Below are 61870 nucleotides of genomic sequence, written 5' to 3'. Positions count from 1 at the left end.
GCAGTGGCACAGCATTTCATTATGGCTGGCCAAAATTTCGATGAACATGAAACTTATATACTTCCATCAAACTTCGGCTCTTCGAAAGACAGAAAATATAGAGTCGTGTTTCATTCGCATGTTTAAAAAAATAGCGCAGCTTACACTAAGTCGCGCAAGGCTGGTCTGATATAATATTTTGATATAATTTTCATATATAATGGACGGAATTTCATATAATATTTTCTATCATGCGTCACCTAGGCCGGAGTGCTTGTGGCCCCAACCCGCCCAAAATAGCTGGACATTTCCAATACAGTTTTCCCTCACTCGAAAGTGCTACCCATGCAATCGCTGTGTCTTACTGTTTTCAGTGATGAACCAAGAGGTAAAAATATGAAACTTTATAATCATTGCGTCATAACACGTTGCGCGGGGATTTACTTTTCGGGCATTACAGAACGGGCTTGCCTGCAACAAGAAGTGTGAGTAGATTACAATAATACCGTTCCAAGATGACTAAATCATTTATTACAGTTGAGTCTGCTGCAGAATTTCTCGTGCAGCGATGCTTTCCACCTCGAGGTTTTGTTTAAACGTCACTAAATAAACACTTCACCTAACGTCATCACAGGCCCGACCTATAACACAGGTTATTGTATCCACCACATCTGTATTTTGGCCTCACCTTAGCGACATTCGCTCGGCTAACGACGCAACATCAAGGATGCGGAAGCTGAGTACGAAATGCCATGCGGCCACTGCCTCTATATGGCCATATGAGCCGCTATAAAACCTATATTTTGACTCGCGTAGGCTGTCTGGGCACTGCATTCATTCAGTGCTCTAGACTGACGACCAAGTACACAGCGAGCAGCAACAGAATTCTGAAATTATATCGTCGATTATTTTACTTCCATTATACTTATCATAGAGATATGCATAACTGATTGCAGCACTATGCTGGTGTCGGCAACGAGTATGATATCACCTCGATTTTTCGTTTCACTCCTAAGAACTCCTCTTAATGCATTTACAGAAGAACATATTCGGCATTCATAATCGACTCATTTTTAGTTCATTTTATCAGCATCAATTACCCGCTATTAGCAGATTCGATGACGTAGTTCCAACCTTACTGTTCTTCAGCATCGCTTTTTACAGACATTCGAATTGAAGTTGCTAATGTCTTTAGAAGCATGAGAAATTGAGCTTGTTGGCACATATTCATAGTAGAAAACAGCGCGATACAACGAAGACAAGAAAGACCAAACAGGACCAGCGCTGACTATCAAAAACTGCGTTTATTTTGCTGTACAAATATATACGCATTCTGGAAAAGGGAAAGACGGAGGAGAGCGGAAGAACATTTTTCTAACACATGCGCACATGCCCTGATTTGTCAAGAAGCGTGAAACGCTCAAATGCGGAGATACCTATTCTCTTTGTTAGTTTGATAAATCGGGAGCTGTTACATGACTAGCGTACTTATAATGACTAGCGTCAATTGGCTTTACTTATTTTAGCGTTGTTAATTCAAGATACCTATGAACTCTTCAAAATTCTCATGAACCTCACAACGTTGCACTGCCATAACTACCACCTCACTTTGGAAACGTGTATTCACCGAATCAGGCTCGGCGTGACTTACACAAACTACCTTAAGTATAAAATTCAGCAATGAGATTCTTCAAGGTGCTATATATGTAATACTCAGGAAGGTCGCTGCTACTACTCGGAGCACCAGATTCTGTAGGCAGCACTGCATTAGCAACAAGAATCGAGCCTGAAGCTGCAGTACATCCTACGGTCTATGGCAAAGTAACGCCTGCGCGCTACGCAACACGAAAGCGCTGCTGGTACTGCTAAGGTCCGCAGCCCTTAATAGAACCCTGCGAATAACTGTGATATTTGCGCGTGTGTGAGCGATAGTGAGAGTAATTCCTTGGTATGTCATCGTTGCATGTGCCATAGTCATCACCCGACCCCTGCTGTATAGCAAGGCAACCGATAAACCCGGCTGACATCCCCGTGATTATCATTAAAATTTCTATCTATCTATCTATCTATCTATCTATCTATCTATCTATCTATCTATCTATCTATCTATCTATCTATCTATCTATCTATCTATCTATCTATCTATCTATCTATCTATCTATCTATCTATCTATCTATCTATCTATCTATCTATCTATCTATCTATCTATCTATCTATCTATCTATCTATCTATCTATCTATCTATCTATCTATCTATCTGAAGATCAATCCTGTTCTATATCTTCACAATTGTTAATCGACGCCGGTGCAAATCGCTTTGTATTCACTTGGTTTTACCTCGTATTTAGCATAACTGCGACGACTGCTGCTCTGCATTAGGGATGTAAAATTCAACTATGTTCTTCGCTATGCCCTTATGAACTTAAATTGCTGCCCCATGTTGTGTCTTGTCTGAATGATCTCTGTAGGTGTGGACGGGGTCATTAGTCAGCAATATAAAAGGCCCAATACAGGTTTTTCCGCTCAATGTAATCCCAGCGCCAGCCAATTAGACCAGTACCAGTTATAATTCGAGTGTGTACTCATTGGTATCAAAGAAATTGTCATTAAAGGAGCATTGCAAAAGTCACAATTGCGAGGCTAATCAGCTTGACGTATTAACGATCAGTACTGATATGTTCAGCTTGATGCTCCCGTGCTTTCCATACCGTTGCATCATTGGTATCAAACAAAATTTCTTTTAAAGAGTGATTCAGTTTTTGTGTGTAAAATATGGTACGACCGAGTCACTAGTGATAAGAAATTACTTTGTTTTTTTATGGCAATCGCAGTTATAATTCAAGGGCGCAGTCATTGGCATTGAACAAATTGTCATTAAATGAACATTGCGGTAGTGATCGCTAATCACCTTGAAGTATCAGCGATCACTAGTGATATATTCATATCGATGGTCTCGTACGTATCTGTAACGTTGCATCAGTTGTGTGAAACGGAAAGTCATTGAAGGGGTGATTCAATTTTACGCTTGGGCATGTCAGGATGGAATCACTAGTGATGACGAGTCGCTTTATCTGTTATCACAGACGTGCCGATAATAATGACATGTAGAGGTTGGTATCAGTAAAGCTGTCAATAATCGAGCGTCAATGAAATTGTCATTAAGCGAGAATTTTTATAGTTACTAAATATACAATACAAATAGCATAGAATATGTGCGTTAAGTATGTTAAAATCCAGAAAGTGCAAGGCACTTCAAAAACAATCCTATTTTTGTGAAAGGGTTGACTGCTTGCGCGTATTCCCTGAAGCCTAAAGGCAAGAATACATTCAGAAGGCATTGATATTGATTCTTTTTTATCTTCTTCATTAGGACACTATCAAAAACGTAATTATATAAAGAGAACTGAACGTAATAATAGAGTAATCCTGTAAAAAAGCAAGCTTAGTTATAAGATGTCTTAGTTTTTGTTGCTTGTCGCGATTCCAAGTATGTATCTTGGAATCGCGTATGTCCGCATAGTCCCGTATGTTACAACGTATTTAGTGAATGAGATAAACAGATTAAATATCAATGAAGCTGAAGGTGCAATTTATCAATCTTTTCGTAGCATGTTTACGAGAAGGAAGGCAATACGTCTTTTGCTTTATTATTTATTTCGAGTGAAGCTGAGAGTATGACGGAAACCCGCCTGGCCGGGATGAAACATACTAGTTAAAGGGATCCGGACACCGACGAAATGATTTAAAAACGAATGTATTGACGTTTCGGCTCCCCCACGGGAACCATGGTCACAATCTGTGAACCATGTTGTGAACCATGTTCACAACATGGTTCACAGATTCTCAGATCATTATGGAACAATAATTGTTCCTATAATGTCGAAGTCCCTGTAACGCGATATTACATCGACGAGACAAACTTCCACGTCTGGTGCTTAGGCAGTTTTAGAAGAGCAAAACGAGGTGCCCTAGCATACCATCTCTCCACAAGCACAAAGGATGCAAATATGAATGTTACGGCCTGCATGTAGGCAAATGGCCTACATTGAATTAGTGCGGACGATCTCCACCGGGCTGTGTTTAACGACTTTCTGACGGAATTGTCGGCAAAAGTTCGTCAACATAAACCGGGAACAGAGGCAGCATTCCTCTTTGATAATGCACCAGCGCGTTTCATAACGACCTGAGAATGTTTCACCCGAGTAGCGTTTTCAGTTCGAAATTTCGACCACCGATCTGAATATTTTGCCACACACGCTCCTTTCTTTCTATGTTTTATGGTAACACCTCGTAACACTTGTTGCTACTGCCTTGCGCAAGCCGCGCCAGAATGTCTGGGAGCGTTCCAGATTATTTTAGGGTCATCTGTTAAGACTGACATTGGCAACGCGAAGAGCTGAGTCGATTCTGGAACTAACGCGGCCACCAGCGATAAGGCTGGAATCTTCGATGTCGCAAGTAGAAATGCCGAGGCGCCTTACCGCAGAGGAATTCATCGATGGCCTGCACTCTGCTCGCCGCTATCAGTGCACAGTGTGTATTGCTTGTAGTTTGACTTTCCGTTTCCCGGCCACAAGTTCGGCCAAATAATGTTTCATCTTGGATAAGCCTACTGCTGCCTGCGTCCACGTCCAGACCCCGTGACATCCGGTGGAGGTGCTGTTCGTTGATGTTCCGGACGCCCTCGTCAAGCCGAGAACCCAGCCCACGTCGCGATAAAGACGCCGACTCCATCAGTGACAGTCGAGCCAGCCGCAGACTGAAAGGACTACCCCCACAACACGGACCCCTACCGGACAAGCCAAGGCCCCGCGACGAAGACAACAAGCACGTTGACGGCCGCAGTGTAGCCTGCAGCGATAGTAATGCAGCAGCCCAGGTAGCCACCGACATTTCGTGGTTCGCCATGTGAAGGTCCCTAAACTTGGCTGAAGACGTTTGAAAGGGTCTCGACATTTAACAACTGAAATCTGACGACGAGCTGCGCCACGTCTACTTTTACCTGGAAGACGCAGCAAGGACCTGGTATGAGAATTGGGTGTCCACACTTCGAAACTGGGACCTCTTTCGAAGCACTTTTTCTTGGCGACGTTCACGAGCATCGTCCAAAAGGAAAGGGCCGCGGCCTTGTTGGAGACACGGGCGCAACACCCGAACGAAAACGTGGCCATTTCCACGGAAGAAATGAACCGACTGTCCCGACACGTTGAACCCGACATGCTCGAGGAGAGGAACGTCTGCTTCCTCGTGCGAGGAGTCAAGCAAGAAATATTCGCTGGGCTGATGCGTAACCTACTGAAGACCGTCCAGGAATTCCTGACGGAAGGAACAGCGATCGAGAAGACGCTGGAGATGCGTACGAGGCAGTACAACCGCCGCATTCTCACGACGACCTACGGGGAGGTTCAGGCGCTGTTATCCGATGACCTGCGCGACAACCGTCACAGCCATCGTATGGGAGGATCTACGTGAATTGTTGCCCTCCTCCCAGCCTCAAGTGGACGCGATCGCCAAGGTCGTACGCCAGAAAATCCAGCAATTTCTGGGAGCACCTGAACCAGCGCAGCCTCAACCATAGGCTATGAGCTGCGCAGCCGCGACCTGCAATACCGCTCCCCCTCCCCGCTCACATCAAGACGCCAGACGCCCCCACCTCCACCACCGACGTCATACCGCCCGCCGGCCGGCCAGCAATACACGCCGAGGAAAACCGACATTTGTCGCGCCCCAGACAACCGCCCGCTCTGCTACCACTGCGGTGAAGTCGGCCACACCTGCCTCCGCTGCTTGTACACACAGATGGGGCTACGCGGTTTTGCCGTCCGCGCCGTGCCCACAGCGGGGTGAACGACCTCGCGACATCGCTGATTATCTCAAGGAGCGCAGTGGACACCCCGAAAACCTTCCCGACCGCCGTCGCCAGTCCGCTACATGTCACCGCAGCGCCTCCAGTACACACGCCCTACTCGGGGCCGTTCCGCAAGCCCATATCCGGAAAACTAAGGTCAGCAACCGATGGAGGTACGGTTGCTGTACGACGAAATACCGAAGATCCTCCGCCACCGCTGACGACGCCGCGACAGAATAAGCCGCGAGCCGAACGAGGCCCTGATGTCGAAATTTTGTGGCCCGAAGATGACCTGACGACGCAACTCGGAAGCAGCGGAACAAACCGACGTAGCCGTGATCCGACGCCACGGCCTAACCGCAACTCAAGGCGACGAACTAGCCACCTGGACGTTCTTATCGACCGCCACATCGTCATATCTCTTTTCGACACCAGAGCCGACTATTCTCTCATCAGTGGACCGTTCGCCACGAAGCTGAAGAAAGCGCGTGGGAAGGCCCCGAAATTCGGATCGCTGGAGGACACCTAGTAACGCCGGCGGGAATCTGCACAGCGAGAGTCAGCATTAACGACTTGATTTATCTCGCCAATTTCGTAGTGCTACAGCTGTGCTCCAGAGATGTCGTCCTTGGTATGGACTTGCTGCCGACGTCTCTCGCTACGTAAAGACCTGCCGAGACTGTCAGTGACGTAAAACATCGCCGACTAGGCCAGCCGGGCTGCTGCAGCCTATCATGCCACCTCGACGGCCAATCCAGCAAATCGGGAGGGACTTACTGGGGCCGTTCCCGACGTCCAATTCTCAGTGCTGAGTTTGCGGTGAAGTGATAGAGAACACGAAGGTCGCTTCCCTCGCTGCAGCGGCCGCGTTTCCCTACGCCAGCGTCTGTTGAGTTACTCCGGGTAGGATGCTGGAAAACCAAATGGTCGCCTTATATTTTATGACAATGCGACTTGGTGCTATAGCATTCACTGATTCACCAATGCGGGGAACTGGGACTTTTTAACACGACAGTGTTTTATGCCGTGGTCCACCACGGTTGCACTGAGGTATTTCCGTCACGGATATGACGCTGTCAAATGTAAAGACGAACATCATCTCCCCCTACGGGCAACCATGGTGGGATGCGAAAGCATCGCTGGGGGCGCATCGAGTTTCCGTTTCTCTTATGTTACTTATGAGATCGTGGTAGTCGAGGCGTTTGAATTACCGCTTACCGACGCTGGCGTTTACGTTCGGCTTCCCGAGCCTTCCTCTGCTCCGCGGCGGTGGCGCTGCCGCTGCAACTAGCGCCGACGTTGACGTTGTTCATAGCGTTTCGCACACCGTTGCCCAGACAGAGAATGACGGAAGCACAGTGAACGCGCGATTGCGCAGCCTCGCACCTTCGAGATTCGCTTGCCGGCGTTTCCGTTTATGTTCAGATTCGCAAGCGTCCATAGCGCCGTTGCGAAGGAGAGCGCAACGGGAGCGAGCGCCCGCAGTACTATATACGAGCGCACAGCTGTGGCCGACCGACCGACCAACCAACCGACCAAGCCGCCCTGCGAACTTGAATGTCTGACAAAAATTTGGAGGCACAAAGGAACAAGGACAAGAAATGACAGGACAGGACTTGTCCTTGTTCCTTTGTGCCTCCAAATTTTTGTCAGACCATGCACCAACTAGCCCAAGAACGCGTTTTAGTCGAACTTGAATGTCCAGCGAAGCTATATAGAGAATGTACCCACCCCCAGTCTAATCAGCAAACATGCTGATGGAGTGTGTGTGTGGGGGCGGGGGGGGGGGGCAATACGTTTTATTAATACTGTAGAGTAATGGTAGTGACGACCTTTGTGGTCGCTGTGGTAGACCGTGATTGGTTCCGCGGTCAATTTCTGCAAGGTGAATTCGTTCGTTTCGCCGAACATTGTATTGATTCTGTTCTTCTGGTGTCTATAATTTCCGTGGTCTACCCATGACAGTCTTAGAATGAACTGAATGAGCCGCTAGACGGGTCTCTCTTTTATATATGAAAGCGAGAAACACACGTGTGGAGAAGGAAGGGCCCTTTGACGTCATTCGAAGCCCTCGTGTAAAGTGCATAGCATCTGCAACCTAATCTTTAGAGGGGACGCGTGGGATGGTGTTTTCATTGTTCACGGGTGCCTTATCATCCATCATGCGGTTTTGATGCTTGTTTTGTGGTTTTCTTTATTGAAACGAATACTGAGCTCTATGCTGTATGCCTGATTGCAAAGAAAGATATGCCGTTTGCCTTCAGTTGGTAAAGGGCCTCTAAGCTGCCCAGAGGTCGAAATTTAGTTGTGTCGTTGCAGTTGTGCGCGAGCCTACAGCGAACGCGTTCGTCGGCTCGTCTGTCCACCTCTCCGAATGCCCTTCCTCATCGTCAGAGCTGAAAACGCAAGGAGCGCACGCATCTGCTAGCAGAGGAGCACGGGAGTGTGAGCGTCCCTTGTTTGTTCAGGGGCCTAGTGTATTGCGTTTATGCCACGAAATTTTCCGACAAACGAGAAGTTCACAACTTCGCCGTGAATTGAAGGTTACGAAATCCGATTATTGCGCACTTTCTTTTATATGTTTGCTTTTCTTTTATCTTTAATCAATAGTTATTACTAATCATATTTCGAAATTCATATAAAAAATTACACCCTTTCCCGCTAAAGGGGCCCATGAGGCGATGCGAAGCCGGAGCGCTTGCACGATCGCGTTCCGTTGGCGTTCGTTGGGCATGCTACCGACCTCGCGTCATGGAACGCGAAGAGGAACGCTACGCGCGTTTTATCTTCCCTCTAGCGTGGCCGTTAGTTCTCACAGGGCGAGCGGCGAACGCGGTCGACAGGCGTGCGAGAGGAGGGCAGCGTAGGCGAGGAGAGAGAGGGGGAGGGGACGCGCATGCGCTGGTGCTGATCGCGGCGTTGCGCAGGAGAGTCTTTCGGCATGTCTAGCCCGCGTTTCAGAGGAAGAGTGGAAAGGGGGAGGGGAGGGCGGAAGTGGATAGGGGAATGGGAGAGGGGAAGTGGAGAGGGGAATGGGAGAGGGGAAGTGGAGAGGGGGAGAGGGAGAGTTGAGAGGGGAAAGGGGAAGAGGATAGGAGGAATGGTGAGGGGGAGTGGAGAGGGTATGCGCTTGCGCAGTAAGGGTGGTCACGCCGCACACCACCACCACCACCGGATTGAACTCCGCCATAAGATACTTCGCATCTAATACTTCGCATCTAAAATACTTGGCCAAATGCCCCAGTGTGGTTATGAACCATATCTTGGGGCCAATAGCAACAACAACAGATTGGCATCCTCATCAACATATATCTTTGTTGCATCCGTTCCTGCGACATTGCTCTGTGGTTGTGTTTTATAACTGCCATCTATCTGGTTAAATGTGCCTAATATTAACGCGATAGCGTTAAAGAGCTCGTTCCGCAGAAATTCTGGTGTCGGGGTCGTTGGTTGTGAGCGAAAAATCATAATCTTGACCGTGACCGAAAAATCAAGAAAGATGCAAATAAAATAAATAATGAAGAATTTTAAGGCCGAGTAAGGATCGAACCCAGGCTGTCTTCGCAGCAAGCAGGTGTTCTGTCACAGAACCACTGCATTGCTTGGAATTGCACTGAAATTAACTTTGATGCTTCACAAACATAACGCGTCCTGTGTACAGGTGTCACAGTTCGAGATGTAATATCGCAGTAAAACGGGGTACAAGCGTATATTGCCATCGGGCGTCACACCATGTGAATTTCATAACGAGTTGGTGGTTTAAAGCCGGCCACCTATTACAAAAGGCACGCACATTACTGCGCGTATTCCCTTAGGAACAAGCAGTTGGTGCATCGCAACTTCGAAAAATATCACGCGCGTAATAGCTGCTGGTTTAAAGCATGCCACCCATTACAAAGGGCATACACATTGGTACGCGCAATCTCTTACACACACGTAGTTGGCACAATGTCGTCATAAAAGTGGTTTTGAAGAGGGCGGAACCCTTTACCTTTACTATAAGTATGTCGTGTGTATGTGTGTGGTGTGTGACTGGGTGGCTGAACATAATGACAAGCGAAACAGAGCGCGATGAGGATGGGGCCGGATATCGCTAACACGTTCCAACTCTTAAAGGCGAAGCTTAAGCATCCCCCAATTTTAGATGCGAAGCATCTTATGGCAGAGTTCAAACCGGTGGTGGTGGTGGTGGTGTGCGAGCGCGACCAGCCTTACTGCGCATGCGCAAACCCTCTCCACACAATTCCTCTCCCACTTTCCCCCTCTCCCCTTCTCCCCTCTCTCACTTCCCCTCTCCCCTTTCCACTTCCCCTCTCCCACTTCTCACTCTCCCCTTCCCCTCCATACCCTCTCCACTTCCCCTCTGAAACGCGAGCTCGACATGCCGAAACGCTGCTGCGCATCGCCTCATGGTCCCCCTTAGCGGAGATGGTGTGGTTTTCTTTTAATTCTAAATTAGCGCCTTCATGCGGCACATTTTCTCTCTTTGTGGAGTCTATCATATGGTTAATCGGAAATTCTCTCTTAATTTTTGTACACTGAATAATTTTCCAATTTACCCGAAGATGAATGAGTGCGAGAGCGTTTAGCAGGTTCTTCGGTTTCTTTTGTTATTACATCTTCACACTTGATTTCTACTTGTTTCTTTTGCGCAGGCCAGTTTTCCGCACCAAGCGCTCTTATCGTCGCTGAGAGGCTTATAAGATGAGAGGCTACTACTTGCTTTAGTAGTAGACTTCTCTTTAATGCATTTGTTTACTTTCATTCTGCTGAGTACTTCATCAAGGACACAGTCTTTCAGCTCTTGTTCGAACTAGAACACCACGCTATCGTTCAGTACCGATAAGTTCTAGCTTCTGCTTCACAGCGTCCTTATATCTTAGATCGCTTCACCCTATACTTTATCGACATCTGAAGGCTCGAACGAAGCGCAAGGCAGTGTATACCATTAGCGAAATGTTCATGGAAGCCCGTACGTCAAGCGAATGGTGGCTCGCTGCAACCGTAGCCTTCGGTACATCGAGGGATCAACTTCTGGTGAGCAAAAAAAAAAAGAAAAAGAACATGACGTAACATTCGGAATTGCAGGTTACGTCGCGATGTTATACCCCCTGATGCGAATGCTTAAATGTGTTTAAAGTCCTGTATATCTAGAACTGCATGGAGTTTCTTTTTTTTTCTACTCTGGCAACGTGTATAAACCAAGCCAGTTGTGTGTATATTTTTTTTTTTTTGCGTACTCTACTTCGCATTTTCCTTTATACCACGAGCACAAAAAAAAAACATTGAGTCAATGACAGTCCACAGAATCCTCAAGAAGTTTATTTTTGATTTGCGCGTGTCATACACCAAGCCAATTAACTATATTTCAATGTATCAAAGGGATTATGCCATTCCCTACTATAAATCCGTGCCAATGTAGCTCAACTTGTTCTGAGCCACGCACGCTGTACAGCGCTGTTCAGAAAGGAGGCAATCACCATTAAAGCTCCTCAGTGCAGCAGCTTTGATCTGGCTACTCATTTCCTCCCCTCTCAAGAAAGTAAAAAGAAACATTTCTCTTGATTTGCAAATGATTATTCGTGACATAACAAAATGATAGATTAGCGAACAGTATAATATATTACAAAAAAAGCTGCTGATGAAACAATCAAGTCAGCAGCGTACGCTAAAAGGCTACACACACGAAGATACGAGGCAACTAGATGATGACGTTCTCCTCGAGAGAGAACGAATTCGATTATGTCTTCCGTTGGAAGCCGGGATGGGGGACAGTCAGGGAATATTGTCGTCCAAGTTGCTGACGCAGTTGATTCGAGATACTACTGGAACACTGCGGAGAGAGGTGAACGTTCTTTAACGTTAGTGGACAAGGCGCAAGATGGTTACAACGATATTCAAGAGGCCGTCAGACGTCAGCAGATGTACTATAGTCGGTTACCATCTATGAATAAATACAAGCTTCGGCCGCAAAACGTCGGCGCGCTTGTCAATCACCTATCTAAGATAGTAGTGTAAGCTGGTTTCTAGCGGTGTGCGAATAGTGAATATCAGAGCCGAATGGAATACGAATTTGCTTTTTGATTTGCTTGCTTTTCTACCGCAAATGTTCGTTCCTTTCGATTTTGTCACTTTGCAGTACACGTATACGTTCACCTGTTAATGTCCAAATGTTTCTTCTGCTCTATTTTTTTTTCTTTTTGTCCCATTGGGCCTCGTGCACTTCTCAAGCTACCATTGTAGCTTTTCGCTCGAGGCCAATATCCTGTATTTTTGCTGGAATAAACATTCATTCATTCATTTGGAATCAAACAGTGATGAAACCAACTCAAATACGAATAGGAATCGAATGCCGTTAAAATAGTTTTCGAATAGCAAGGCAACCATTTTTAAAGCAACCATAGAATTGTAATGTAACCATTTTCAAATCATCCAAAGAATTTCGCAACATTTTATTTCAAACAAATATTCACAAGCTTTAAAAAAATATTACGATTACTTTTAACCGTCAAAAAATAATACCCCTATTATGTAAGCTAAGGAAGCTCGTATACAGCGGCAACTTGAGCCCTAGCAATATCTTTAACTACAGGTAGAATTACAGCGGTGAATACAGTATTCAAGGTGGCACTTTGTCAGCAACTTTTAAATAGTGCTGATGTATAAATAATAAACAATATTAATGAATTAACATCATCGTGAATGTCATGATGACATGAACATAGTAGATTAGGACCATGCTGCCTTATTGAGGTGTGCTGTACCTTTTTTATTCACTTTCTCTTCATTTGCAGTCACATTTTTAGTAATTTCAGCGCTGGCTTTGATCTTCATCGTTATAACCTGCACTGTTGTAACTGTGTATCTACTGTTTACATCGCTGTTGACTTTTAAGGTATCTTGGAAAACACAAAGATGAACGTTTACAGCTCAGAATTACCCTCCAGCGTACACAGTGATAAAGTGAAGTTGACTTTAGTTATCGATTACATTGCAGGGTTTATCCACGTGAGACGCCTACGCATTACATTAGAGATCTTCTTCTACCCTTTACATCGTTCACTCGAGAACTATTACTCCAATTATTCGCTCTGACTATGAAGTCAAATGCACACAAAAGCGCATGAAAGTGGTTCAGTCACATTTGGGCCATCACCGCTTGAGAACATTGACATCAATTTGTCACAGACCACTATATACATATAATCGTGGCTTGGAGTGACTTAATTGGAGAAGCGAATGTCGTCCGTTCCGGTCCATGGCTCAAATGATAGATGGCAGTAACACAGCTCTACACACTGTTTTGGTGACTTCGATGCAACAAGGAGAGCACAGGACGAATATTGTGTGCCATTACTAATCTACAGAGACTACGGAAGTACTTACTGAACTAAAGGAGGCACTGAGTGCTACTTTTATATTAGATGCGAAAGACCTTATAGCGGAGTTCAAACCGGTGGTGGTGGTGGTGTGCGGCGTGACCACCCTTTACTGCGCATGCGCATACCCTCTCCACTACCCCCTTTCCCACTCCCCTCCCCCTCTCCACTCGTCCTCTGAAACGCGTGGGCTAGACATGCCAAAATTCTCTCCTGCGCACGCCGCGATGAGCGCCAGCGCATGCGCGTCCCCTCCCCCTCTCTCTCCTCTCCTACGCTGCCCCCCTCTCGCGCGCCTCTCGACCGCCTTCCCCGTTCGCCCTGGGAGAATTAACGGCCAGGCTAGAGGGAAGACACGACGCGCGTAGCGTTCCTCATCGCGTTCCACGACGCGAGATCGGTAGCATGCCCAACGAACGCCAACGGAACGCGATCGTGCAAGTGCTCCTGCTTCGCATCGCCTCATGGTCCCCTTTAGCAGGAAATGCTGTAACTTTTGATATGTCTATAACTGCAACTAAAGCTAGAGAGCGGCCTCAACACCTCGGCCGAGTACTGCGGAAAAAAATGTTAACAATGAAAGGCAGTTGTTGATTCATGTGGGCGGGTGCTGCGGTAAAGAACCACCGCATTTTAACGTGATATGGTTAAAGAGCCCGCGTCGCAGAAGATACGGTGTCAGTGTCGGCGTCGGTGGCGTCGTCCGTGAGCGAAAATTGCAATGGATGCAAATAAAAAGCCAGGAATCGAGCCGGAATCGAACCTAGGCATTCTGCACGGCATTGAAGTGTTCTGCCACAGAGCTACGCCATCGCTTGAAACTTCTTCGGAAAAATACCCTATGCAGTATTCATTTATGTCAGACGAGGAGTCGCGTTAACTGACGTAATATTACGTGGTGGAAGCGAATGATCGCACGAGGCGTCACACCATGTGAACTGCGCTACGGGTGCGGGGTTTAAAGCTGCCCACCAATTATCAAGGGCTCAGCAATGGTGCATCACTGCAATCATAAGCTGCATAATTATCAGAATGTAGAGCCCCGTACGTGCGCGCACTGCCTTACAGACGGGTACTGAGGGCTTCGCCAGTTCGCAAAATGGTGAATAATGGCTTAAGGGGTACTTCGCAAGAGTACCTGCAATGGGCGTTCTAGGTGAATGCTTACCACGGTAGCGCGATAAGACATGAACTAAGAAAAAACTCACAGGGTCCCTCATGCATTCACCTAAGACGACTCGAAGGCTCAAGCCATCCTCTTTTTCTTCTCCGTGGATGTATTTAAAGTCACTGTAACGTTCCAGTGACTTTGGATGTATTGATCCTGCCCCGTCACCTTCCGAAAACTTTGTGCAACTAGCGTGGTTTTGCACTGCCTTCAGGATCGGAGGCACCTCACCAGGTTGTGTACTGCCTCCGTGATCGGCCCACCTTTGACCAAGCTACAGTGTCATGCGATGACGGCATCATGTGACGTTGGGTCACGTCACGGAACGCCAAAATTGGTGACGTCATGATGACGTCACAAAATTTAGCGCTATGTACGTCATGATGGCGTCATATGGCGACGTCATCACGTGACGATGATTTTCTGCATCACCCGTGCTATTCCCGACGCCGCGGGACGCCGACGGTGAATTTCCGCGGTTGATGAGGTATCTAAGGTTTTCGCCTTAATAAACCGATAAACACCAGGAGCGAGTACTCCAGGTCGTCCTCTGCACAGTGGACAAGACGGGCGCCCGCCGTCCTGTGTGCTACCTTTCCTTGTCCGTATCTTATCGCGCTGCCGTGGCAAGTGTTCTAGAATGCGACAACTGGTCCAAGCAAAAGCGTTACTGCCATGGGAGAACTTACAACGGCAAAGGTCACGCGCACGAAGTTTCTTTCCTCATGGCGCGGTTGAGCTGTCCACCGAGATACGAAGCAGGGCAAGCGAATGAGAAGGCTATGCGAACGGGGCCCGAAATGCTATGGCATTCCACTATTAACTGCGACGCTTTAGCGTCCCCTTATTATTTTGCATTCAGATGTTAAGTAGGTTGCAGTGGACCGAACTCGCCGGATATAAGTATAAGCTGTGTCTCACAACTAAACCGGACAAGTATCGTTACAACTAAGCGTGTAAACTGCGGGCCAGAGAAAGTATTTCAAGTCAATTTAATTCAATCCTCTTTATTTAACATAAACTATCCTGCCTGGACTCCTTGGATAAAACGTGCAAGGATACAGCTTGACGGGGCACAGGGTATCATAGGCACATGGCGACGTGGCATGGTTTAAAGAGGTTTAAAAAGAAAGATATAATACGTTTAAAAACAACATTATACGCAAAAATAAACGAGTTAATTACACAGGTGGTAGAATATCGCTACACACTAATTAAAAAAAATATATAACCTCACTTGTATGTCCGAAAAAAGACAAGGCATTGATGTTATAATTGGAAACAAAGATTAAATTAAAATAAGCTAACAACGCGAACTTCTACACCAATAAGTATAATACACCTAGTTTCACTAGCAGAGCGAAATCGCAGCACCACTAATACAGCAACAAAATACCACAGGACAAAACAACACTAGTAATACCAGTAGCAAGTAGCATGACTAGAATAATGATGGAGAAGGTACAATAAAAGTTCGACAACCCAGAAGGTAGCACCTCGCAGCGTAATCGCGATAGTAACATAAACGCGGTGGCGTAATCGGACCGTGTTTGTTCCGCCTTCCCAATCGCTAGCCTGTATTCGCTTCTCAGTGAAGACGTAAACCATGCCGCAAGGAAAGTCAAAGTGCGGACGCCATCCGGCTCCTATTTTCATTTGCATCTAATTCGAATTTTCGCTCCCGGACGACGTTGATTTTTCGCTCATAACCAAAGACGCCACCGCCGCCGATACCGGAATTTCTTCGAAACGAGCTTTTAAACGCTGTCGCGTTAAAATCTCTTGACCCGCGCAGTAGCTTAGTGCGTAAACGTAAGGTGTCGTGCTGCTAAGCTGGAGGCGGCCGCATTTAGATGAGGGCGAAATGGAAAGAACACCCGTGCACTTAGATTTAGGTGCATGGTAAAGAACCCCAGGCGGTCGAAACTAATTCGGAGTCCCTGTAACAAGGCCTGCCTAATAATCATATCGCGGGTCGGTGCGCAAAATCCCAACAAGTGTTGTTATCAGAAATGTCGTCAAATGAAATGGAAAGGTATCGTCGCGTGTGTACTCGAACAGGGACGGGGCAGCGCTGCGCGCCACGAAAGGGGCCTCGCGTCTCGTCTCCGGCACGGTGAGCACGAGGCCACCGCTGATCAACGTCACTATGGCGAACAGCAGAAGCAGCATGACAGGATAGTTGTCGCGAGCCTGCAAGGACAGCAAATCGAGAACGTGAGTCAATCGTGGTATTCCGAAACAAGCGTTATCCATGTCGCGTACAGCACACATTTAGATGACACAAAGCAGCTTCAGTAAAACGTTTGTCACTTTACGTAACATTCATAAGCAATATGAAAGGGAACACTGATTTCTTGTTTATAGGGACACTAAAGAGAAAAACGATTTTTCTCGTATTGGTAAGTTACCCTTTCAGGATACCAAAAACACCACGCTTGCTGCGGGAATAGGCTTGGTTAGAGAGAAAACGCACAAAAAGAAAATTCCGGTAGCGACGCCCCCTTGAAATTTCCGCATGAGTCACAGTGACGTCATAGATTCTAACGGCGTCTGTTAGGGCCTACGCAGTCTCTAATAATTAAAAATGAAGTACATCATCTTCCGAGGGAGCCATATACTTATACCAATTGTCAGGAAATTTCTTTGAGCCAATGTGGTCAGAATGCGAAGACGCACTTTGGAGTCCGTGACGTCAATATCGGAGATTTTGGCGGGAAATTTAAAGGTGACATTTTTGACAATGATTTTCTCATCTATTAATAAACCTACGGTGGTGAAATAAACAAGACTAGAGTTTGAAGAGTGTAATCTATCAATCTAAGCTAATTTATTGTTTCACTCTTGTGTCCCTTTAAGTCACGATTACTGGTGATGTGGGGATAAAAATTTGGCATATTGATCTACAACAGCTATACACCTTTCCGCTCGAACATCTAGCGTTACGAACACTTTCGTGCTTGGTAACTACACTTAGCCACCATGGTTACTTGAAGGTAACTTCAGTGTTCTCTTTCATATTGTTCACGACTGTATGTTAAAAACAAGTGCTTTTCCTGCACGTTACGGTAGGCATTCATTCAGAGCATTTACTTTAACGCACGGAAACAGGTACGCAAGAGACGAGGTCGAAAGGAATAAACAGCGCCACCTGTTGCCTCGTACCAGACTTGTCCGATCCAAAAAAACAAAAACAAAAATCAGTTTCGCCGCAAGGGCGAAGCAATGAATGCGATAGCGAGAAACTAATGCTATACGAAGTGAGGCTCGCCAATGGATACTCTCAGTTTGAACAGCGCTCCTGTTGCAAAGACGGCCGAAGCAGCGAAGGAAACTAGCGTGCTTCAAGTGTCGAGCTGTGACACTTGATAGTTCGCGCTCATCTTCTGTTTATTCGTTTAGTGGCGTCTCTTGAGCTCGAGTGACATTCGTACGCACCGTAACATGAGCGCGGACATCACGGTGAAAGCTTGAAACATCCCTCTTGCCCTCACCACGAGAAAACCGCGCGAGCAGACAGCGGAAGGCCAAGGTTCTCGCTGCGCAAATATAACAAGAAGCAAGCGAGTTGGCCGACGACTTTTAAATGCGCCCGTCGCGCTCCTAGCGCCATCTCGCTGGTAATGAAGAAACGCTTATAAGCGCCGGCCATCTCTGAGTCCGTCCAGCGGTAAAGGGTCTGTATATAACGCTCGCCGTTAGCTACGTGGAGGAACTGCGTTCCGTGGCGTAGTGGTTAGCACCACTCGCTGCGGAGCAAGAGGTCCCTGGTTCGATTCCGCGCTTCGGAAGCATTTTTCTGAATTATTTTCCTTTAGGGCTTTTATATATATATATATATATATATATATATATATATATATATATATGTATGTATATATTTATACATATACGGTGCATGACGGCGACGGCAAAATCCAGCCGAGACTGTCCATATAATTGCTATCGCAATAAAACAAGAAAAAAAGAGACCCCATTAGCAACAATTCTAGTTTCTTGCGGGCGCGTCTCGTTTGGCTTACGGACGCCGGTGCTACCGAAGGATGTATAGAAAATTCCAAGATTCCAAGCACTATACAGTCAGAAGCAATGTTGCGTTTGTTTACAGAAAGCAAAAGTTAACTTAGGTTTTGGCGACCAACGATCACGAAAGGGTATAACAATCACGAGAATTCACGCTAATGCGGGATCAATGTGTGCAGCCATGTTCGATAACGCTATTTAAAAAAAATACCGTGATTTTACGTGCGTGAAACCACGACATGATTGAGGCACGGAGAAGTCGGGACTCCAGAGTAATTTGGCCACTCGTAGTTCCTCAACGTGCACATAAATCTAAGCACACGAATATATTTTTTTTCAGCTATAGCGCGCCAAGCGGAATGCAGCTACCGTGGCCGGGAATCCAACCTATCTCATCGAGCTTAGCAGCGCAACAGCGTAGCGCCTCAGGTACCACGGCGGGTCGGCACACTTTTTTTTAGCATGCGTCAAAATTACCTACCTTAAACTCATGATATAACGTGCCTTAGCATAGCTTGCCTCAATCTAAAAAAAAGAAAAAAATATATAATAATTGCGTTCGACCCGCTTAGGTAGCTTAAGCACGTAATGTGTCGCGCTGCTAAGCTCAAAGAAACGAGCTCGATTCGTCACGGCGGCCGCATTTCCATGGGGACGCAATGCAGGATCGACCACGTGCGTACATTTAGGTACACGTTGAGAAACCCGGGTGGCCAAAATAAGTTCGGAGTATCCAACTACAGCGCGATTCATAATCATATATTGTGGCTTTCACAAGCATAAAACCCGGAATTAGCTATTGCGTTTACGTTTTGGTTGCGAACGATATTCTAAAACTCTCCATAATCTCACCAGCAACATGATGTACGGGGAACCAAGCGCTCCGAGCAGGCTGGATGCCTCGCCCCAGCAGTAGGCGAAGGTCAGCACCAGCTGCGGAAACAACTCTACGTTCACCACGGGCAATACGCAGTGCACTGCGGCTTGCGCCAATAAACCGATAAACACCAGGACCGAGTACTCCAGGTCGTCCTCTGCGCAGTCCACAAGAGGGGTCTCTGCTTTTCTAATGCGTTAGCATCATAAGCATACAAATTGAAAAGGGTGTATGCGTTTGGCAACAGCGGTTTGAGGTATAGTGATCATAACAGAATAGATATACAGAAATAAATTCAAATGAAGGTAAATGCTGTGACGAAATTCACGCATTAGAACCGGAAGAAGATAAATATAAACAAGAAGTGAGTCAACTGTAATGCGAAGTGGTCAGCCAAAGGTGGTTAAGAACGGAAAGCTTTCGTTACAGATATTTCTCTGCACACCAGATGGTCGCACAGATTTTCTTTCATCTCTATAATATAGGAGGAGGTCGTCCAGCACGCAGTTTTAAAGAAGATTTAAAGCTTTAAAATGTCAGACTGGCGCTAAAAGCAACGCGGATTGGAAAGAAAGAAAGACGGGGACAGACAACGTGAGTGCTACATATTTCAGAAAATATCCGCCCTCCTCCGCCGTACCATCGCGCATGAGCAGAAAATCAAAACTCGCTATAGTTTTGACGTTAGAAGATGATGTTAAATACCCTAGGGTTTGACATGCAAAAACTTGACATGAGCCACGCTGTGGTGGGAGACACCAGATTAACTTTGACCACCCGGGGTTGTCGAAAGAATAAGGGGGTTCTTGCGTTTTGCAGTCACGGAAAAGCGGCCGCTTCAGGCTGTCGGGATTCGAACCCGTGCCATCCTGCTTATATTAAGTCACAAAAAACCGTTAACCATAACCTAGGAAGACTAACCTACCATTGCCAATAGTTATCCAACGCAATAAATAAATAAATAAATAAATAAATAAATAAATAAATAAATAAATAAATAAATAAATAAATAAATAAATAAATAACAAGTTGCCAACATGAGAATTCATTTAACAGTGATGAGCCAATATTAGCAAGTACTAACCAATGCCCGCAGTTGAATTAGGTCAGATATATTCGTAATACTGCAGAATGTGGTCGAAGAGGCCCGAAAAGATACTGCCTTTAAAGATACTAACTAAAACTGGTCGCGTGAGCTATATAAGCTCACGCTCAATACGTACCAGGCTCATTGTGTACAGACTGGTCTGCCTACAATCAGTGTTGCTATATAGCCAGAATAGTTTTCCGGCAGCTAACCGCTCTGCACGAACGCGGTGAGCGTCCAGGCGACGCCCGCGACGAAGAAGCACACGGCCGAGGTGCGAATGCGACCGTAGCGCTCCAAGAAAGCGCCGCCTGCCACCACGCAAGCCATGTCTAGGGTGGCCAAGTATTTCGCATCGAACACTGGGCGCATGGAGCGCTGTACGAAGTGCGTGACTGCGCTCAGGTACACCAGGGTGCACGAGAACCTGCGACGGTGGTGAAAACGGTAATGTAGGAGTGTCGCGACGAGGGATGGTCAGCACGAGGATAGCACTCGAGTTTGCTCATCTAGTAGTAACTGTGCCGTGTGTCACGCGGGAAATCGAAAAGAGGTGCAGAACATGTGCGACAGTGGGAATGGCATAGTAGAACCTCACTCTAGCAAAGTCGTAGGGAGCAGAAAAAACTCATGAGTTTCGCTGCAAGGGCGAAACAATGAATGCGATAGCAACACATTGGAATGTTATACGTAGTACTGCTAAAAGACAACTCCTGACCTGGCCACAGTTTAACAAATGCTGGTGTAAGAAAATGTGGCCGTTGCAGCAAGCGAAGCGACCTTCGTGCTGTCTACCGCTTCAGCGTAGACTGAGAGGGTGAGAACACAGTACCTACAAAGACATGGGCCGTCTGCTGATCCCTGTCAAGATAGGACTCGCGAGACCGTGCCCCTGCCGCTCATAGTACGCTATTCCTGCGGGAACCATGCACCCCCCACCCCCCTCCGGGACCCCCCATGGACCATTCGCGCAATGGAAGACGGCCGCGTTTCTTATCTGCAGGAGCAGCGATCATCGGCTGCCCTTGCACGCTCTCACTCGCACATACAACATACCACGCGGCGGAGCGGTGTTATCGCTCTTGAACTTTATATGGAACCTCATGGCGACGGCGAAGGCAAAAATGGGCAGGAGTGTTCATATGTTTGCTATCGTAATAAATATTGTTACTGTATCAAGTTCCTTCGCAGTAGCAGCGCTTACAATTTTAAATTCCCGTAAATAAGTTAAATGTTGTTTAAGCACTCACATGCGTAATTAACTGTCGCCCGGAATAGCGGTTATCACTCGTCAGTTGCTTGAACGCGTCTTCATTTCTCGCGTTGAACGCATATAGCAGGAAAGGAATCGCGAGCCGCATTTTATAGGTGGCGCACCTGCAGACCATCACGACCAGGAGGAAGCGGATGTTCGTGGAGGACACCAGCAAGCCGCGCGTAGGCATTCGTAGGGCCGTGGTCCAGCGATCGTGCGACTGCAAGGACGTGTAGCAAGAGAGCAGCGAGGTAACGTAAGTGGCACGAAACACCCATAGGACCTGCATATGGCTGCCATGGTTCAAACAGCACTCAGCGATTCCTTCGAATACCCTTTGGAACATGAAAGAGAGCATGTCATGTGCTAGAAATGAAACTGTTCGTATTAGCGAGAAGAGCAACGTACAAGCGCCGTCTCTTGAGAATGCTGTGTGTATGTGTGTTTTGCGCTGCAAAAAATGTAAATAGCGAACAGCCCACTGTGTTATCGAGGACGTGAATTAGTAGGCCATGACCTGAAGTCATTAGTCGACAGAACTAGACCTGCAATGAACACATTGTGATAGAGCTTTCGTGGCTGTGCGTCGTGTTTTAGGCTGGCAATGGGCAGAAGCTCAAATAGTTCGTGTAAATTCATGTACCAACTGCGTTGAGTATATGCCAAATGACGGTGGCTAGTCCGAAGTAATCCTCGGATATACAGGAAAGTGGTTGTCAAAGCTACTTTGCTACACCGTGCTCTCTTATGGGCCACAGAAGTAAGCGTCAATTCACCCTTTCAATCACTACTACCACTGCCACTCCCAGAGGGCGACATGACCTCGCCGACCAAGAGCAATGCGAGAGGAAAGTGTGAGATATAAAAGGTGCGTTCGTAGAGACCGTGGCGCAGTGGATAGCGTGCCCGGCATTTGTGTCGTGGACCGGCCGAGAGGTCGTGGGCTCGACTCCCGTTGACGGAAGTTTTCCTTCTTTGCCATCTGGTAGTGTGCATTCTTTCTACGTCATTTCCGTGACGGAAGTACGTCACTGAATTCTTGGTGGACCCCGGCATAACACTTTGATGTTAATAAATAAAAAATAAGCAAACAAATAAATAAATACACGCTTTGCATGGAGGCTATATAAACAAGGCTTTTTAACTGCGCTAACAAACACGGGCAAAGAGGGAAGAATTAACAGTGGACGTGCGCAGGCTCACAACTCTATGTTCAATTTCACTGTGACTGTGCTGCGCTTTCCGCGCAGGTCTAGCGTTCTTTTTAAATGCTACTTTGTGACAGCAGCGTATCTTTGTATACGGCGCGTCGGAAAGATGGCTACTGCTGCACTGCTCGAACGCAGCGAGATTTCGTTCAGCGCATATAACGCCGCTATATATACATAGTCGTACTAAGCATCACAGACCGAATGTATCCTCTAGCGGATAAAGCTTAAGCGTACCCCCCCCCTTTTTTTTTAGATGTGAAGCATCTTATAGCGGAGTTCAGTCCCGGTGGTGATGTGCGGCGTGACCACCCTTACTGCGCATGCGCAAGCCCTCTCCACACAACTCCTCTCCCTCTCCGCTCCGTCTCTCATCCCCCTCTCCACTTCCAATTTCCCATCCCCTTTCACCCTCCCCTCTCCACTTTCCCTCTCTCCCATCTCCCCTTCCCTTCTCCACTTCCCCTCTCACTTTTGCCTCTCTCCCCTCCCCTCTCTACTCCCCTTCTGAAGCGCGGGCTCTACATGCCGAAACTCTGCTTCTCATCGCCTCAGGTCCCCTTTAGCGGGAGATGGTGTGATTTTTTTCCTCACCTACCTTTTCAATTTCGTTGCACGCTCTCCGCCAGAGGAATTGGGCCTTCCGCTTGCTGAGGCCGTTCAGCCTCGAGGAGTTCATCATGACCACCTCAGCTCGCGCTAACTGGCCGCGTGCCATCAGCCATCGCGGAGATTCGGTCACAGCGCTGCAATAATGCGAGCAAACTTAATCTGCTACACGCAACACTTCTTCTCGGCCCACCAGGCGAAGTGATCTCTTTAACATTCTTTCGTTAGTCGCAATATCTGTTCTTAGAAATAGTTGACGCTTGGACAAGTTTGTATGAATCCATTAAGAAATGTTAACAATGCATAACAAGTTAAAAAAAGAGACGGAACAACCAAGGCAAAGAGCGCTCTGGTTTGTTCCGTCCCTATTTTTAACTTTTATTGCGATAGCAATTATATGGACAGTCTCGGCTGGAAAATGTCCGTCCCCGTCGCCGTCATTCACCGTATATGTATAAGCATGTATATATATAGAAAAGCCATAAAGAAAAAATATTTCAGAAATTTTTTCCGACGCGCGGAATCGAACGGGCGACCTCTCGCTTTGCAGCCCGTCGCGTTAGACGTTAGGCCACGACAGCACCGTCTTTCAGCCTGCTAACGGCGAGCTATTTATATACACCATGTAATTCAGCATGCTTTCTTAGTGGCCACATAGATGGCGCGACGTGCGCGCGTAAGGCGCACTTTAAAGATCGTCGCCCCGCTCTTGCGAACGCCGTTGCTCTTCGCTCTACAGGGCGTGGTTGCTTTCGTGCGCTTATCTCGAGGAAAGAAGGGGCGGCCGGTGGGGTGCTTCGCTTCGCTCGCTGCAGCGGCCGCGTTTGCGAAACGAGCGCGCTGTTCAAACAGAAATAAGTAACAACTGTGACAATTAGTTGGCGCTCGTCTTGTGTGTACCTGTTCGTTCATTTCGCGCGTCCTGCTTTATGTTTGAGCAGTGCGCTTCAAGTGTCGAGCTGTGACGCATTAGTTCGCGCTCGTCCTGTGTGCGCTCTTTTCGTGCGTCCTATGGGCTGGAGCGACGCGCTGGCAATTTCGAGCTGCTTTCCGTTCTTCGCGTTACATTACTGTTTATTGCTATCGCATTCATTGCTTCGCCGTTGCGGCGAAACTGTGACTTTTTTTTTATGCGCTGCCAACATTTTGTAATGCTGTCCTTAAGTTTTCCTTCTCTCTGCATACTTAAACACGAATTTTGGATGAACTTTAGGGTCCTTCAGCAAGCTACCAACATCGCCGACAGATTGCCTGATTTGTTCATTCGTCGTGTTTTTATTGGTTTTTATGCCACATCTTCCGCTTCGCGAAGTTTTCTGTTCGGTTTCTTCTGCGCCTTTTTATAGTCTTATATTCCGTTATTTCACTGTATTCTTTCGTTGATTACAAATAATGAATGTATCTACTCACACGATATCTTGTTAATGTATGAATTAAGGTTGTCTTGATGGTGTTGGCGGAACAGTACGGTATTTTATCGCCCCGGTAAAAACCGTGCACTGTTTAGAGTGCAATTCTGCAGCACAATTACAACGGCAATCAACCTTGCAAGTGTTTTCTTTCGCTAACGCTAGTGCGACAGCAAGTTACTGGCGTCAAATTCCCTTTACGCCTCAACGTCATATGTGCTTTCTGACAGTAAAATATATCGGCAGCCCAAAGCCAAAGAAAGACGATTCGCGCGCGTACGGCGGTGGCTATCATACAGTGTCGAAATGACATAATAAATGTTGCGCAGTTAATAATAATGTGCTTCCAAGGGTACAGGTTACGACGCGACGATGTGCAGGCGCCCAAATCTTTAACTATCGTGCGCGAGCGCCGGCTTTTTTGTGCGTGAGCGCCGTACGACGGAGCCAAGCTGCAAACAGGCCGACAGTAAGCGTATGCGCACGAAGCGCGCTCAGCTGTGCCCATCGTCTGCTTGGCTATTCCTTCGCGAGAACGTCAGCCTGCATTAACTCACTTCAGACGAACAGGCAGCGCGTCTTGCTCGTATCTGATATGCCGACGACCAGCAAGCAACCGAGAAAATGAAATCCGCAGCGTCACAAGCCCCCGCGCATGAGATAAGCTGACAAATGTGGATCGTTGATTTGTTATCTGGCGACGCAAATGTATTTTGTTTTTTGCGCTTACACTCGCCCTGTTTGCAACTTGGTGAATATCGTGGGTACAGCGCAACATCAGTAGGAAAGAAACGACACACAGGAAAGAGCGCTGTGTGTGTGTCGTTTTTTTCCTACTGATGTTGCGTTGTACCCATGATATTCAGCATGAACCAACTCGCCCAAATCAAGCTCTTGTTGTTGCAACTTGGCTCCGTCGTACGGCGCTGACGCACAAAAATGTCGGCGCTCGCGCCCGATAGTTAAAGATTTGGACGGCTGTACGTTATTAAATGCGCTGCTTACTACACTACAGTTTCAATTAAAATTGTTCCAAGCAGCTACAAGAAAGGTTACTTCGGAAGGGTATATGATGCACAAGTTTTGAGGACTTCTACAAAAAGAAAGAAATAAAAAACGGCGGCGATACTAATCCCTGTCTTAGGTGTCTGATAGTGGCTCTCGCACGTTGGCGTTCGTGTTGCCTGGCGTATTGCTTGAGTTCGTGTTTCATCGCGCTGCCGAAGCGGATCTCAGGGGCCACGTAGAAAGAAACGAGCGGTTGAGATCTTCTCCGTCAGGTGCCGTAAAGATCCAAGATGCTCGCAAGAAAATCATCTGCTCTTTGATTGAACTCATTCAATTGATTTTCATTATTATCCTGACGGTTAATTGCTCCTCATCTTAAGAAGACTCGTACTCCGATATCATAGGTATCCCATATAACCCTTAAATTGAACCAGAGCAATCGATTTCGTGCGAGTTTTATTTTTACGAGACTTTTTCTGAATATTTGGAAAACCGGAAGTAAGCGTTCGACCGGAAGTGCTTGCAAGAGAAACAAATGTGTGTCACTCGGTGCTGCTGCCAGTAATAAGATATAACCTCATTACATTCTGCCCAGGTTCAGTCGTGTAATTATCAATCAATCAATCAATCAATCAATCAATCAATCAATCAATCAATCAATCAATCAATCAATCAATCAATCAATCAATCAATCAATCAATCAATCAATCAATCAATTACACAGTACAGTGTACTCTAAATTGACCACAAATATATAAGATAAGTGGGCAGGGTTGGCAAAAAGGCAATTTAAAACATGTGCCTTAAAGTGAATCACAGGTTAATTAGTGAAATCGTAAATTACAATTCTTAGTTGATTTTTCACGCGATTAAGAAATCTCTCTGTAAAGAGTGAACAGGGCTATCCATCAAAGGATTTTTTTTAAGAGGCATACTGTCTAGACAAAAAAAAAATTGATCTGTTGCATGCGCGCGCAGGAATTACGCGCGCATCACACTGCTTTCTCAAGATCTGTTGACATACAGCGTAACCGACTCACACGAAGGCGACTGCGCACGCGCTGACGGGCAGGGTGTAACTCAGCTGTATGGATCGCCATGAGAGCTGTGGCCTGTTCAGTACACCCACGAACATGTGGCCGGTGGCGAAACCGAGCTGTGAAATCACGACGAACAGCGCCAGGTACTCGCGCGATACTGCCTCGAACACTGCACGATGACGCAGCACATGCACTGTGTACAGTCAATGTCGGTCTATATCTTTGAACGTAATCGCTCTAACCGACTTGCCGGGGCAATAGGCACAAAGTACTCGCAGGACGGGCAGTAGATCGTTAAATATCCCTACGACTAAGCGCTAACAGATGGGGGACGAAAGAAAAACAGGTTCGTTTGCCCGTCCGTTCGCATTTTGCCTTCGAGATGAATCTCAAGTGAAATCAGGTTTATTTCCGACATCAAGTCGGAGGTCCTTAGGCAAAATATGTCGCAGACATCTTGAGTGCGCCAAAGGACCTGTACAGAGAGTTGCAATGTTTTTACGATGGTGATCATATCGACACATTTACCAAATCAAACATAGGACAGATCCAATAACTATTTAAATATACACAATTAGCGTACGTAAAACAACATTCACACAATTCTTGCAGACACCTAGTCCCGCATGCTAATACAATTTGAAAGTAAAAAAAATATACACATAAAATTTATACATATTGATATATGAAAGAAAGATATGGCAATGATACAGAATTTCCTATTTCTTGAACAGCATTGTTCGCATATGTTGTTTCTGTTTCTGATGTATGCCTACTTGCCCGCATGTTTCGCGTCTTTTGAAACAGGCAGTGGGACATCAGTGTTGAGTCAGTTTAGCGGTGTTCGTCTCGTCGTTGGAGTGGCTAAATCGCCGAATTTTCAGCGACAACATTTGCTCGCAAAGTTTTTGCAATTCAGGAACAGTGAACAACCTGGAATGATTTTCAAGTTAAAGCACTGCACTGATGGTGCAGCCTGAGTGAACCCATCAGAGTAATAGGAATAAGGGTGATCGGAGTGACGGTTATCGAAGCTGCGAGGTAAAGCTTTCCATTTAGGCAATTCGGTCTCTTTAGCGTATCAGCCCCGTTTACATGAAGACGAGGATACGAGAATAGTCGGACAATTAGGTCTTAACCTTCGGTTTTGTACACCGTTGCAATGGAAGACGAAGGAGTAAGAGTTCAGCCGCTCACTGAGAACGAAGCTGGCGATGTAGAGGACAATCAGGAAGAGCCCCAGGAGGCAGCGGCAAATCATGAACAGGAGCACCGACTTCACGAAGTAGATTGCGAACGAGAACATCGACGCCGCTACTACTGCCAACAGAATTATGGGACGCCGGCCGGTCCTGGGAACATGAGATTGCAGATTTCAGAGGCCAATCCTTGGGGCAGGAACAAATATTTATGCTTATTACAAGCCCAAACTCACATGTCTAATGCCGTATATAGTGAAAACTCAGTCATGTTTGATTTAAAAAACGGTAGCGCGAAGACTGGACACGAGAAAAGAAGCATGCTACACGAGCGCTATATTGTGCGCTCCTTCTCTTGTGTCCATCCTTTGCGCTTTTTTTACGTCAAGGTAGCCCGCACCAAACAGCCCTTCAACAAATCCTACTGAAACCATGTTTCACTCACCAATGGCACAAGGAAGGCATACTCACTGCTCTGGTCTGTTTTTTGCAAGCTTCTTACCTTTCGTGCTGAAATGTCTAACATAATATCCATTCTACTAGATACAGATGTCCCTCACTCTTATGATTGCCTAGTTGTGGGGTTTTGCAACCTCGAAAGAGGACTTACAGAGGCTGCGACGTCAACGGGCGCCCCTTGTCTCGAAATGTGAACAAGTAATTATGCTCACTCTGTTGACTTTAGGGTGATCTTCATTTCTTACACAGAAATGCCTCCCTCCTCTGAATGTACGGGCACCTATCGGTACGTATATTTGAGCGTGTATTGTAAAAAATTCAAGTAACATAGTTTCATGTCAGACCCCGTTGCCAGCAGTAACGAGATATCAGAAGAACTCCATAAGAGGATGTCGACAGCGAACTGAATCGCAGGTAGGGAGGGATCTTAATAGTATTTTCTGACCAGTTGCTGTAAGTGGGGAAGATGACTCGGGGCGTTGCGATTATTTCTTGTCCAGTAGGACCCAGCGAAGTTCAAATAAAATGGCTACCGTAGGCGAAGAATCGATGATGGCACGCTGTAAATGTCTACGCGTGATAGCGTACCTGTCGACCAGGAAAGGCAGCACCCAGGCTACCAGGCTGCCGGCGAGGAAGGCGAACCGTGTGAACGGTCGCAGCCACTGCCGCGAACACACCATGTCCCACTGCGATCGAGACAAGGCGCTTTTAGCTTAATAAATCATATTAATGTCTCATTGAGCGGCCCCTTGAGAGAAACATGGCAGGCGGATGAAGTGGTGCAAAAACCTACGTGAGATTTAGGTGCACGTTAAAAAAAGCCCCGGGTCGTAGAAATTTCCGGAGCCCCAACTACGACGTCTCTCAGTCACATCGTGGTTCTGGGACGTTAATCCCCTACAATTATTATAAAAACCAACGTGACCTACGTTACTGATGACCACATAACGTGACGTCACAATATGAAGTCATAATGGCGTCACCGATCGCAGGACTTTGTACCGTCACTATGAAGTCATCGTAACGTCACATGATGACGCCATCACGTGGCATCATCACTTGGACACAGGCGGGCCAATCCTGGAGGTAGAGGAATAGCACTTGAGGTCCACAAAGCTTAAGGGTAGCGGGGGAGCAATGCAATAGACTGAGAAAGTAACGCTAATTTATTTACAGCATGCCGTTCACACTACGGCTCTCTATGTCTTGCAAGAAGTCTGGCCCCCGATTGTATAACTTTAATGTATTAACAAGTGCGCAGCAGGCTTTCGCTTTCAAGTATTACACGATGTAATATACTGTCCAATTTTTCTTAAGGAGAACACCTTAGATGCCTCGTCAAGGCCGAAAAGTGACCGTCGGCGGCGTCGGCGTCAACACGAACCATAAAATGTTAACGCCATGTGGTTAACGTCACCCCATTCGCGAGAATGTGTGACGTCACTGTGACGGCAATTAACGTGGTGTCATGTGACGACATCTTCACATGGCATAGTCGCCTGGTCAAAGGTGGGCCGATCCCGGAGGCACTGCAAAACCACGTGAAGTCCAGAAAGATTGCAATGCCTCCGATCTCGGATGCACTGCAAAGCTACGTTAGGGGCAAATAACTTTTACCTTTCTTTTGAGGATGGGAAAGACGCTTATTTCTGCCACCCATATAGCGGAGCACGGCGCACTGTACTTGGGGGGAGGGGAAAGGGGAGTGAAGGAAGAGGGTGGAGAGGACAGACCACCATCTGGGGAAATGGGTACCCACAGTACTGAGAGCCAGGCCGGGGTACCCCTTAGAAGAACCTGCTGGTACCCGGCGGCGCTGGGAAACGAACCTTATGCGGGAGCATGAGCCTTCCCTTCATATATGGCACCCAATCTCTCTTATACGTACCTCAGGTACAATGTTGTTGTGGCGGCGGGCGTTCTCGTAGAGCCACGCGGGGCACGGAATAGTGACGTCACCACTTTCCGGGTGCTGCCGTTGACGACAGGCGACGTCATCATCCCGCTTTGACCAGCCTCGTGTGGTGCTCCAGGCGTCGTCCTCGGGAATCGATACGTTTGCCCAGCTCAGTGGTTTGCACGTGAAGTGCACCTCGCGCTCTGTAAGTCCCGAGTGTCATCAATCATGTGCGAGTGCAGGGCAACGAGCGACGGTCTTCTTTGGACACAGACAAAAAAATTGCAGCGAAGTTTTCTTACAGAGAATCGTCGTAGTGCGCGAAGTGCTTTGTTTTACATTTAAATGTCATAATATAGATAAATACCCATAATATGTAGCCATGTTTTGATGTTGAGATGACGTATTTATTTCGGTCGTTAAAGCAAAAAAAGTGCACCAGCACTCTTGGTGCCATGTACTGTCACGGCCGCTACATACTCTACACATATTGAACTTGTTACTCGCAACTTCTATGATTGTATATGAACCTTCATGTTGTAAATCCCTTGAGAAATTGAGATAATGTAAATAAATAAATAAATAAATAAATAAATAAAAACTGACAGCTTTTCTTATTTATTCACCTAAGACGACCCGAAGGCGAAAGTCATCGTCTCCTTTTTCTTCTCAGTCGATGTGTTTATCCTTTCCCCGTCCCTCTCCGAGGTATTTACGCACCTGACGCGGTTTTCGCCTGCCTCCAGGATCGGAGGCATTGCAAGCTTTCAGCACCTCACCCCGTTTTACCTTGCCTCCGTGATCGGCCCACCTTTGACCAAGCAAAGATGTGATGTGATGACGTCACAGTCATATGGTGACATCGCAATGACGTCAAAAATTTTGGCGTTCTGTGATGACATGATAGTGTTGTCACTGATCACGGGATGATGATTTTTTGCATCACTCGTGTTCAAGTCGACGCCACCTACCGTCATTTTCGCGTTTATTTATGCATCTAAGGCTTTTGCCTTAATAAATAAATAAATAAATAAATAAATAAATAAATAAATAAATAAATAAATAAATAAATAAATAATGAAGTGTGGCAGAGCAGTACGCACGTTATATTGTATTGAATCGTCGTTTAGAAAATAGTTAACGAGCACTAGACAACCTTAGCCACAGTTGGTATTATGCGAATAAAATACGGCAAGCATCGCACTAACTATCGTCATTTCTCGAAAGTAATAATCGGGTAACGCTGGAATTCCTGAGCATGCGAAGATAAATGTTTACCTGCTTTTCAGCTACCGCGCGACGTTAGTCGACGACTCTGTTTGTTTCTGTCTGTTTTATATGTGTCTGCCGGCCTTAGTATCTGCTACGACGAATCCCTACCAAATAGCTCAGCTTTCGGTGATTCTGAAGTTTCGCCTAAGTCCACCTAAACGAAGTGGTTTACGAGCCTAGTTACGTACTGTTTGTATTCGACGTCTGCGCCTTTATGGCGCAGCTGTAAATGAAAAACTTGATTGATTTGTGGCTTCCGTACTCAAACAGGAAAAAAAAACCACGTGAGCAATGACTTCATGTAATGACGTCACCGTATGACGTCACCATGACGTCGCAGAAAATTGTGACGTTTTGACTACGCCATCCTGTTGTCACACGATGACATCAATTGACATCGTCGATCGGTCAAAGCTGGGCCAATGCCGGAGGCGGTGCCACCGGTGGTCCGATCCCGGAGGCTGTGCAGAAAACGTAAGTTGAGCAGTACGACTTTCGTACTTGTTTTCGCCGCGTCATTCAAGTCTAGGTGATGCGTTGGCGCGGTCATGCGTGGCAAGTATGTGTCGACCGGTTATTGTGAAAACGCCCAGGAAGCAGCGCGCTTATGACGAACGCTGACGAGACCAGAGGCGGAAGTGCTCCCGTCAGCTCTGCTGGCCATCCGCCTTCACAGAGTGGAATCGCTTCAACTTTTTGGCTGCTGTACCCAGTCGTACTCTATAACCATAACTAACCCAAGCGTCCATCTTGACTCCATCTTAATTAACCTGTAATCACACCACCATCACGGGTCTTGACAGCACCTGACATGCAGCTCGTCCCCTTGATAAGTACTTGCTCCCCGTGCTAACCCGAATACTCTGAAATGGACAGGTGACGGTTCAGTAGGTATACCGTGGCTGTCGCTCACCAATGACGGCGTCGATGAAGAGGTGTACGGACAGGCTGAAGTAGGCCATCATGACGAACCCCAACGACAGCCGCTGGTAGGCGCCATTGCCACCGAAGATGGCCACTACGTTGTCCTTGCCAGGGGCGCGCGGTGTGTCTACGACAGCCTCCTTCTCCTGGGCGACACCAGGGGGAGTCACCGACGGGAGCACGTCGCCTTCCTGCCAAGCAAGTACACAGTTGGAGCGAAAATGCTTCGTGGCATTTCGGCTGGTTTAGTAAATATGTAGCGTAGGGAAGAATACGAATAAAGCACCAGACGATGTGGACGCACCATTCAAAGGCTCTATAAAAATCAGTGCATCGACAACGCAATGAGGAATATCAGATTTCAAGCGTTACGTAAGAAGTTCACATAAAGCAAAGAAAAAATATATATAAAAATAAAACCGGAAGAAAAACTGGCTGTCTACGACGATAAACCTCCTGTTCATTATTTTGCCCTTCTATGTTTAGCGGTTTCGTCTGAACTACGCTGACAACTACAAACCGATTCGATTCGCATCCATGTTTTATTTTATCTTTCTGCTAAAGAAACGAGCAGTCACGAAAAGCTACAGCTACTAAAACGAGTGTCTTAACCAAGTGGCTTACCCCGACTAATGGCGGGCTTGGGTTCGTACCTGGGAGAAAACTCGTCATTTGGCGGGGTAGCCGAACACTTAATGGTTGGTGGTGACTTTGGCTAAGAAAGACGCACAAAGCCGTAGAATGAATGCGACCACAAACTTCGTGAACGCGGGTATTCGCACTCAGATCTAATACGAATGGGTTTGCCGCGTTTTGGAGGAGGATTCGAGGCTTTCGTGCTCAGCGTGTTACTTAAAACTGCCGCAAAATACTTTTTTGAACATATATATTGCCTAACCCTGGACGCTTGTCGCCTGCACCGTCCGACATCAGACGGGCTATCGTTCCGCGGCCCGTCCACACTTCAACGAGCGGACGCGCCCCAGTTTGTAACCTAGGATTCAGCCGAGGGCCACACGCTCAAGGCCTGCTGCCCCCTGTGGAAGAATCAGTAGCGTTTCTGTAAGCCATTCGTCAAAAAACATACTGGATACATGGTGGCTGCTTCAGAGGGCGATCGAGGACTTACGCGTAACAACATGATCCGGTTCCGCATAAGAGGACGAGTTGGCTGCCTGCTGGAGCGCGTGTGTGGTACGTGCGTCCGTGTATATGCGTACTAAACTCACGAAACGAGCAGGGTGCATGAAGAGGAACCCTTCTGACAGACGTTTAGGTAGCGCCGCAAGCAACAAGCTGAGCCCTTTAGTGAGACCGAAGAGTTCGGCTGGGAGCGTGCTTCATAGAGACAGTTGGTTCAGTGTTCACTGGATAGTGCACCTTGTCCCACATTGAAGACCAGTTTACGTGGTGGCCTGGAGACCAAGCGCTCGGAACGTGCCACTGCGACTTGACGACTCGAGGCGACTTATAGAGGAGCACTCCGAGTGTGCAACTTTAAGAAACTAGCAAAGTGACTTACAGAGCACCCGTGTGCATTGTGCATGAGAGAGCACGACTACGTTTTGTGCGCATGCGGACAAAGCTTCTGCGCATCACCATACATGCGGACAACACTTCTGCGCAGCACCATAGAACGGATCGTTCTTGCCTTTGATGCTGTTTTCACGAGAAGCTGTCCCTTCTTTGCCATATTCGTCAGAACTGGAACGGTGCTTCAGATTGTATCTGTCCATATTTCTATACCTCTTAGCAGTGCATCTATACCGAAAACCGAAAAGAGGGCGGCCGGACACGGCTAGTCGGACACCGCGTTATCTATTTTGCTTAAAGAAAGATTAAGCGCGAAAGGAGCACGCGTGCAGCACTCGCCTTTTCTCGGTCATACAGCACCGATGTCGCGTCCACCATGGATCCGGTGCGGGAAACGAGAACGCCGGTTTCCACTGGCGCTTGAACGTTGTCGTGACCCGGCGTGATTTGGCGCACTTCTGCCCCGGTGGCTCGGCGCAGCGCTTGCTCCGCTTCGGCTGCGCCTCCTCCAGTGTCTAGAGGGGGTGCGAGTTCACCTGGCTCTAGGGACGCGATCCGGTGATGTTTCTTCTTCTTGTGACGTCGACTGCGATGAGGAGACTGCGGTGCGCCTTCTTGTCGCGTCGTGTCCGTCACTAGATTCCTGGGACCCGAGTTGTCCCGTTTCTTGTGCCTCTTGGATGGAGAGGGTCCCGTGGTCGAATCGGCACCGTCGGAGGCAGGGGATGCGGCCATTTGCTGCTGCATTGCGTGAGAACCCATTGGTTGTCCCTGTGCCGTGTTCTGCGGATCAGAATGCGGCGACAGGTCGTCTGCAGGTCCGAAATGATGACGATGATGATGCTCCTTGGATGATGGCACCTACCCACTCAGGGGGATCGGCCAAGAGTCGGGCGGATCATAAAGATCCGAAGTGATGATGATGATGATGATTTCCTTTATGCATGGCTCACACCCACTCTGGGGGATTGGCCAAGAAACGATTAATTTTAGGTAGAAGTGACCACATATGATTTCTATGACTAATGAATTATAGAGTAGTTAGAAAAAATGCATAATGCTAATTTAAAATTCCGAATTAAAACCGCCCTGATTCAATTAAGAATTTTTGTACAGCGGAACAGACGTCCCGGTGACAATGACCTAATGAGGAGGCTCCCAAGGATAGAATATTAGAAGTAATGAAATCCAATCTAATTCGATTAAACGCTGCTTTGAGAATGTTTTTCCTTAGTAAATTGAAACGGTTACATGATAAGAAATAATGTTCAACTGTTTCGTCCTGGTTACAAAACGAGCAAAGAGTGGAGGGAGCCAGACCAGATCTATGCACATAAAAGTTTAGTTTTGGAACGCGACATCGTAATTTAGTAAAAATAACTTCATCTTTTTTTTGTTGAACAGAAATTCCTAGGCCAAGGGAACAAGAGGTGTCGATATTCGTTTAGATGAGTGATTAATGTTTTGCCGGAGTCTTGAATAATGGCACGCCTTCTAAATCTGTCACGAATTATGAGTGCTGTTATGGGAATAATTGAGAATATGGGACCACTGAGAGCGGCTTTCGCCAGAGTCCGCCATTTCATTCATTTTTATGCCTTTGTGTCCCGGTACCCAGATTAATCTAATTAAAGTTACGTGGATGGGAACAAGAAAATGAAAAGTACGTGATAATTGAGATTCGCTATTTGCAGCGAGTGCTGAACACAAAGATAATGAATCTGTAATTATTGCAATTCTTGAGGTTGATGGGGTCAGCTTTCGTAAAGCCATAATTACCGCTAGAAATTCCGCCGAAAATACTGAGAAGAAATCGGGAATAGAGCTGTGCACGGGCCGTATTTCCGAGCCCGAGCCCGGCCCGGGCCCGCTGACTTTTTCGAAGGCCCGCCCGAGCCCGACAGCAAAGGGCTGTGTGCCCGCCCGGCCCGGCCCGACTTACGAAAACACAATCCCGGGCCCGGCCCGGCTTTTTGAAGGTTCGTTGCGAAAACAAAACATCGTTTTCCGGTAATTTGGCACTTTATTGAGCATATAAAATATGTTCATACGACAGACGACGAACAGTCTCTATTACACAGATTACAAATTGTCGTCCAAAAACAGCAAGGAGTCCAACGATTCCGGCTTCAACGAAGTGCGGCGCTTTTGCTATACAAGTAGACGGCCTCATGCCAGCAACAATGGAGTTCGCTCGCCAAAGCCGTCACGTGTATGGGGCATGCCCATGCAAGCGTCAGCTTGCACGAAGGCGATCTACGTCGGGTCGCTCGTCGCTGTCGCGTGCATTTTCACTCATATGGGATTTGGCCTTAAATCTAACGTGAACAGTCGCGTGGCGCCGTCACTAGCTCAGGTGGTGTTACTTCTCTAATTGTCAGAGTGCAAACAGAGGCAGTGCTTTACCTGCTCCCCTTTTGTGTAATGTAGCGAATGGAAAGGAAAAGCGGTAAACGGCGGTCGCGGAAAAGGCAAGGTATATGTAAACTGGTAGCGTAACTTCCGTAGAGGCCCACGTATCAAGCCGGTGGCTAGTTGTAAAGTCCCTGAAACTTCGTAAAGTAGCGACACTTTCCTCCTCCGATCGCGTTCCTTCTCGTTCTCCTCTCCTTCGCACTCTCTTTTCGAGCATGACGCCACCTACTTTGCTCCTGCGTAGCAGACGACGCTTCGTAAAGAGAGCGCGCGCTTGCCATGCGGCGCGCTTTAAGCATTCGCACTAGCCGTCTAGCTCTTTGTATCCTTTTTTTTAAATTATATGTTGTTTAGGAGATCTTAGGACACGTCTGTAAAGGACATGTGTGATGTTGAACGTTAATATTCCGCTCTAAATGAAGCCTTCTGAAACCTATACATTGTACACGTCGTCCTCGCGAGGTGAATTCGCTGCGCATACCAATGACGCACTGAGGCTGCCAGTACGCACTAGAGGTAGCCGTTCCGAAGTATCGGTTGGGTAAATATAGTTAACGCCGCTATACGTGCCTGTTATATTTATCACTGTACACTGCAATAGAAAACGGCGTATTGGAGGCACCTCTTTCCCACAAAACGATATCCAGCATCTGGCTCACTTGTTTTTTTTTTCTTTTTCACCAAATCTCTGCGCTCGCTATTTCCTGTTAACTGTTTAGCAACCTCACAAAAAGAGCGTGCTGTGGGGCGTATTCCTGTCCCGAAACAATAACCATCAATCTCGCGTGTCTTTCCTTGCATTATCACCGGGCGCGCCGTACTTCCAGGTCACGAATGGCGTGCGTGTTATTAAAAAGCATCCTTCATAGGAAAGGAAGCGCAAACTAGCCAGATCACGGTTATTGGTGAAGGGCAAGAAGACTCCACAAAGGGTGCGGACAGTTTTTAGAGTGCAAGAAACACATGGGCAATGGGTGTTGGCTGTATTAAGAGTGGCGACTATTATTTATTCAGAAAATGACTGTCAGTGCAAGCAGCAGCTCGGAGCTTCATTGAAAGAAGAATGCGCCAGAAAGCGTACATCATTTCAAGTCGATACATTTAGACATCGTTGGTTGATTCGTTAAGAGATTAGACGCACCAACCATAGTGCGCAAGTGTGCCTCGTAGACGTACTTGACATACGAACTATACTCGCTGCTCAATGAACGCGCAAGCGAACGTATAAACTAGCCTGCCACCGTAAACGTTTCCTTCGCGAGAGCTCCACTCGCGGATAACAATATCATCTGGGGTTTTACGTCCCAATACCACGATATTATTATGAGAGACGCCGTAGTGGAGGGCTCTGGAAATTTTGACCATCTGATTTTCTTTAACGAACACTGACATCGCACGGCACACTGGCTTCAAGCTATTCGCCTCCATCGAAATGTGACCGCCGCGGTCAGTCGCGACCTTCGGGTCAGCAGCCGAGCACCGCAACCTCTGCTCCACCGCGGCGGAAAGCCACTCGCAGATATAAACCTCCACACGAAATGGCACGTAAACCTGCGCGCTAAATAACACGTGCACGTGAGGCTCCTAAACGATGAATGCACCCTGCGACTCGATTGGACACGCACGCTTTGCCTACCTGCCTTCTATCGCAAGTCCACAGGCGGATCTGTCGACGTCAAAGAGCCAGAGAAAGCTATTTGCTTCAGGAAAAAAAAACAACAAAAAAACCGTGCACGCAACAAAAACAAACAGAGAGTAACACACCTAATGTGAGCTTTCACACGGCAACTTTGTTTCTTCAAAAGAACTGCGCCGAATCTCTGAAGTTTCGCAATCACATTTTCGAGAAAAAAAAAGCACTTAGTACAGACCCCGCAGAAGCAGCAATAAAACGTGTGAGGAATAACGACGTACTGCCCAATTGTCTGAGACGTGTCTACGACGTTATAGCACGCAGCGATTTGCGCGAACCTCCACGAGTACTTATAGTAGGAGGACAGCAAGTTACCTCGCATCGTCGCGTCGAAAACGTCGGCCGAAAGTTCTATATTCCGATTCGGTGTAACCAAGTCTTCCTTCGCAACTCGTTGCCCTGTCCGGACGGTTTTTGCCTTCGCTTGATTTGTTTCGGCATCCGAAAGCGCAGCAGAAGCCCATGGCAACCAACCATGACGTCGGTCTTGTGTGCAAGGTATCTCAGAGCACAACGCACGCGGAATGGAAGGTGCGTATCCATAGAACACATGCGCTGAGAACCAGCGAGCCCGCACTTCGAGAGCGAAGATGGCAGTCGCGAGCGACTGTAAACAAACGAACGCTGCGCGCTGCCCCACGTGACGGCAGTTGGCCAATGCCGACGCGGCGTCAGCCTCGGAAAGGGCAGAGGAGGGAGAAAAGAGAGGAGGCGCGCTTTTATGCACGTATGTCGCTACTTTACGAAGTTTCAGGGACATTAGCTAGTTGTTGCAAACAGTCGCCATCTATGTGAGGAGGGGACAAACAGAATTAAAAAAAAAAGAAAAAGATGACTTCACAACCGGAAGCGGAAATGACGTCACGTTTTAACGCGATGGGCGCGAAATTATGAAATTTTTTGACAGGGCGCCGCTTCTTACTTTTTTTTATAGCTGCACGTTCTTTTTCTTATCACTATGACGGCTCCATAATGGAAGCCTGCAAGATAACGGGAAGACGAAAAAGACAGATTTGATAAATAAGGTGTATTTTATTGGCGAAATATTGCAGTTGAACAGGATATTACCCCAAAAATATATAACACAGAAATCAGAAGTAGCATAAGAATTCAACGTGCACACAAACCTTGCACACGTGTTGCTCTTGCATCCGTAGACAGCGCAGCGTTTCTTCGCGTAGCGTGGCGGACTCATCGTCCCGAAGGGCGACAGCACGCTGGCCGTGCGCTGGCAAAACACAGTCACTGAAACGATTCCCGATGGCTGCGATGGGCTATATTACCTTCTGCCAAGTACCACGACTAGGAAACAACGCTTATGCGAGGAAATCATCTTCGGACGACAGGCACAAACCTACTGCGCAAAAACCAGCAAAAACGAGCGCCGCCATTTGCATCTGAAAATGCGCAAAACCGTTGGCCCATGTTACCAGACTGCCTGCATGTGCCCGCTGTTTCTGAAAATAAACGAAAAAAATAGGCCACTCAACCACATACTCAAGACTAAAGTTTGATTAAAGTAATCTACTAATTTAATTCGTCACAAATAAAATAAAACTAATGAAAATAAATGTTTATAATTTTTTGTTTTCATTATTTGTCCCCCCCTCACCTAGTAGCGCTTTAATCGTCACGCGGGTGTTGATGTTTGTCGCAATAGGTTTCCGACCACTTTTCGTTCCGACTTTCGCGACCTATTTAGATTGACCTTGGGAAAGGCGCTGTATGCGTGCTGGAAAAGAATTCCCGCTCATTCTCTATATTTCGGGCTTGAGTCGGGCTTTGCGCCTGGCCCGAGCCCGGCCCGATAAAACTACAAGTAGCCCGAGCCCGGCCCGGGCCAGAGGTGAAAATACGTCGGCCCGCCCGAGCCCGGCCCGCGGGCCGGGTCGGGCTCGGGCTTTCGGGCTACCCGGAGCCCGTGCACACCTCTAATCGGGAAGTCTTAATGAAAATGACCAGTTGAAGGTCTCAGAGAAAATACCAATGCCAGATTTTTCTTCGGATTGTGAGGCATCTGTAGCTATGATATTTGTCGTATGTATCCCCTCAAAATGCCTTTGTATTAGGCCGTTTAATATCTGGTAAGGCAAACTTTTGGCATGATTTGGATATATATTGTCAAAAATGATTTTAAGGTTGTGCCTTTCCTTGTCAATGGAAGGCACTTCACTCAGTTTAACATCTAAGGGTCCAATAAATGCTTGTACGTAACTCACCTCTGGTGTATGAAACCGAGGACAGTAAGATTGAAAAAATAACGCTGGGTGAGACATGAAAATAATTTTTAGTTTTATAGGATATTCATACATCTTTAGAAAAGTTTGTACCGTTAGTATCCTAAATCTGCACAAAAGAGAGGGCAATCTTGCCTCTAAGTACAGGACATTATTGGCTACGAATTTCGGGAGTCCGAGGCATAACCTTAGGGCCTCCCTTTCCAGCAGTACAAGTGGACGCAATTTATAAGCTGATGCACCCGAATATAAAACACATCCGAATTCTAATACTGGGCGTACATACATTACATTTTGCGAGCTTCTTCCTCGTCTTCTTCTATAGAAAGGGCGTCTGCACGTGAGGCTACAAGCCAGGACACTTATTCGTGCGTACTGGAGAGAGAGAAATAACCTTTCAGGTGAAAGCCTTAGATGCCTCATCAAACACGAACAGTGACCGTCGGTGTCGATAGCTTGGACATGAGTGAAGAAAACAAAATCAACAAGTGATGAGGTGAACCTGTGACGTCCTAATGACGTCATAGGTAAGCAAAATTGGTGACGTCATTATTAAGACACCTCGACGTCACACGTCACATTATGACATCATCACACGACATCGTCGCTTTGTCAAAGGTGGGCCGAACATGGAGGCACTGCGAAACCACGTGAAGTGCAGAAAGCTTCCAATTCCTCCAATCCCAGAGGCAGCGCAAACAACGTTGGGTGAAGAAAGCTTTGGGGGGGGGGGGTGCTCGGGTGTCCGTGTTATGTGTGATTAACACAATATTTGAAAAGATACTCTCAGCACAAATCACATCATTCGCTTCCAAACCTACTATATTTTTCCGAAACCAGCATTGTTTCCGGTCGCACAGATCCACGTCTTCTGCGGTTCTGGTATTATCCGAACAAGTTAATCAGGCCCTAAACAACAAGCTAGCCGTCTTAATTTTCTTACAGATAAGGAAGGCCTTCGATTCTGTTAACCACAACATATTGTTAACTAAGTTTAACAACTATGGCTTTAGAGGCAGAATTTATTAACTTCTTAAATGCTACCTTTCCGACCGACAGCAACGAGTAGTGATAGATGGTATTGTGTCCTCTTCTGAGTGAGTGATCTGAGTACTACCACAAGGCTCAGCCATTGGACCTATCTTTTTATTGCGATAGCAATTATATGGACACTCTCCGCGGATGTTTGCCGTCGCCGTCATGTCCCGTATATGTATATGTATGTATGTATACATAAAAGCCACAAGTAAATAATTCATAGGAAAAAAATTCCGAAGCGCGCCCCCAGGATTCGAACCTGCGACCCCTCGCTCCGCAGCGCGCTGCCTTAAACAATTACGCCATGCGTCACTTTTCTTATGGTGTTCTTCATTGTTCTCCAGGATACGGCAGAATACAAACACACGGGGCTTTGGATGAAACCCACGGGACGCCTCACGTGGTTAAATTAAAATTATGGAGACGCGGGCCATGCTGCATCGCTGCCCACACTGCCTTTGCAGCGTATAGCTGGCGACCCACGCTAGTTTTCTATTTTGGGGTTGTAGCACCGCGCCACTCGTGGCCAGTCGGCCAGGGCAAAAGAAGAACGTCCCGTGGCTTGTGGTGGCAAGAGCTAGTGGGAAATCCATATCTCTTGGGAGTGTGACCGAAAGCCAGCGAATTTAAACTTATTTTTAGGCAGCAACATTGTAGGACGTTGGGAGCAGTGGGAGGCACAACTTGCCAGCTCGGACCAAGAGGGGCAATTAGCGCTTCTGAGTCAAGTTAGGCGAGCGGCGCAAGCCAGTGGGGCCCTGGACATGGGGCCCCAACCAACAGGCTCCTGAGTACCCCCTTTTCTACCCATTCCCTCAAAAATAAAGTTTTGTTGTTCTTCTTCTTTGGCTCTTGTATACGCTTATGCCACAGGAGAGAAGAAACGAGATGGCTGAACCAGAATCATAGTATATATATCTTACACTGTGACCAGAATCCTAAGGCTAAAATTACAGCGCAAATGGACAACACACCCGCGAAGAAAAGAAACGTACGACACAAGCGCTGACTAACAAATGCTTTATTCTTTCATACGCCAATGCATATATAAGCACAAGGCAACCTTACCGCACATGCTCACACAATAATAACTCCAAACCAAAACGTGTATCAAGGATGATAGTGTATTAGATACGCAAAAATATGAAATCATATTTAAATGGGTGCATGGACAAAGAAGTGAAGTAAGACGGACAAAAAAGTGCGTTTGCGCTGTAATTTTAGCCTGAGGAACTAGACCCAAATTAAGTTTTATACCATACCGTATGGTATGGGGATGCCGAAACAACCCAAGTATCCCGACCATAGACGAACAGAGCATCCAAGAAAATCCAGAAGACCAGTGGGAGGCGTTGCTGACGTCACTAAACCCTGAGGACCAGCTCCGACTGGTGGACAGGGCTCTGGCATCAGCTGCAAGCCATGGCTACCGGGAATAAGGAAGTCACCCACCTCTGGGCGAAGAGCACGCGCGCCTGGTCAGACAATAAAGTTTAATTCTCTCTCTCTCTAGTGATCAGAAGTGACGCCAGCGGTGAACGCGAGCCGTGGCTTCACGTGCCCCTGCTAAGCACCGTCTTTATTTTCTTCTCTTGAGGTCGCGCTCTCTCCTATTTTGTTCGCGGCCCAAAAGAGAAAAACGCGAGCGCTTGGTGGTGGTTGTGAAAAACTTTATTATAAAAGGGAGTGTATGAGCCCCTGAAAGTGCCCTGCAGACTAGGTAACATCCTCAGTCCGGGACGTCATTGGACGATACCGCTGCTTTTGCTCGCGCAATGAGGGCTTGCTGGGTCCTTAGGTCAGAGCAGCTAAGTAGCGTCACTTCTTAGTCCTCTCGCGTAGGACTGGGGAGGGGAGGAATGGCTGTGTTCAGCTGGCAGGCCCATACCATGTGGTAGCCATCGGCTCGGGGCAATGTGAGCGCAAGAGTCCCAGAATGGCTTGCGGTCTGCGCAAGCGCCCTGGCGGCTCGCAAATTTCTTGGGTACCCAATTCTAAAATTCTCTAGTGTTTCGCCGGAGTTGGGACGTGCGCCTCCGGCTTGTACTTTGACATAGAGGCAGTGGTCGACCGTGCTAGCGTGCTTATCTCTCGAGGGGGAGTTTTGTACGTCTTGTGCTTTCACCGCAAAGTTTGCGCTGAAGCGATAGACCGCACGAAGGTCACTTTGCTCGCCGCAGCGGCCGCGTTTGCGAAAGGAGTGAGCTGGCTGCTAACCAAAGTAAGGGCTAGTTGAAGTAACAACTGTGACAGTTCGCGCTCGTCCTGTGTACACCTGTGCGTTCTTTTCCTGTGTCCTTTGTGCTTGAGCAGCGCGCGGCGTTTGTTAGCGCACTCGACTTGTTTTATTTTCTTGCGTCCTGTGTGCTTGAGCAGAGCGCAGCAAGTTTCTAGCTGCTTGCCGTTCTTCTTCTGCCTTTCGAATTTCTTGCTATCGCATTAATTGTTATCGCTTTCTTTGTCTCTAAAAGTGCACTGTGTAATCTAGTACATGCATTTATACCTGTTCCGTTGGTCAATGTTTGTACGTTTCCTCACTTATGCGGTCAACCACCGCAGTGGCTTCAAAGAACACGACACCTTGCGAATGGTACAAGCCCTTCCTTATAGCCGCATACCATACGGAACCCCTTATCTCAATCTAAAGACAGTGGAGAAACAAAAACTAAATTTACTTATACGAAAGGCCACGAATCTTGCACTAGGACTGCCACCAAGTGCTTCAACGGACCGCTTGCTTCGCATGTGTGTTCACAATACATGGGAAGAACTCGCCGAAGCACACCTCATCAGCCAGGTCGAGAGACTCAATCTCTCACCCACTGGCCGAGCAGTGCTCCGACGCACAGGATACGCAACCATTTTAGAACCCGACGACGAACATAAGGGCAAGATACAGTCTAAGCTCCGAAATGCCTGAAAGTTCAGCGGATCCTCCGCAACATGCATCCTGAACATCACCGAGGAAGGCGGCTCTCCAGGGTAAACAACGTCAGGAGCAACCGCCGTAATGACCCGCAGGCGCGATACGTGGACGCTGCCAAGAATCCGGGACGTAGCGCCTTCGCGATTTGCGTCACAGACCACATTGAGACGGCACTGGCGACGGCGACTAACTGGCCAAACACGCGGATACAGCTGAAGAGGCCGGTATAGCACTCGCCACCCAAACGAGCGAGGATCCCATAGTGGTCATCACCGACTCCCAAACAGCGGCACGCAACTACCTGAAAGGAAGGATCTCCACAAGAGCGATAAAGATACTGAAACGCATCGACACTCCTCCCCCCTACACCTGCACTGTCTGAGTTCCGGGTCACGAGGGCCTCGAGGGGAATGAAGTGGCACACGCCGCGGCACGTGAATGCATCAACCGGGCTTCCCCACACGAAATTAGAGGCACCTCCCACACAAAAACACCAGCAGAAGAAACCGAATCAGTGCCCTTAACCTACCACGAATTGCTGCAACACTATCGGCTTGAACGGAGGTTGTACCCCCCCCCCCCCATCCCAAACCTTCAGGAGACGAAGGCACGGACTACAGAAGACTTCAAAGGAACACATTTACGCACGGCGTTCTATTGCATCACCTAAAACCAACGACATCCGACTACATCTGCCCACACTGTAATGTGGCAGAAACCCTAGAGCACCTTCTGCTGCAATGCAAAGGCAGCAACCCAGCCATACAAGCAGCAGAAACAGATGCAGACCGAAACCTCCTTAGTAAAGCGTTGGAGGCTGCGATTTCGAAGCCGAACCTGGCCGACCAGCGCCAACTCGTGGCGCGGGCCCGGCAGGCGGTCCAGGCCAGAGGGTTCCTGGAATAAGGGACCCTCCCACATTCACTTATTGGCCAACTAATAAACGTTTCTCTCTCTCTCTCTCAGTTATGCGGTATGGATAACCATTGGTCCCGGGACTAGCCAGCCAGGCTATGCGACTAAAAATGTTTTTGGAAGTTTATATAAAACATGTTGAAAGTGACAATGACAAAAAAAAAACGCCAGGCCTGCGCTGAAACCGCAGCACAGTCACAGCGAAAGCTGGAAGAGCGGCGTTTCTAGAGCCCTTTGTAAGCTCTCTTGGGGCTACATGTACACTAGCAAGGTACCCACTACGCCATAAATCACAATTTTTGTGAAGTTGGGAAGCACCTACTAAGCCATTATTCGTCATTCTGCGGGGAAGCGAGGCACCAGTTACACCTCTGTAAGGCATTGTGTACTTTGTTGACGCGACGACTGATGACGATGAAGAATTATGGCTCAGTCCTTTGTAATGGGTTGGGAGCTTTAAACGGCCCACCTAGTTATGTAATTTGCATTGGGTGCATTGGGTGCCCAGTCGCTATTTCCCTCTCCGGTCATGCTGTATAAGATACGTTGACATGGGAGAGAGACGGGGCGGGGGGGGGGGCGAAGAACTTTACTGAGACCCCGAGGAAATGGATCATGTGATTATGGGCTTCCTTGGCAACCAATAAAAGTGCACTTGCGAGGAACCCAATCGATATTATATCATGCAATCGATATTATAGCTCCCGTGCTCTCTCACATTTATAACTTGTGTCTATCAACAGGCTGTTTCCCAAAACAAATGGAAACGTCCGTTGTCACCGTGTTATATAAGAAAGGAGACAAGGATGATCTTACGAACTATCGGCCAATTTCTATATTACCCATATCTTCAAAGGGCTTGGAGAAAATTATTTTTAAAAGACTCATGAATTTTTGTATGAAGTTTCACATAATATCTCTATCTCAACATGGTTTTATGAAGGGCAGGTCGACGGAGACTGCTTTACTAGCTCAGAAAGAAATAATCCTTAAATCGTTTGAAAATAATGAAACTTGCATTGGTGTTTTCATAGATTTTACTAAGGCCTTCGACCGTCTCTGTCATCATACTTTATTTGAAAAATTAAAAATGTATGGTATTCGCGGCATTCCACTTTCCCTCTTGAAATCTTATTTTAAGCACCGCATGCAATGTGTAAAAATTAACGATTCCTTTTCCTCTCTCCAGGCAATAACCACAGGGGTTCCGCAAGGTAGCATTTTAGGACCGCTGCTTTTTAACCTATACATAAATGACATTGTCAAGATCAGTGATAAACCTAAATACATAATATACGCGGACGACACTAGCATTTTCTTTACAGGTAACTGCATGACTGCCATGACCACACTTATAAACACTACGTTGGAAAGCTTAAACGCACGGAGTGAACGAAATTCATTACTCATTAATGCAACAAAAACAAAAGCTGTAGTTTTTCATTCGCGGAGACAGATTTTCTTAGGCAATAGATTACGTATAGGTAGCGCGGCTATTGAAATTGTAGAAACCGTTAAAACTTTAGGAGTGCTTTTTAATTGCTCAATGTCGTGGGATCCTCAGATTAATAATCTAATTACCAACCTATCAAAATGTGTGGGCATACTTGCACGAATGCGTCATTTTCTTCCAGTTTCTGTTAAGCTAACACTTTATAACAGCTTCTTTTTGCCGCATGTAAATTATTGTCTTTTGGTATGAGGAAGTACGACAGCAACTAACATAAGTAAAATATACAGACTACAAAAAAAGCGATCATGTTTATAGCAAATGTCGACTACTATGCACACACTGACGAACTGTTTCAGCACTACAATATTGTGCCAATTTACAAACTTTACGAGTATTCCCTAGCAATAAGATATAAGCAATCTCTTTTTCATAACAATCGTGCCTTCTTAGATATCTTTGTACTGGAAACACATGCTATTCCGTACCCTACTCGTCACTAACAACACTGGAACCTTCCATTCTGTAGAACAAATTTTGGGCGACAAATGTTGTGTTTTACTGTTCCTTTGTTATTAAATAAGTTACTACAGGCAAAAATAATCCTGGAAAATTACACCACACGTGACATTAGGGAAGTGCTTTTACCGTGAAAATCAAGAAAATGGTGGTTCAGGCATTACTCGAACTGTCTATATATATGTGTATATGTGTGTGTATATGTATATGCAATTTCTATGCATAGCATTGTTGTCATATATATAGACTTCCGTATTCCGTCACATTTTGCATTGTACTTCGGAATTTGTGCAGTAAGAAACTGCTTACGTATATTAGTCTCTGTACATAGCATTACTGTACGTGCATCTTTTCCACTTGTACTACGCCAAACATTTCATGGTCTATGTTCATTGCCTATATGTTAATGGCCTATATTTCATGGTCTATATTCACCTATGTCACGTTGCTTGCCATGTATTAGGGAGGCTCGGGTTCTCCTCAACTGACAAACGTCACTTTTCTCCCGAGCCTGCCCTCATCCTTGAGATGAAATATAATTGAATTGAAAACTGAAAATTGAAAATTGAAATTGAAACCCACTACGCTATACATCAATGTAATTTTACTGAGACGCCGAGGAAATGGACCATGCGCTTATGGGCTACCTTGGCAACCAATACAAGCGCACTTGCGAGGAACCCACTACGCGATAAATCATTGTAATTTTTGAGAAGTAGGGCAGCAGGCACTGTGCCATTTTTCGTCATTCTACGGAGAGCCGTGGTACCTGCTAAACGCATTTAAGGCATTATGCGCACTTTGTTCATGCTGTGCCTGATGACGATGAAGAATTATGGCGGAACCCTTTGTAATGGGTTGGAAGCATTCAACAACCTACTCGTTGCGCAATTCGCATTGTGTGACGCCTGGTTACAGAATTCGCGTTGTGCGACGCTTGGTGCTTATTTCACTCTTCTACCACGCTACCACGCTACCAGCATGCCCAGCTGAGAAGAGCCCACCATGGAGAACGAACTTTGGAGCCTCTTGCATGCCGTCTTCAGCTGGGCGGAAATGGAATATATTGTGTGGTTCTTCGAGTTGATATTAGCAATGGTTCCGAGGTACGTACGGACAATTGTGAACAGACTGCGCGGTAAGCTTTTCACAGCGAAAGCTGTTATGAGATCACAGCAAGGGCCGTTTCTAGCGCCGTAGCTGTCCGCCGCCGCCGCCGCCGGTGTCCGTAACCACTATCGCTAGAAATAAGAGAAATAAAACGAAATAAGAAAAAATTTCCAGAATGGAACGAGGTTCGAACTTGGGCCCTCTGCGTGGGAGCCCAGTATTCTCCCTCAGAGCCATGCCGGTGCTTGAAACTGCTTTGCAAAAAGACCCTATACAGGCTTCATGTCGAGAAGGAACCACATTAACATATGTAATGTAGCGTGGTAGAAGAGTAAAATAACAACCACGCGTCATACAACGCGAATTCTGTAACCAGGCGTCACACAATGCGAATCGTGCAACGAGTGTGTTGTTGAATGCTTCCAACCCATTACAAAAGGCTCTGCCATAAGTCTTCATCTTCATGAGCCACAATATCAACAAAGTGCACATAATGCCTTACAGGTGTTCAGCAGGTACCACCGTTCCCCGCAGAATGACGAAAAATTGCATAATGGCTGCTTCCCTACTTCACAAAAATTATGATCATTTATAGCGTAGTGGGTTCCTCGCAAGTGCACCTCTCTTGGTTGCCAAGGAAGCCTATAAGGCTCCCATGATCCCTTTCCTCAGGGTCTCAATATAGTTAATTCCCTCTCTCTATCTCTTTCTCACGTTAGCGTATGTTATAAAGCGTGGTGGGAGAGTGAAATAACGACCAGGCGTCACACAATGCGAATTACGTAACTAGTGGGTCCTTTAAAGCTTCCAACCCATTACAAAAGGCTCAGTCATAATTCGCCATCGTCATCTGCCGTCGCATCAAGAAACTGTACATAATGCCTTACAGATGGTACCTCGCTTCTCAGCAGAATGAAGAGTGATGTCGTGGTGGGCGCTTCCCAGCTTCACAAAAATTATGATTTGTGGCGTAGTGGGTACGTTGCTAGTGTACTTGTATTAGTAGCCACAAGAGAGCTTATAACGGGCTCTAGAAATGCCGCTGTTCGAGCTGTCGCTGTGACTGTGCTGCGCTTTCCGCGCAGGCCTGGCGTTTTTTTTTCTAGCCGCCCTGAAGTTGCGCACTACTCAAGCAACGTTTCGGAGAACTAAACCAGGAACAATGTTCGAAAGACACTCGCAGGCACCACTCGGTTAACGCGATAAGTGGGGCAGACACATGCTCATGTCTTCTTCCCAAGAAGCGGCTTTTACAAAGAGCCCGAATTGCTAAAATAACGCTCTAGAGACTGAATACATTGACGAAGCATAAACATCAGTTGCACTCTATTCTGCGACGACCCTTGGTAGATATATTAATTTAATAACTTTGAAATAAAGTAAAACGCACCAGCTCAATTAAATTACCAGAGCCTTCTTCAACAAGTACATTTAGAAAGAAGTGATACTGAATTTTGTAACACGTTAAGAAATGAATCGGCATACATGTGTCGCCTTATTCGTTTGCAGAATAGTTCAGAAAGGTAAAATATGTGAGAGACCTGCAACGAAGACTTCTGCTTCCTTATATTTTTCGTATTTTATTCTCCTATGACAAAGATGGTGAAGCGATAGATGAAAACAGAAGCCCCTTAGGAAGCATGCAGCGTGCTTCAGGAGAAGGGTGCTTTAAGAGAAAAAAAAAATATTGCATCCATTAAAACGGAAAAGCTTGTTAGGAAAGGTGCCACCGGAATATAATTCGTTATTGCAGTAGAATTACGCAAAAAGCAAAAAAAAAGAGAAAAGTTTTTAACGCGTTCTAACATATGTCGGTCTGCACTGCTTGTTCTCTCTTCTCTACAGCGGGTGGCGCAACAATGCAACAACCGTGCACATGTTCAGTGACTGCAGACGATTTGGTAACGTCCTCCGTCGTTATCAGCGTAGATGGAGGCGTGCGGAAAACGAAAGTCACTAAAGGCGAAGCGGCGCGCCTGCTGGAGCCGGCCATCGAGCCCACCAACTCGCTGCTCCCGTCAATCGAGGTGGCGCTCTCGGGCGTAGGACCGCTGCTGCGGACGTCATCCTCATCGCCAACTCGTCGTTGCAGGTCGTCCGCAGCGAATGGCAGGTCACTGAGAGGAGCAATCTCCTTGTCACTACGCTTCTTCCTCACGGAAGAAATGGTGGGCGTAGAGGGCGTTGGAGTAGCTCTAAGTTCGCGGCGACCGCTGCGCCGCGACTGGCTGCCGAAGGCGAAGCGTTTGCCCTTGCGACGCTGCTTGCGCTTCTTCGCCGCGCTTTCGCAGGATGGCTTCGCGGCAGTTGCCGCTGCGCCGGCAGGCGGCGTTAGTGACGTTTCGACGGCCGCCGACGTCGCGCCGCCGTCATTTTCCAAGTGTGTGCACGGCGTATCGCGGGACGCGTCGGGTCTTAGTTCGCCGATAGGCGTCGGTGGTGCTTCGACCGCGTTCGTGTTGGCAGCGTCTATTTGCACCCGGTTCCCGGGCGAGTCGGGGGACGGAACTGTGCGGGTTGGCAGGCGCCCTCCGCCGAGCCTCCATGGCATATGTCCGAAGATGGACGCGAGGGTGGCCGCCTGGATCGCGTCGAAGCTTGCCGGCATGCCGGACGACGGGGTGTCTTCGTCCGAGCGCCCGCCATCGTCCTGTCGTGAGTGTCGCATATTCGGCGGCGACACTGAGCACACGTAGGAAGGCCTCTTGAAGGCCGGACCGGGCACCACCCGCAACACGACCCCTTCGCTGAGCGAGCTCAAAGTGGGCGTGGCTGCGACCCCTCGCTTTGTCTTTCGTCGCTGCTTGCTAGGCATGGTGGTCTCGAAGTGCGCGGTGGTCCTGCACGACGAAGAAGAAAAATAGAAGCCCGAGAATAATGACAAGTTCGTTAGGTTAAAAAACCGAAACTATAGGATCGCATTTTTTCTACTTAATTATATAAGTGTCGCTCACCAGGCTCATAGCAAGGAATTTTTTCGGGGGGGGGGCATTTGTAGAAGGCTTTGACTATTCAAGAAAAACAGATTTTCATTATTTTCGGTAAAACACCATGTCGCACCAAAATTTTGAGGCGGGCTCCTAGGCTCCTTACCACCCCGGCTACGCGCCTGTCGCCCACAGCCGCGCGTTGCACAGATCGATGATCGATGGTGCGATAGCAAAGTAAGGTGCTCTGAAAATAGTGGGGGATAAGAGTATATGGTAACACTGTGGAGCTCTGTATTTAAGATAAAATGCCTTAGTTAACCAAAACACTTTCAACATGGGCAGTGTTGAAACTCTGCACTGAACATGGCACTAACATGGCCTTAACATGCCATTAATTTATTTGTGGATGCAAGCTTTCTGAATAATCATGCTTTTCTAGGAATCGTCAGAACACTTTACGTACATATAAACGCCTCGGAGTGATTCTTTAGCGTTTTGCCTTGAAAAAAAAGGATACGGCAAAATTAATTAAGCAAGGCGACACAGCCAGGAATCACACACATACCACTGCGAAAACATATCGAAACGACCGGTGCACAGCGACACTCATCCGTAGGAGGATATGGAACACCGGTCTCTACACCAGTATGAAGGCCGCGACTACAGGTAAATGTCACGACAGGTTAGGTAAACTGGTAGTAGTGCGGTGAGCTCACTGCGCATCGCTAGTCTTCGTCAAAGACGCGTGTGAAGTCGATGCCTGGGGCGACATTCTCGAGGAAGCCCCGTATTCTCTACGAGTGCGCATGGACGGCGTCCGCGGCACTGATGACAAAGAAGCGGTCGAGCTGGGAATGATGTCCACGGGCGAATCGAAGACGCTGTCGCTGGCGCACTCTGATAGTAGGCTCAGGTAGCCCACGAAGCAATACATCAGGACGGCGACCTGTGCATAGAGTGGGTATCATATAGATTATGACCAGGTAACGACGCATTTCTAATAATAATAATAATTGTTGGGGTTTTACGTCTCGAAACCACGATGTGATTATGAGGGACGCTGTAGTGGACGGCTCCGGAAATTTTGACCATCTGGAGTTTTTTAACGTGCACCTATATCTGCACTTCATCTCACCACTACCGTTCAGCACTACCAAGGCTGCGGGATGTAAGCAAACCGCACGCTTGCGCAGCAAAACATAGTTACAGATATAATTACCTTACAATTGGCAGGGTAGAAACATTTGCGCTTGTCTGGCACGTGTTATGCCACATCGATGCGGGATATGTTTATTCTTCTTGGCATTTATGAGATGTGCCTTTAATTGCCGTATCAATAAACGCCGGTAACTGTTGTTAGAAATGAACATGGCAGCGCCCATGCATACGCGACCGCCCGTTTCGAACCGAACTTGCGCTTGCTATTCGCCCACTGCGATGACAGCAAAAATAAATGGCGAAATGAGCCATACCTTTGTGCTAACTCATGCTGAGGACAAAGCATCAGGTACATTTGTCATAATCTGCGAGATAAGCTCTTTGTTTAGCCATGCATGCTAAGCCTAACACGCCGAGAACTTTATAATGGTTCCTAGGATTAGCGCAATACAGTCACGAACGATTGCTGTCGAAGCGTCAGCACTGTTATCTAAACCAAATACAAGCGTCAGTTTGTAACTCACAGGTCACACAGCACACGCTGACGATTTGAGAAATTCGAAGCGGAGGGCACCAGCTGCGGTGTGTGCAGCCTTTTTTTTTCTTTTTTTTTTCAGCGATGCCTTCTGTTCGCTTTACTCGCCTGCCCTACGCGTGCGTGCAGACGCCAGGGAGACGCTGAGCACACACACGACGCGCGTGAATACATGTGGAGGGGCTCATCGCACTTCCCATTGGCTAAAGGGCCCTGTATCATTCACAGTGCTGAAGGGAACTGCTGAGATGAAGTATAAGTGCACGGGCCTCCAGCATTTCGCCTCTATCGAAATGCGGCAGCCGCGGCCGTGATTCGATCCCGCGACCTTCGGGTCAGCAGTCGAGCACCATAACCACTGGACCATCGTGGCGGGTACCACTGATTTCTGAAGGACACTCAATTATAAGACGCGAACGTCGCGGTCTCTGTGTGGTCCACGAGTTGTACAACTGGAACCGAGTTCTCGGAGACCAGTTGTTACACTACGCTCATCGCACGCATCATCTCGTAAACATCATCCACTTAACCATGGCGTTCCACCAAGTCGTACCAGTAACATGCTGAAGCAGGATCGCGAGTTGGGCTAGTTGGTGGATGTTCATCGTAATATAATCGACAGCGCAACGGGTTAAAGCCGTTGCGCTGTCGATTATATTACGATGGACGTACGAGCAATGCTAAGTCCTTCATCCACGAACTGTCAACTGCTTCATACCACTAACACATAATCAGTGGAACAACCTTCATATCTCCATCGTTGTCATATCCAGTGCCAGAAGTGACGATGAAGCATTGACCAACTATTCTCGCTTCTCTCTGTAATGGGTTCGGGCCCTTCGAGTATGCGAATGAGCAAATAAACGTAGTATTGAATGCGACATAGGATAAGGTGCCTCACTAGTTATTACTCGAACATATCAATGCTATTGCAGATATAGCAGTGCTTGACATCCTAAATAGATCAGCGAAATGTCTTCAAAGAAATGGTTTCTGAAGGGCATACAGATGGCTTTCACTAATTCTGCTCAATAATTTTGTATGTCATCATCACCCCCAATATCATCATCATCAGCCTGACTGCACCCACTGCCGATCAAAGGCCTCTCCCATGTTCCGCCAATCAACTCGGTCCTGTGCTTGCAGCGGCCGCGTTATCTCCGCAAACTTCTTAATCTCATGTGCCCACCTAACTTTCTGTCTCCCACTTCCGCGCTTCCTTTTTCTTGTTTTAGTCAAACGTTATTGCGAAAAAAATGAGTAATTTTCTTGAAATTACTCACTTGCAGTTATTCATTGTATCATTAAATTACCTGCCCGCAAAAGTGCTTCATTACGTAATTCATTAAAGCAAAAAGTAATTTAATTACTTTCCTTACTGCCAAGTCTGACGTGTATCTTCATATGTGGTGAAGCCCCTACGCAAACTTCTCCTCTTTTTTTCTTTTTTGAAGCACAGGCGCCTGTGTGTGGTCCAAATACCAATGAAGTAACGTCTAATGCCACGCGCGTCAAGTAAAAACGAATGAAAAGAAGTTTAGCTTGTTGATGTGTTCCGCGCATGCTCGAAGTTGAACTTCACTTCGCGCCAGTGCGAAGTGTATAATAAATCCAGTGGAAGTAGATCTTAAAAAGCTGGGATTGCGTTGACAGTTTGTTAGCCGTACGCTTAGGCATCTCACAGTTATACGCGTTTGTTATATGGAATTCTTAGCCCTGAACGGAACCTGCGATCTATATTGCAAAGAAGTTTCGAGCAGCAATTAAACAATGAAAATCGACTTCCAGCAGGAAATACAGCGATGAGGGATTCTGTACTTATTTCGTTTTAAAGAAGTTATCTTCTGCTCGAAATCTGTTTACTATGTGTATTCAACTGTACGAAGCTGAGCCATTAAAGAAACAGAAAATAACAAACAGAAGAGAAATATGAAACACGCATGGAAAGAGGGCAGCACTCACTCTGATGAGAGCTATTACTGTGAAGACAGCCAGCGGAGTCCAAAAGCGGAAGCCTCCACGAATCTGAAATAGAAATAGTAGGGTAACTTGTGCTAAGAAGGAATGTCCCTACACTGTTCTATTGAGAGGATGTTTCACAGTGATACCAGGAGGTGCGACAAGTGTCGCACCTCCTGGTTCGCTACAGCATATGTAGTGAACTTTAATGAGGACAGGGGGCCACTGGGTATGCGCCTGAGCAGACAACTTGCCGTTTCGTAGCTTAGTGGACTAATTGTGTCACTGGATATGTGCTCAAAACACGGAGTGGGCCGGACAGCAAACTCGAGCACTGAGAACGTGCCATTGAGTTATGGGCTTACTCTTAGCCAGGGTTGTACACGAACATTTAGGAAGGGGCGGTCAGCTGACCCTTCCTTAGGAGCCTCTTATTCAGCTATACAATCTAAGAAAACATCGAGTATTTAGGGAGTATTTCTGCCACGCAAAAATAATCGTCATCTGGTTTGCACGTGTTTCCTTTCTTGAAAACCCAGCTCTCGTCACTTTCCTATCAAGAATAAAGTCCCTTGATATATAGAAAGTAGCGACACTCTCCTCCAGATCCTCTCTCAAGTGTCCAACCCTCCTCTCCCAAGTGTCCAAACCGTATCCATCTCCTCTCCCAAACGACCACCGTGCGAGCGCCGGCCCTATAACCCGGCTCGCGCCACTTTCCTATCAAGAATGCTATGTCACGCAGATAACGCGCGCGTTTCCCAGGCGACGGCCCGTGAAGTGGGGAGATGGAAGGCGGGAGAGGAGGGTGCTCGGCGTGGCGGCTCGGTTAAAAGAAGGACGGTACTTTCCCAAGAATATCCAGGGACTTTAATCAAGAATGCTCTGTCACGCTGATAACGCGCGCGCCGTTCGTGACCGGGAAGTGCCGGGACCGCGGTGATAACGCGAGGAATGTAGGCGAGGTGGATGACGATTATAGTTGTGTGGCAGAAATACTCCCCAAATGCTCGATTTTTTTCTTAGAGTGTAGGGTATGAGACTTCATAAACTTGCTTACAGGAACTGTGCTAAATAAAGTTCAGTATGGTCCGTCAGCACCCATGTTGAAATTATACATTAAAGAATTGAGGGCGGGGGTGGGGGTGCACTGCTTCACAAGGGGTACGAAGACGTAACTGTACCCTGACGTGTGTCGTACTTTTCAGCACATCGAAGTCTCATTTAACATTCTTTCCTCGTCAAGCATCATGACATCGCCTTCGTCCTTGAGACTCAGACAGCCAACAATATCTTGGGCGAGGAGATACAGGCTTGTGTCGTCCTTTACACTGATGCAACATTCCCAAACTAAAGCTTTACGTGATTTATGCCCCAACATTTCGTTCAATCTGCGCATTTCTTTCTTGTTTTGCTTTTCATTTCTGTGTTTGCCCATGCAGGAGCGGAAGTTTATGTCGTAACTCCGATTCAAGAATGGAGGCAAGCGTTAGGGGCCTCAGTTGAAGGCTGGTGCGGTGCCTTTTCTTCCGACGCCTTGTATTAATTTCTGGGATTTGACGCACTAAAACCACGACATGACCATAAGGCACGCCGTAGCGGGGATTTTGAATTTCGACAACCTGGGGTTCTTTAACGTGCACCTAAATCTAAGCACTACACGGGCCTCTAGCATTTTGCCTCTGTTGAAATGCGACTGCCGCGGTGGGCGCCTTGTTGTGTGTGCTTAAGGAGAAGACGGAGTTCTGTTCTAGCCTTGTCCAAATGATTGGCGAAAATTCTGTGGAACTGCACCGCGATTGTCTACGATACCGCTGTGGATGGACATCATACGCATAGTGGAGATTTTACTATATGGCAGAACTACGCTCATTCGGTGTCTACATACTATTTCATCGAAAGCAATGATACTTGGATTAAGTGCTGGATGATGGCGTACGAATTTCAGCGTTGTTGTGTTGTGATTGCTTCAGCCATTACACAAGCTTTCTGCATAGAATGGTAAATAAGCAAGCGTTCAGCTCACCTATTGAAATTCAAGTTTTAAATTGCATTCGCTTCTCTTACTTTTTGAAATGAGTCTCTAAGATGCCTATTGAAAGAGGTGCTTATGTGAAAGCACAACTTGTTGTACAGATGCACTCACCTCTGAGCCTATCAGGGCCCCTGGCGTCATGTTGACTTCAGTTGATTCGTTTGAGTTAGCCCTTCGAGCGTTAAGTGGAACCTGTCGAAAACAAGCAGGTGTCTTCATAGTTTCAAACTCATTCTCCATTTAGACGGTTATGATAAAAGAAGCAATGGCCTACTTTAAGGCAAATACAAGATAATTCAAAGATATAAATATTGGATATAAGGAGGCGACCCTTTTCTTACTGTCAGAAGAATATGCGAAGTGTCGACGCTGTTTTTGTTCCGCGTTTATGAGCTAGTAGTTTGCTGCTTATCACCCTATGGGTAAACATGAGTATTCAAAAGTGCTCGGAAAGTGGTCGCGCCAAGAAAATGCGTGAACTTCGGCGATGCCCTGAGAACTACAGAAAGTCTCAGGATACAGTCGAACTCTCAAAATTTTTATTCGAACACGGCGAACCTGGCTACTTTAAAGTGAACCATTACGACAGATGGTCTGACCTCGGAAGGCTAGACCGCACAGCATTATTTTTGGCTTATTCAACAGAGACCTTGTCCCGCTTGCGCCAAACCATGGTTAAAAGAAAACTACAGAGAAAAACGATTTTATTTCGAACTAGTAAATCCCAGTTTCAAAATACCGAAAGCACCACTGTTGCCGCGAGAAGACGCTTGGTAAGCGAGAAAACGCACGAAAAGGAAATATGAGTGGCGAGGCCGCTTTGAACGTCCCGCACCAGCTCGGCGTGACGTCATGGATTTTGACGGCATCTGCTAGGAGCCTAGGGCCCACGTGATAGTTGTGGCTAAAAATAGCTTACATTGTGTTATAATAGACCCAAAGTATTAACAAAGTAAGTTTCAGAAAACTTTAACGAACTAATGTGACCAAAATACGCTAACAGACTTTGAAATTCGCGATGTCACATTGACGTTCACTGACCTAAGTTGTGGCGCAAAATTGAAACATGACGCTCTGACCTTCGTTTTCTATTCTAATAATTAACTTATGATGGCGAAATGAATGACAAAAGAGTTCTGTAAGAATAATTCATCTGTCTAAACTGATTTATTGTTTCACTCAAGTGTCCCTTTAGATGGTGGTCAGGATCGTTTGAGTCTGAGCAAACCTGGGCTTGTTGTAAGTAATCTTTCATATAACGCGGCTTCCTTGGAGTTCACACTTACTCAGCTCTTTCTAATTATATGAAGGCATTATCAGGAGGGTTTCGAAAGTAAAGTTGCGTGAAAAAAAAATGAAGCCCTCAATAGCTGAAAGACATATTGAGATACACAGAGAAATGTAGGCAACGCCTTTCTTGTGTGCCATTCAAGGTGACAACCTGAGCTCGTTCACTGAATTGGTCAAGCAACCTGACACCTCAGTTACCCACTTTTATTGCGATAGCAATTACATGGACAGTCTCGGCTGGAAAATGTCCGTCCCCGTCGCCATCATTCACCGTATATGTATAAGTATGTATATATATAGAAAAGCCATAAAGAAAAATAATTCAGAAATTCTTTTCGACGCGCGGAATCGAACGGGCGACCTCTCGATTTGCATCCCGCCGCATTAGACGTTAGGCCACGACAGCACCGTCTTTCAGCCTGCTAACGGCGCGCTATTTATATACACCACGTCATTCAGCATGCTTTCTTAGTGGCTACATAGATGGCGCGACGTGCGCGCGCCGCTCCTGCGATCGCCGTTGCTCTTCGCTCTACAGGGCGTGGTCGCTTTCGTGCGCTTATCTCGAGGAAAGAAGGGGTGGCCGGTGGGGTGCTTCGATTCGCTCGCTGCAGCGGCCGCGTTTGCGAAAGGAGCGCGCTGTTCAAACAGAAATAAGTAACAACTGTGACAATTAGTTCGCGCTCGTCTTGTGTGTACCTGTTCGTTCGTTTCGTGCGTCCTGCTTTATGTTTGAGCAGTGCGCTTCAATGTGTCGAGCTGCGACGCATTAGTTCGCGCTCGTCCTGTGTGCGTTCTTTTCGTGCGTCCTTTGGGCTCGAGCGACGCGCTGGCAATTTCGAGCTGCTTTTCATTCTTCGCGTTACATTCCAATTAATTGCTATCGCAGTCATTGCTTCGCCGTTGCGGCAAAACTGTGACTTTTTTTCACAACACTCTGTCCCACTTACTTGCAGGAAAGTGGTCTGCACTGAAGTAACGCAGGACAAGCACCAGAGGAGGAAAACGGCGAAGCTGTTCCACGCGATGAACAGCTTCAGAACGCCTCTTACCAGCTGCGCAGAACAAGCGTATATGTGAGTCAGTGTTAGTTCACTCAATTGCACAAGTGCCTGTGATGTTAAATTTCTGAGACTCGCATTCGCGGCGAATTGAGCCGTATTACAGCGAAAGCTGTTATGAGATCACAACACAGTGCCGTAGTTGTCCGCCGCCGCTCCAACACACCACCAAATTTACTGATTACGGTACAGGTGTGGTGTTTTAAGGTTTCTTTTAGCTGCGGCCGTTCCTGCGCAGGGTGGTCAGGCCGCTGTGTTAAACAGAGGTTATTGGAACATAAGAGATCGCTAACCGGAGGCTGACACTCTAACGTATATTTACATTCTCGAGAGTGTAAATGCACGCCGAAATTTGACGAATGCGTACTTTTGTGCAGACACGAAATTGAAGAAATACGTCTAATGGTTGTGGCTTGGCACATCGATAATAGTGGTAGCGCACGCGAGAGCCAACCATCGGTTAACTTGCATAATGTAGAAATAAAATCCCTGAACAGTTATTCCCCACTTAGACCCCCACGTGTGCCGGATTGATGTGTATCGCCTCTTGCGCAGTTAAGTTTTTGTGGCGACTTTCTTTTCCGCTCCAGCACGCCTTTTCAAATGTTAAGCCCTAACCAGACATACGCGTTACAACGCGTCAACGCGCGGTGTGTAGACTCTGGGCCGCGCCCTCGCCCTGTTGACAGAGAAGGTGCGTGGCTACACGAATCTGCGTGCCCTCTCCCTTCATAGGGAAAGGGCGCGCATCGAGAGAGGGCACGCCACGCGCTTAAGCGTTGTAACGTGTGCGTGCGGTTAGGGCCTTAGTCGGCGCTTGTGGTGTCTTGGAATCCCTGGAGATTCGTCGTTTGCACTCTAGCCTAGCTTCGAGAGCGAAGCTCGACGAAAGGGACAGCGTGGATAAAGCTGAGGGGACGAGAGGGCGAGTTGAGCCTGTTAGAGAAGGGGTAGCGACGTGGTGATGGTGAAGCTGTGCAGAAAAAAGGAGAGCAAAGACGAAGCTATGGCGGGAGTGGTGCAGGTAGTGTGGAGAGGAGGAGAGAGCAGGAGCGCGATTCGCTGTGCCGGTGAAAGGAGTCGACCAATGGTAGTGCGCGCTCGTGCACATGTGGTGCTGGTAAGAGGGGAAGGAGGGCGTGCACAGCGTTAGCGAAAGCGGAGAGAAGGCGCGCGGATGCCACAAGCTCCGCTGTTTAATCAGCCTTTGCGACGTTAAGTCAGTTGAAGCTGTTCGTAATTTTTTTTTCAGCCCTCAAACTCATGGTTCGCCTTTAGAAACTGCTGTGACGACCTAAAAGACAGATCACGCTGTTTCACGAATGATACCTGTAGGTGTCAAGGTCACACGTGTGCTTCAAAGCTCCTGAGTAAACAACACTCTTTCTTTTTGCGAAAGCTTATAGAATGACTTACCTCAGAGTCGGCGATGGCACCTGCGTTGCGTTGATTGGTATGCTACGAGAATAAAAGTTGGTGCTTATTATTGGTATTGATGTAGCGAGCACATTGCAGACGCAGTTGTAAAGGTAATCAATTTACATTTTCACACAATCAATTTGTACAAAATTGACAGACACACTGCACGCAATAATGGCACTAGGCGTGCGCATGGGAGGGGGGGGGTGTTGAAAGGGGCAAAGGTCGCCCCCATGTTTTTAAACAGTCTGACCTGTTCCGTTATTGTTTAATGAGAATGGCTATGGCCACGTAAGTTTTTGACGATAATGACGGCAGAAGGCCCCTGATGTTGCATTCCAGGAACAGTTTACTTCTCATCTTTACTCCCGCAAAGCCACTTAGCAAAGGCAGATCATTGTTAGAAGCACGTCATCGCTCTATTTGCATGTTTTATCTATTTTGAAGCACGCTGTCTTTTGGACTCGACCAATCGAAGGGGGGGGGGTGCAGGGGGCACCGCGTTGAGCCTGCGCCCTCCCCTTCTCCTAGTGAGAAACCCTGCTCACGCCTGTGAAGATGACATCGGTTTTAGAGAAAGAACTGAACTCCGCTCCCCGCTCATTCTTTTTCAAATTTATGCGTCCCGAATGGCTACGGTACAACGGACTGAGTTAGCAAGTGTACAGGTAAACTAGTTTACAAGTTTTATCGACTGATAAAGCAATCTCCTTAGTCTACGTGATATAGGGAGATAAAGAGCAAAAAGCATAACACGTCTGAGCAGGAGTGGTTTATCAACCTAGATGTGGTAGACGAATATCTGTGCACTGCGATAACTAACCCGGTTTTTATTCACGCAAAAAGTTATCGAGAAACAAATACTCCGTGTGCTAGAGCCATATTCTATAAACTACTCAAATGTGGAATGATAATAGGGATGCCGATGCCGTTGAACTCACTACAGTGAACTTGATGTTAGCGAAACCGGCATCTCTTCCAGCATTTGTATACAATCTCGAA

At 47.1% G+C, this 61870-nt stretch overlaps 1 protein-coding gene across 1 annotated transcript; it reads right to left on the bottom strand.

Moving 5' to 3' along the window:
* Positions 1-15323: 15323 nt before the first annotated feature.
* LOC119397352 (solute carrier family 22 member 21-like) lies at positions 15324-34925 on the bottom strand. Its single transcript, XM_037664785.1, has 12 exons — positions 34518-34925; positions 32635-32836; positions 30441-30652; positions 29138-29238; positions 28089-28243; positions 26892-27060; positions 23424-23571; positions 21740-21837; positions 20575-20789; positions 19251-19432; positions 16429-16568; positions 15324-15336 (listed from the first exon to the last, which is right to left on the bottom strand). The coding sequence occupies exons 1-12, from the start codon at positions 34923-34925 to the stop codon at positions 15324-15326; spliced, it is 2043 nt and encodes a 680-aa protein (XP_037520713.1).
* Between the last annotated feature and the right edge of the window lie 26945 nt (positions 34926-61870).

The sequence above is a fragment of the Rhipicephalus sanguineus genome, chromosome 6 (assembly GCF_013339695.2).
Source record: "Rhipicephalus sanguineus isolate Rsan-2018 chromosome 6, BIME_Rsan_1.4, whole genome shotgun sequence".
NCBI classification, from domain to species: Eukaryota; Metazoa; Arthropoda; class Arachnida; order Ixodida; family Ixodidae; genus Rhipicephalus; species Rhipicephalus sanguineus.
This window is presented reverse-complemented; position numbering and strand designations above follow the sequence as displayed.

Coding starts and splice junctions, on each gene's coding strand:
- LOC119397352 (XM_037664785.1), bottom strand. CDS start 34,925: ATGCAGCAGCAAATGGCCGCATCCCCTGCCTCCGACGGTGCCGATTCG. Junction 23,572..26,891: donor GCGTGCGCAGTCGCCTTCGT/GTGAGTCGGTTA, acceptor GCATTATTGCAG/CGCTGTGACCGAATCTCCGC. Junction 19,433..20,574: donor CACCGCGTTCGTGCAGAGCG/GTTAGCTGCCGG, acceptor TGGACTGCGCAG/AGGACGACCTGGAGTACTCG.